The sequence below is a fragment of the Xiphophorus maculatus genome, chromosome 2, assembly GCF_002775205.1.
Source record: "Xiphophorus maculatus strain JP 163 A chromosome 2, X_maculatus-5.0-male, whole genome shotgun sequence".
NCBI lineage: Eukaryota > Metazoa > Chordata > Actinopteri > Cyprinodontiformes > Poeciliidae > Xiphophorus > Xiphophorus maculatus.
The window spans coordinates 15,589,124-15,660,934 of NC_036444.1; the positions used below are offsets into that span (position 1 = coordinate 15,589,124).

The 71,811-nt window shown below is 39.0% G+C and overlaps 4 protein-coding genes across 10 annotated transcripts in view; 1 reads left to right on the plus strand and 3 right to left on the minus strand.

Moving 5' to 3' along the window:
- Positions 1–1,143: 1,143 nt before the first annotated feature.
- LOC102219763 (achaete-scute homolog 1b-like) lies at positions 1,144–2,690 on the minus strand. The gene has a single exon (XM_005808847.2). It carries the CDS (start codon positions 2,484–2,486, stop codon positions 1,884–1,886), a length of 603 nt encoding a protein of 200 aa, XP_005808904.1. The 5' UTR covers positions 2,487–2,690; the 3' UTR covers positions 1,144–1,883.
- An 8,768-nt stretch (positions 2,691–11,458) lies between these two features.
- Positions 11,459–14,973, plus strand: irf7 (interferon regulatory factor 7). Of its 2 annotated transcripts, none has more exons than XM_023344003.1 (10): positions 11,459–11,549; positions 11,799–11,952; positions 12,208–12,379; positions 12,463–12,563; positions 12,669–12,720; positions 12,817–12,921; positions 13,013–13,218; positions 13,749–13,950; positions 14,062–14,177; positions 14,256–14,973. In XM_023344003.1, exons 1-10 carry the CDS (start codon positions 11,542–11,544, stop codon positions 14,460–14,462), a joined length of 1,323 nt encoding a protein of 440 aa, XP_023199771.1. In that variant the 5' UTR covers positions 11,459–11,541; the 3' UTR covers positions 14,463–14,973. The 2 variants fall into 2 exon arrangements, with proteins under 2 accessions (XP_023199771.1, XP_005808905.1); XM_005808848.3 differs by having other exon boundaries at positions 13,016–13,218.
- Positions 14,974–16,376: 1,403 nt separating this feature from the next.
- phrf1 (PHD and ring finger domains 1) lies at positions 16,377–32,575 on the minus strand. 3 transcript variants are annotated; one of them, XM_023349762.1, is made up of 19 exons: positions 32,491–32,575; positions 31,009–31,130; positions 30,792–30,911; positions 30,414–30,610; positions 30,238–30,321; positions 30,008–30,141; positions 29,813–29,904; positions 28,782–28,960; positions 28,397–28,529; positions 28,134–28,255; positions 27,814–28,007; positions 27,515–27,637; positions 26,721–26,878; positions 23,434–25,315; positions 21,744–22,915; positions 21,548–21,624; positions 19,624–19,764; positions 18,233–18,361; positions 16,377–18,117 (listed from the first exon to the last, which is right to left on the minus strand). In XM_023349762.1, exons 2-19 carry the CDS (start codon positions 31,094–31,096, stop codon positions 17,953–17,955), a joined length of 5,190 nt encoding a protein of 1,729 aa, XP_023205530.1. In that variant the 5' UTR covers positions 31,097–31,130; positions 32,491–32,575; the 3' UTR covers positions 16,377–17,952. The 3 variants fall into 3 exon arrangements, with proteins under 3 accessions (XP_023205530.1, XP_023205538.1, XP_023205535.1); XM_023349770.1 differs by having other exon boundaries at positions 31,009–31,098; positions 32,491–32,563; XM_023349767.1 differs by lacking the exon at positions 32,491–32,575 and adding an exon at positions 31,205–31,821.
- Positions 32,576–38,096: 5,521 nt separating this feature from the next.
- The window catches only part of LOC102220552 (ras association domain-containing protein 7), a 35,229-nt gene continuing 1,514 nt past the window's right edge, over positions 38,097–71,811 (minus strand). The window contains exons 2-7 of one of the 4 annotated variants that reach the window (XM_023352895.1): positions 63,916–64,062; positions 45,656–45,850; positions 43,719–44,629; positions 40,894–41,041; positions 40,706–40,813; positions 38,097–38,397 (exon numbers count right to left, since the gene is read on the minus strand). In XM_023352895.1, coding sequence (XP_023208663.1) covers positions 38,366–38,397; positions 40,706–40,813; positions 40,894–41,041; positions 43,719–44,629; positions 45,656–45,758 — 1,302 coding nt within the window. In that variant the 5' untranslated portion in view covers positions 45,759–45,850; positions 63,916–64,062 and the 3' untranslated portion in view covers positions 38,097–38,365. Of the gene's footprint in view, positions 38,398–40,705; positions 40,814–40,893; positions 41,042–43,718; positions 44,630–45,655; positions 45,851–50,678; positions 50,855–63,915; positions 64,252–71,811 lie in introns of those variants that run through there. The other 3 variants (XM_023352889.1, XM_023352902.1, XM_023352909.1) reach the window with 3 other exon arrangements.

A 71,811-nucleotide genomic window follows, 5' to 3' on the forward strand; every position in this document is an offset into this window, starting at 1 on the left:
ATTCCGGGGTTGACTTGTGCACTCAATTACAACATTCAACTCATTTCAATTCCAAACTCATGTGTAAACTTTAGGAAACTTTTTACATTTAAATTAACACTTTTGACTGCCACAATCGTGCAAATTCCTAATTGTAGCTCCAGTCATATTTTGTCATTTCAAGCTCATAACAGATATCCTCCATTATCATAACTCTGATTTTACAGTCTTCTGAGATTCTGAGTTAATGTTTTTTCATAATCATGAGATTCATTTTAACATTGAAAGTTATTCCATCAGTTCCATCGTAATTTCACTTTGAGACCGAGATATTCAGTCAGAATTATAAGTCACAAATATTACACTATCAAAATTATGAGAAAGTTCAATTTATCTCAATTATCACTTTGAAAGTGGAGACTTGTCCATATCCAGGTGAAAGGAATCCTCTTTCATTCTATTTCTGCCTCCCTGAATTAAGCTTCGGGTGTTTGTTTACCACAGAAGATCTTCCATAATTCGCATAATGGCGCACAATGGCGCTCACAATGGGGTGTTGTGCTCCCCATTTTGGTAGGAGACGGGCTTCTTGATTGGCTTGTGTGCTCCGTGAAAAACACAGTCGGGGATACAAGCAGCCTTACAACCCCAGGTTTTATTTAGATTGATCTCAATCGGGCAATAAGAATTTTGACCCGCCTTATTGTCTCGCTGACTTTCCCCGAGCTATATTTCAAAGTGTCTATATGCCCTTTGAGTGAAATGAATTGCAGCCCCCACCTTCGCCTCTCCATCCTCTCCCTCCGCCCCAGGCACTCTGAGCTATTATTGGTGTATGCAAAAGAAAACAATACGATGCATGAAACGTAATATTAATCTCCCCGCCTTGAATGCGGACAAAGCGCCGTGGAAGGTGCGCGTCAATAATGGTTATTGAGTGCTCACCCAGCTGCGCAATTTTCCCCGTGTGCACAACCAAGTCGGGAAAAGGTCACGCATGGGGCTTTGAATAGAGGAGAAGCTCCCTATAGTTTGCTCAATTACCGTCCAGCACACTTGTCTCCCCCTCTCTCTCCTTCACACACACACACACACACACGCATACACACCCAAGATAAAGAGAATAACCAGCACACTGCAAAGACATAATATAAATAGGTTTAACTTTATTTAAAAAAAACTTGTTTTACACAAAATATATCTGTTAAAATCGAATATTTACATTTTCGACTACGAGAAACAAGTGCACACATCAATAAAGGTTCTCTATCAAAAAGAAGAAAAACACTACAATCGGTCACAGGTAGTCATACGCGTCACACATGCCATACCTGACAGCTGCTTCTCAGGGCAACAACGCTGTCAGAAAAAGTGGCAGTAATAACATTTTTTTTTTTTTTTGTTTGGCTCATTGTACAAAAATAATGTCTCCGTGTTAAAACATTGTGTCCTATGTTACAGTGTTACGAAATGTAAGCTACTACGTCATAACTGAAAAAATGTCCGTTGACGCGTCATCTTCCAGGAGGGGGAAAAAAAAGTGCAGCAGGTGAGGAAGGCAGTCCGTGTTTCCTGGAGGAATTTCAGCACCGTCTCTGCACTTATCCTGCTCCGTCGCAGCTTAATTGCACTTAATCAAACAGAGCGTCAACATTTTCACGCGTCAGTGTGAGTCCAGCTCCTCTCTTTCTTTCGGGGGAGGGAGAGAAGGGGAAGGTGGCCGCTATTTATCTGCGACAGGATGCTCCCTCTCTCACTTTCTCACTATTGCTTTGCTCCCTCAGAAGCTTCAAGGGATACAAATCACCTGCAAGCACAGCGCGCAGGCTGAAGAAAGCTGTGTCAGCACTTCTTGCGAGAAGTCCGATTCATGCCAGAAGAGTTTGATTGCGGCGCTGTCGGCGTCAGTATCTGTCAAACCAGGTTGTAAAGTCCAACAGTTCCTGCTCCTCTGAGCTCAGAGGCTCGTAGCCGCCTTCGTCTGACGAGTAGGTGGAGTGAGGCGACTCCGGGTCGGCGGAGTAGCTGTTGGAGAGCGTCGGGGACGGCAGCCCGCACTGGAACGCGGCTGAGACTGCGTCGTGCTCGTCGAGGAGCTGCTGCAGAGCCCTGATGTACTCCACCGCGGACCTGAGCGTCTCTACTTTGCTCATCTTCTTGTTAGCGGCGCCGTTCGGCACGTGCTGACGCAGCGTCTGGAAGCCCATGTTGACCTGCTTGACCCGGTTCCGCTCCCTCTCGTTCCGCCGGGCCACGGCCACGGGTTGCTGTTGTGGAATGGAGTAGCCGAGGCCGTTGAAGCTCAGGCGCCGCTTGCAGCGCAGAAGCTCCGGGGAGCTGGAGCGCTGTCTCTTCAGCACCTTGGTTTTGCTCTGGAAGGCGACTGTCGCGCTGGCGTTCGGGTGCGCTGCGGGTCCCGCTGCGTCCTGGGCCGGTGCGTGCAGACTGATGGTGGCGCGTCCGAAGGTGAATGCTGTCTGCGTAGTGGTGATGGTCGCAGTTTCCATCTCGCTGACAGAGCTTCTAACGTGATGAATTCAGAGAGTAAGTGAGTGGGTTGGCAGTGTTCAGCTCTCGTGTCCTTCGCGTGGGGACCGTGTGGCTAACTCTCGTCCAACTCTCTCTTGACTGCTTACACTCCACGAGCCGATCTGACCCAAACTTTGGCAGCACTCCTCTTTTTCAACACGCGCCCCAGCACGCACCCCACCCACACCCCTCTTTTTGGGGAGACGCACGCTTTTCGTGGCGATGCCCCGCCCCCGCTGTGTGATTCTCCAGCAAGCCCGACTCCCCCTCGGGCCAGGCGCGTGGCTCAGGGAGCTCAATAAACAATCCCGAGCTTTCACTGCGCCGGGAGCACGCGCTGGGCTCATTTACATTCCAATGTCTTCAACTTGAAGGCCCATTGGTCGATTCAAACGGCCTGCAACCGTGCGAAAAGAAAGAAAGGGAGAAAAATAATACAGACAGAAAGAAGAAAAAGAGTGGGGAATAAAAGGAAAAAGTGCATAGTTCGGTTCTTTGAAATGCCTTTTGAATCCAACATTGTAACTCTGGCACGTCTTCAAATTATCAGTGCCTCCACCCCCACCGCCGCCGCCGCCACCTCCTGAAGCTATTTACAATCGTAAATACCAAGGACGCTCACTGTCGTATCTAGGCGACAAATTTGCAAAGAGAAAATAAGTTGCAAGCGTGTCTCAAAAACGCAAAAAAATAATAAGGTGACGAAGCTAGCATGAGGAGAATCTCATCAAAACCTCAAATTAACTGTATGTAGGTCAAATAAAGCTGTGACCTCTCTACTCAAAGCAAGTCCAGCTGAATTCAAAAAAGCTGTAAAAAGGTTTTCGAAAAAACCCAGTTCTGAAGTCCGGTGATGTGGAATTTCAGCACCACATATCACTGGACAGTGGAAGGGCAAAAAATCATCTGCAAGTTTTTCTCGCTTGACTTCAAAATGTGTCCATTCCCTAATTATTGTATGTTTTATTTGTTGTTGTTGTTGCTGTTGTTGGGTTTTTTTTACTCTTCAAGTGTCGTCATACAACATCCAAGAAACCTGTTGTTTATGCTTAAAAGTCTCTGGCGCAAAAAATCACTGCAGGAAGTCAGCATGGAAGCGCAACAGCTCTACACTCAAAAAATAAAAATGTCTCTGACACCCTCTGGTGGATTGAAAGAGACATTACACATTATAACTCAATTCGAAGTGAAATGAATTCTAGACCTATGAATCTCAAAGGGTGGTGGTTTAACTGGACTAGAAACATATATACGAAATATTTATACCTGTTGCTCGTTGTCATTTCGTCTCCCCAGGTCTATTAATGTCAGGTGTAAAAGTGAAACCAAGACAACAGTCACTGTTCAACTTCACAATCAACCAGAATTTACTAAAACAACCAAATGGATAAAATCGGACCAACATCTCAATATGATCATCAGAACCCAAAGCCACAAAGAAGAAATTATCTTAGAAAAATGCAAAAATACAAAGACACTTCTAAGGAGAGCGCTGTGGTGGACAAGAAAAACAGTCACACACCAGCGATCTGACTAGCTGTTTTATCTCAATTATTTTTTTATCAAAGTACGTCAAGGCGGGGTTTTTGCTGTCTGATGCATTCTGACATACTGTGGTCTCTGCCTGTGTGCAAACAGCCCGTAATGACATGTTTGCACGCCAGAGACCATGCAGGTGTTACTAAGGTCAAGGGATGAATCTATCTGCTGTCCAAGCCATCCTCCCCATGTACTTTCCCATGGTCTGAACAATAGATGTGCTTATTTCACATCTATTGTGACAACATGGAACATTTAGAACATTTCCCATATCTGAAGTTTATCAACTATCTGTGTTTTTTCATCCTTTCAAACTGCATCAAACTGGTTCCTGAGTCCACAACAAAGCTCCCCTGACCTCTCCTCTGACCCAGGACACTAAACAGCAGATTTTGATTGCAAAAATTACCACACGTTTCATATAAAATCTTCAAACTCATTTAAAACACACATGAGCAATTTCAATACTAAAACATTTATTACACTCAATATTTTCTGATTAGTTTTTCTGCTTCTTTGGTTATAATGAACCAGAACATTTTTCAGATGAATATATGACTTATACACTCTTAAGAATATAATCTAATATTAAAAACTCTACTACATAGACTAATTTTAATCAAAACATGAGATTTATATCTAAGAAAAAAATGTTCTACTGATTAAGTTACATATTGATTAAACCATGAGTCTAAATCAAATTGAGGCCTATACTCAAAAAACGAATATTTCAATATGCGCTAAGTTAAATATCATTAAAACTAGCATAATTAAACTACTATTTCCAGCAACACACATATACATATACACACACATGTTTGCGTGGTTATCGTTGTGGGGACTTTCCATTGACTTCCATTCATTTCTACAGCCTAAACCTAGCCTTAGCCTTTCCCTAATCATTACATAGTCTACCTATCCCTAACCAAAACTCAATTCACACCTTAGTCCTAAATCTAACCCCTGAATGAAAAACAGTATCTCCCCTCGTGGGGACCAGGCTTCGGTCCCCACAAGGAGCAGTGGGTCCCCACAACATAGAATGTGTCAGGAAAATGGTCCCCAGGAGGTATTACAAACAAACGCACATATACACAAAGGTATTAAAAAGCATGTTCAATGTTTCTTAAGAAAACATTAAGAAATCTCTGTGCTTTCAACTCTTTCAAAGCAATTGTAATAAAATGCTTATTTGTCATATCTGTGGTATACCCTGTAAAAAAATATATATATAACTAAATTCCCTTCTCACCCACCGCGGGTGGTTCTTATCCTCTGAGCTCGGGTCCTCTACCAGAGGCCTGGGAGCTTGAGGGTTCTGCGCAGTATCTTGGCTGTGCCAAGGACTGCACATTTCTGGACTGAGAATTTATATATATATATATATATATATATATATATATATATATATATATATATATATATATATATATATATATATATATATATATATATATATATATATCACGTGTTGAAGAAGTTTTCCCTCACCTTGTCACCACTAGGGGGCACTTAAGGAACTTTCTTGGTGTTCTCTAAGGTCGTATCTCTTCTGACATTTATTTGAATATTCTGATCACAAGAGAGACAAATGAAACTGAATAATGATATTCCTTTGCAAGTTAAATTTTAAATGAGTATGACAAACCTTACAAATGTTATTAAGCTACCAGAAGGTGTGAATTTCTTAGTTAAAATGTTAGTTTTACTTGTAATTGAATGTTTGCTTTTCACACCTGTTCTTCGCTGTGTCTTCTTGGAGCAACATTCCAGTGTCTTAAGAAATGGTTGATCCTATCTGTTTAAACCGTAAACAGATAGGATCTGTGATGGTAATTATGTCACCATGTGACATATTTACAATAAGTACAGCTTAGTTTCACTTCTGTACAAAAATAGACTCATGAAGCCTGCCAGGCTTGAAGGTGCAGGTAAAGGTGTGTCTGTTTACCGGAATTAAGCGGGTTCTATTAGGCAGTTATTGTTTTAGACTGAAGTCTTTAACGATTTGTGAAGAATGTGTTCACACACAGTTTTAGAGACTCACAGGCAGAGCGGAGATTGGCTGACTGAGACTGCGTGGCTCAGTGGGGAATCTGAACATGATAGATGAAGATAGAGCCAATATTAGAAGAGGAATGAATGAAGAATGAGTGTTTTAAAATTCCCTGCAAAAATCCCCTTAAAACTTACAACTGACTGCAGCTGCACAATGAAAGTTTGTCCTCTATGTACTAAGTTCCGTGTTTGGTTTTGGCACACATGCAAGCCAGCTTATATCAACATACTTTTTAAAGGATTAGTTTATGTACATGGCACTAATTCACATCAAATGTTATCTAAGGGTACAAGCAGTTTCAGTTCATATTCAGATATAAAATAAAATCCTGTCAATAAAATTCAAAATCATCAGCCCAATCCAAACATGGGCAGATTAAAATTGTGTTGCACAGATTACATTACACCCAAATTATAATATAATAAAGTTGGATTCCGTTGATCATTTAACACCAGCTGATATAAACTGACTAATGAAGCTCAGCTAACTGTACTGGATGAATCCATCATCCTGCACAAGCATGTGGCCAGAGTGAAACCAGTCTCACGGACTAGGAAGAGATGTCTAGGAAAATAAGGCTCAATATGAAGGACCATCTACCACGACTGGGATTACAGAAAGGGAGATAGAAAACCCCTCACAAAAGAACTGGTCCAATTGTACTTTCTATAGCAAAAGACAAAAAAATGGTGCAGAGTATGTTGCAAAAATAGCCTCGACCATTAAATGCACTCTAAACTCACTAGTTTTAGAACAAATTTTAAAATAAATGGCATCATAAAGGCCAAGGAACACAGCAGGGTGGTTAGGAATAAAGTTGTGGCAATATTTGAAGCTAATCTGGATTACAAAACAACTTGTACAGTTTTGATTCTCTCTTGAAGCAATGCTCAATCATCATCTAAAAATGGAGAGGAAGGCAGTTTGCCACAAGCCACAGAGAGGACACAGAAAACTTGTAAAAGAATGTGCTCTGGTCAGATGAGCGCAAAGTTAAACTTTTTGACCTCCATCAGAAGGCAATGATGGTTTGATTGTACACACCATCATTGCCACAGTAAAACATAGTGGTGGTAGCATTATACTCTGGGATTCCTTTAATTCATCAGCACAAGAGAACCTGGTCAAACAGAATGGGACAATGGATGAAGTTAAAGAAAGAAACACCCTGGAGGAAAACCTGTGAGAGTCTACAAAAGACTTGAGACTGGACAGACGTTAGACTTGAACATTAAAGTTCATGGTTTCCTTCCAAATGGAGCCAGAGCTCTCTTTAAATAAAGTAAAACAGATATAATTTTCACAATTATGGTCAATCTGGCATTGGCATTTTTGGTTATAATGTGACAAAATGTAGAAAAATTCAATACACTTGTATTCCACTGTGTTAACATTGTGTATGTAGGAAGAAATCTCCATGGAGAAATGCACAAACAGATCTGCAAGACAACTCTGCCGTAGGGTAGAACGAAAATGGCCTAAAACTCAACTTCACGTTCATTATGACGTCTATAAAGAAAGACTACGTAACTATCACTTAACACTAAAACATGCAAGGGAGGCTTTCTTTGCAGATGTCATAAACAAAAACATTAACAATGCTCGAGCTTTATTTGCAACAGTTGACAGGCTCATAAACCCTCCTGTGACGTTACCACCTGAATTTCAATCTAATGCCACCTACAACCAGTTTTCCAGCTTCTTTTCAGAGAAAATTAAAAAAAATCAGAGGATTAATCTGCACATCCACTGTAAAGCTAGTACCAATGCTGTGCCCTAACAAAACAAATACAGGAAAAATGACCCAATTTCAACTACTTAATTATAAAACCCTAGAGGAAATTATAAGTCAACTAAGCTCCAGTTCCTGCCGTCTGGATGTTTTACCCACACATTTCTTTAAGAAAGTCCTGCCTGTTATTGCTACTGATCTGATCCAAATAGTAAACTCATCGCTCTCGTCAGGAGTTTTCCCCCAGGCTTTGAAAACAGCAGTAATCAAACCACTGATAAAAAAGAACAATCTGGACAAATCACTACTGCAGAATTACAGGCCGATCTCCAACCTCCCATTCATCAGCAAAGTTATTGAAAAAGCTGTGTGTAAACAATTAAATAGCTTCCTAATGATAACCAACCGCTTTGACTTCTTCCAGTCTGGTTTTCGTGCTCACCACAGCACAGAGACCGCCCTCGTAAAAGTGTTCAATGATATCCATATAAATACGGACTGTGGGAGAACCACAGTGCTGGTTCTGTTGGACCTCAGTGCAGCTTTTGACACTGTGACCATGACATATTGCTGAATCGACTGGAGAGTTGGGTCGGACTCTCCGGTCCAGTGATTAACTGGTTTGAATCTTACATAAAGAACAGGGATTTCTTTGTTTCAATGTATAAACTTCTCATCAAAGAGGTCAAAGGTCACATGTGGGGTACCCCAAGGTTAAATCCTAGGTCTCCTCTTATTCAATATTTATATTCTCCCACTAGCTCAGGTTATAATGGGAAATAATATTAGCTACCATAACTATGCAGATGATACTCAGCTCTACTTTACGATGTCACCAGGGGACTCTGAACCCATCCAATCACTGAACAGATGCTTAGAACAGATAAATGTGTGGATGTGCCAAAACTTTCTCCAGCTGAACAGAAACAAAACTGAAGTTATTATTTTTGGACCTAAAGAGGAACGATCTAGAGGGAATGCACAGCTTCAGTTATTAATTCAGTTAAAACTAAAAACCAGCGATCAGGCCCGAAACCTGGGAGTAGTGATGGACTCTGACCTGAACCTCCAGAGCCACATAAAGACAGTTACAAAGTCGGCCTTCTATCACCTGAAGAACATTTCCAGGATTAAAGGACTAATGTCTCAGCCAGATCTAGAGAAACTCATCCATGCGTTCATCTTCAGTCGTATTGATTATTGCAACAGCGTCTTCACAGGTCTGTCCAACAAATCAATCAAATGCTACTGCTCGCGTTCTCACTAAAACCAGGAAAATAGAGCACATAACACCAGTTTTAAAGTCCCTACACTGGCTCCCTGTAGCTCAAAGAATAGACTTTAAAATACTGTTGTTAGTTTACAAATCACTGAACGGCTTAGCACCACAATACATTAAAGACCTGCTGCTGTTGTATCAACCTTCCAGACCTCTCAGGTCTTCCGGTTCTGGTCTGCTCTGCATCCCCAGAACCAGAACCAAACGAGGACAAGCAGCTTTCAGCATCTATGCACCACAAATTTGGAGCAAACTTCCAGAAAACTGTAAAATAACTAAAACACTGACTTCCTTTAAATCTCGACTAAAAACCCCACCTGTTTAGGATTGTATTTGAAACGTAATCAATTACAAATGTAATGATGGAACTTGACGTAATGTCATGTTTTGACTGTTGATTCTATGTTGCATTGTGTTTCTGTGTTTGATATGATGTAAAGCACTTTGAAATGCCTTGCTGCTGAAATATGCTATGCAAATAAAATTTGATTTTTTTTTTAATGCATAATAAATTAGCATTATGTGGAAGCTGGATCTTATAACAATGCTCCACAACTCCACTGGGGGCTTTTCTCCGCTTGGAGGGGCTGTTTGAATAGCGTGCATATTATTTCCAGTGACCAGAAAAATGGAAGTGTTCCTTTATAGAGTTTGTATCGCTTCCCTATTCCTGACACATTTCTAGGCTATTTGTACGTCTGAGAACTCTAGTTCTTACACAGTGAGGTGGAAGTATCTTCTCTTAACGCGACTTGTGGTCAGGACGCAGTGATACATGATACATAGAGGAAGGTGTTTCCCCTCGGATGCAAAATAATAAGATGAAGTGGAGTCGCAGTGGTGACTTTCAGGACATAGGAACCTGACGTCTGACCTTTTCCTCATTTTTGTGCTTGAGTTGTGGAATATAGAGCAAAAAAGAAGCAGTACTATGCTGTGATGAAATTCTAATTCTAGAAAGAGGAAGTGGTGTCCAATTTGGATGAAGGAGCAAAACCAGTTGGTTTTTCATGCTGTTTGTCTAAAAACAACTCCCTCTCTCTGATTCAGTCTCATGACAAGTTCACACCTGCATGATTCAGATACTGAAAGTGTCAGGACCACATGAATGTTTAAATGAGTTGTCTGAATTCTGCAGAACTGGGTGGTTTCGTGGCACACCATTTTAGCGAGGATCTAAAGGTACACCTGGTCTATAAAGGTAAAGCTTCTCTTTAAAGCTTTCACCTGAAACTTAATTTTTTTTACTGAGGTGTCACAATCCTGCGTCAAATCTGCCTTTAAATTAACATTACATAGTCCAGTTAAATGTTTTAACTTGGATTTTCACATGATTTTATTTGAGGAATCAAGTCTTATAGTTGAAACTCAAAACAAATACAGAACTCGGACCTCCAATCTTAAAAATTAAAACCCTGTAAAATCCTACTGTAATTCGAGATAAAGTAAATTCCAGTGGCGCTTTAATGGTTGAAAAAGACAAAGGACAAAGAGCATACTCTGGGACGTGTGGTGATGAAAAAATAGATGACGCAAGGCAATCCCTTAACGTGATGAAACACGACCAGCAAGAAAACTTTCAGTTTCCTATGAAGCAGGGAGCTCGGGCTTTTCCGCATCCGGTGTGTACTGTCTCCACTTCTGAGCGGATGCCACTCCCTTAAAAGGGGGAGTTTATGGCAGGCCGTTTAACATAAAATCAATTTCACCGCACTCACGTTCAAGATATGTGAAACTGGCTTATGAGTGACCATTAGTAAATTAAGATATCTCTAACTACATTCTGACTATTGTAATTGACGTCAGATTTACTGTTGATTTGTATGGAGGCTTCAATTTACTTTTAGCTTTTCAAAGCCTTTTTACGTGAATTGTGTTCTGTCGACTAAACAAGAAAATCTTTGCAAATTTGCAAATCTTCAAGTGCATGAAGGCATTTTCTGACAACTTTATATGTAGGGCACCCACAATTCTGCAGGCAACTGTTTGGACAGCTCAGTGGCAGCAGAAGGGGTCGACCTTGCAATTGTTAAAAAATTATGTTGGAGATAAATTGTAATTAAAGATGTGTGACCGTGAAATGAGTGATGTCATTTGAGATATCTCAAAAGGAATTTTGACTTGCCAAAATGTAGTTGAAAATATTAATCATTATACTCACTAGTCATAATATAAATGTAAATATCTTAACTTACTATTCAGGATAGTCAAAATGTAGTTGCGTCTAGTCAAAATGCAGTTTTAGACATCTTGAATGTAGTTATAGGCAGACGAAACCGATTTTATGTTAAAATGGCTTGCCATAGCCAAACCCCCTGGTCCACATCACGTCACAGATGTGGGTGTATAAAACTTGCAAAACTACCGAGACAAACTAGTACAGCTGGTAGTACCGTACAGCAATATTAATATCTCTGCGGCACAATGCAAAGGTATGGTGAAACATCTGCTTTTCTGCTCTGGGCATTTGCTATTTTATTTATTTTGAGCTGGTTTATTTATTGGGTATTTTGAACTTGTGATGTTTTCAGTGGAGTCGTTTGTTTTTTTTTAATGCACCGAGTTCATAATAAATGTACCTGCATTATTGCTCTCTCTGCATATTCTCTCACGTCTATGTGTTGGCGCCTTTTGTTAAGTCGCTTCTCTGAACAATACGGATCTGTCGTGTTTCCTCACAGTCCACCCAAGCCTCAGTTTGCCAGTTGGCTCATCGAGCAAGTGGAGACGGGCCAGTACATGGGGCTGTGCTACGTGGATCAAAACAAATTCAGAGTGCCGTGGAAGCACAACTCCAGGAAAGACTGCAACGATGAGGACAGTAAAATATTCCGGGTATGTTTCAGCAGCTTAAGTATTTTTGACAGACAGACTGACGTGTCTGTCTGTCTATATATATATATATATATATATATATATATATATATATATATATATATATACAGACACACAGACAGATAGGTATATGCATATAATTAATGTGTGTAAATGAACATATTTAGCCCAGCCTTTTAAGTCCAGACTTAAAAACCTACAATGTCAAGAGTATTCCTGCTCTGTGTCTGATGCTTTGGATGTGTGTGTCCACAGGCCTGGGCAGTGGCGAGTGGGAAAATCAACGAGTTCCCCAATGACAAGGCCAGATGGAAAACCAACTTCCGCTGTGCTCTTAACAACCTGTCTCAGCGCTTCAAGATGATCACAGATAATTCCAAGAATCAAGACGACCCTCATAAAATCTATGAGATTATGAACACTGACAGTGAGTAGCCATTTGACCTTAGCTGTGGAGAACCTTTGTTTAAGAGAAAATTCAGCAGGATTGTCTTTTTTCTTTAACTGCAGGCAACTATGAAGGTATGCCAATGCAAGAATCCCAGGAGGAATCTGACATGACTCCAGATATATTCAGCCCAATCACGGAGTATTTTCCCACAGGAAATGAGGTGCAGGATTAACTGAAGTGAACTTTCACTTCTGTTAACAAGTTAAATATTCACAGACAGGCTGGTACTTAAATGGTAACCTTATATTTTGTTCTCCCCATCTAGCACAATCTGCATCAGGACTTCATGGCCCTGGATCTTGGCAACCAATCAGCAGGTAAAACTTATATGTAAAATACAATACTACATTTGTCAGAGGTGTTTATGTTGAAGATTAAGTAAACAATCTTAAACGATCTTTCATTCTAAACAGAAGAGCAGTTGTGGACACGGCATAATAATCCTGTTCTCAGTTGTCTTACCTCAACTGAGAACCTTCCGCAATATTTACCAGCCGATCAGACGGCCTACAATCAAGGTATGCTTGATGAAAGAGACTAAAAAATGTTTATAATAGCATAAACATTTACAGTGTGACCCTTATTAATTTTATCTTTTCATATTCCAAGCAGTAAATGCTTCTCCGGTGATCAGTTCACCTCAGCCGTCCAGTCTGTACGACCTGGAGATCTCCATCCATTACAGGAAGAAGGAAATGCTGAAGACGACGCTACACACTAACCGTCTTCAGCTCCACTACCACAGCGAGGACCCCAAGTTCAACGCCTCTTATCTCTGCTTTCCTTCCACTGAGAGCCTACTGGACCATAAACAGGTACATCTTTACATTCACTGACACAGCAGTCAATTTGCCATGATTTTATATCCACACTTTACTCTTTTATACCTACAAAGAAATAAGATTAGTCCAATGTTCTTCAAACCATTGTATAAGAGTTTTGATTTCTTTTTGCTAAGCATTGGTTTGAAATGAAGGCAGACTTTTTTTTAAACAATCAAGACAAACTGAAAAGGAAATGTGTTCATTTGAAATTGGATGCCTCATTTGATGTGATTAGTTAAAAGAGAACATTTTCGTTGGCCAGCATCTGTAAATACTTTGTGTTGAGCTTATGTGTTTTAAAATGGAAATCAAGGAAATTTCAAATACAAAAAAGATTCCTGGATTTGAAGGAACTCACAAAGAGCTCCAACTGCTGAAAAACCGTAAGAGCCAGGGTTTCTTTTTATCTGTGTTATGTGCATGGTTTTCTCCATTATCCATGAGGGAAGGCTAGAACATGCAGTGAGGTCAAACGTGGTATAAAGAATTTGTTGTTCTGATTACGTCTTTTTGTGCCTCAGATTGAATACACCAACCGCATACTGAGCAGCATCCAGCGAGGCCTGCTCTTGGAGGTACATGAGACCGGTATCTATGCCAGGAGGCATGACAACTGCCACGTGTTTGCCAGCACCAGCGACCCCAACGTAGCTCATCCAAACCCCCAAAAATTGCCCAAAAACACAGTGGTGGAGCTCCTCAGTTTTGACAAATATGTTAATGGTTGGTCTGAACTTTCCATCCCTTTCGAATTTTGTAACGTTTCTCATTTCTGTTGGACTTCATTAAGTAACCACTGACTTAAACCTATCTTCTTCCCATGTGTGTTTCCAGAGCTTAAACATTTCAAGGAGAACAATGGCCGCTCTCCTGAATACACCATCAACATGTGCTTTGGAGAGAAGTTTCCAGAGGGAAAACCGCTGGAAAAGAAGCTTGTCGTTGTGAAAGTAAGACTTTACTGCTTATTCTGTTCGATCCTTCTCCAGTCAGTAAAGTGATTTAACATGCATCCTCTATGCCTACAGGTGGTGCCTCTAATTTGTCGATATCTTCATGACATGGCCCAGATGGAGGGGGCTTCATCTCTTCACAGCGCCAACGTCAGCCTGCAGATTTCACACAACAGCCTCTTTGACCTCATCAGCTCTGTGTTTTCTCTACCAGGAGCTGAAGAGCAACTAACCATTGGTGTGCCTTTCATCGATCAGACTGGAAACTTGATTTCTCACTGATCTCTAGTCAAAGTGATAACTGCTGAATAAGTTAAAGTGCAGTAAGTTAACTAGCTATTTATAATTAAGGCATGATTAAACACAGCTCATCTCCTTTTCATTTTTTGTTTGCACTATTGAAACACTGACACTTAAACCACTACAAAAGCAGAAAGTCTCCTTAGCTAGTGAACTGTTACAAAATAAACCTATACACAATTACTGTACATCTAAGATTCTCTTTTTACATATATGCTTATTTATTTTCCAGTGTCCAATTTCAGAAAAATGTTGTATTGGTTTATAGATAAGCTATAATCATGTCTGTTTTATTACCTCTGTAATAAATGTTTGTCTCTTAAGTGCTTGTAAATAGCAAATCATAAGCCTAACTCAATTCCAATACAGTTCTACTCCAAAGAGCATATAAACTATGTAAAATGTAAATATATTAGATTATTTTCTATATTTAACTGAGAATATATTAATAGTTTTCAAATGGTAAAATAAAATAAACTGTCAAGAATCCGTGGCTTTCTTTGTTACTGTACATAAAGTTCAGTCAAACTTTACAATAATGATTTTCAACTCTAAATGTCAAGTCTTGTCAATGCAACAAATTTTGAATCAAACATAAATGTGTGTATGTTTGCAATGATTAAATGTTGAAATGGGCAATCTTAAAATAATCATAGAAATAACTTTCATGCCCAGAAAAAAACTGGGCAATGAAATGCGTACTTCACAAGGTGAAGTATGTGCAAGTATGTTCACCTTATGAAGTACACACCTTCACCTTGTGAAGTACACACCTTCACCTTGTGTGTGAAGTACACACAAGGTACTTCATAAGTCATAAATTAAAATAAAAAAACTAGTTGCATGCATTAAAAACTATAAAAACCTTAAAGCACAATGAGTTGAACAGCCTGACAGCAGAAATAAAAGTTGATTTTCAAACCGTTAGTTGTTGCTTTCACACTTCTGTAATGCCTGCCAGAAGGCAGAAGTGAGAGCAAGTACTGTGAGTTCTGGTTCTGACTTTGTTTATAGCTCTCTTTGTCTTTGTGACCCAGGTGACATAGACGTCCTGAAGTGAGGAGAGAGAAGTTCCAGAGAGTAATTGTTCAGTTAACTAATCAAGAATCATTCATCTTTGGGTGTCAAACATAATATCCCAGAAGGAGTCTTTTACAAGGAGGCGAGATTGTGGACATAAAAAAAAGTTTATAGAAACTCTCAAAAAAACGATGTGGCCATCATAGGCCAAGAAATGACGTTCAAACTTTCAAAATTCAGTTAAGTGTTTTTTGTTTGTATCTACAATCTAATGTTAATCTATTGTAGTGTAAGGTTCCTGCAGGATTTTATGCCTCTGCTCCTGCATTTGGCAGGTCAAACATTTTTGTCTAGAGACTTGACCATCTCTGAAGTTGAGAGAGACTGAGGTGAGGAAAGCAACAGAGCAACAGGAAGACCTGTATCTGACCTAGTGAGGTCACTTTATTTTGTTCAGTTGTGGTACTGGTTCAGTTCAGGTACTGATTCTGATAGATCAAAGGCCATATGCAATGTTTGGTCTTTTCCTTCGTAGTTTAAATTGAATTTTAAGTTATCAAACTATATCACAGTAGTTGAATCTACACTTTACAATGGTGGTCGTGCCAGTAAATATGTGCAAACTGGATAAATATTAACCTTTATAAATTCATTTGCAAATGTAGATGTTTTTTAAGGGGCAGAAAGCCACTCTGCACCACAGAAGCATTTAGGATGCTCTACCTGTCGCTCTAAGAATGAGGAGCAAAATATGAAATGCGACAAAGTGTTGGCATCTTCTGATAGTACTGCTTCAGACCACAATAATATGACCAGCAGTATTAACATGGAATGCACTGTGAGCATAAACTTAACTTAAAATGACAAAAACTTGGCAATTTTTTAAATTACACAGTTTTATTTGTGTCCCATTTGAAAATCACACAGCCTTTTCAATCTAGTTAACTGAACAGAAATCAAAAACATTCAGATAAGGAGGAGCACCTTTTCTTTTAGCATCTTCCATATTCCAGGTCCCTGGCTTTATGAAGCCTATATACACAGGTTGTAAAACCAAAGTCCAACAATCTAGCCAGTAAATCTTTACAGTAAGCAACTAATGAACAGTAGATCCAACAATTCAAAATGTGTTTTGCTGTGAATATTTTAAACAGAAAAAGCAAAGTTAAGACTGAGACAAACTAAGTTTAGAACAAATACAGTTAAGCCTGTATCTGCTGCAGAAGGGTTAAAACCTTAATGTTGCTAGCAAAAGGCATGTTTATTTCAGTTGCACCTCTAGTGACAAATATTTACAACATGTGCGAAGGTGTATAAGCTGACCTCACCAACAAATACATCAATGCCAATAAACTTAGTCAATAATTAGTGAACACAGAGCATGAACAGCTACAAATGAAACAGATATTAAAGAAAATACAAGACATTAAAGCAGTAGGCTTGGATAAAAAGTGGACAAACATTTAGAAAGAAATGGAAGGTTGAAATAGTTAAGTTGTTCTAACTATTACATCTATATTATGCCCTGTGAAAATGCTGTCAACTAGTTAAAAACTAAAATAAATAGACAAATTAAGTATTGTTTATTCAAAGAATTGTTCAACTGATAACAAAAAAACTGACTCTAACAGCTGATTTCCTATATTTCTGTCATGAACTGAAGCAAACCGTAGACCTGGTGTTACCCCCTGTGGCCTCCAAACCCGCCAAAATAAAAAATAAACAAATGTTACAAACCTCGTATACAATTTTCCTTCATTCAACTACATTTAGTAGAGTTAGACGTGGAAGACAACACCGGCTTCCAATTACAAAACTTAAATATCCTCTATTTTTAAAAAAAAAGAGCAAACATTCAAAGACGGCAATTATTCACAACAGGTAAAACGGATGAAAGAATCCCTTAGGTATTTATATCAAAACTCAATTATTTACAACTGAATCTCAAATTCATTTGAGATTTAGGTCTTTTTTTTTTTCTACAAAATTGCATATCAGTGTCTTTCCGTAATGTGACAAACGTCATGAATATGCATTAGCTGCATAATTTCACCACTTGAGGATAGACATTTAGTTTTGCCACTTATAAATAACTAATTTTCTTTATAGAAAACAATAACATCCATAGACAACATGAAGCCAAAAACACTCTGTATCCTCAGAGTGAAATGGCAGATAAAGGATAAGGCTACCTGATTTATATTTCTTGGATTCCATTTTAATGTTTCTCAGCTGGACAACACAAAACAATCACTTTCAGTCAGAGACAACCCAAAATGAAGACACAAATGGGTAATTCAAGTCACTTTTAAAGAACGTAATACATACATTAAGCAAACATTTAAGAAACTATTCCATAACTGAGTGTTCACTTCAGTTTACTCTTTTGGGGTTGCTTGAGATATAGAACACAAAACTGGGGATGTGAGTGTTCATGAGTGTTTATGATTCCTTATGGACTGTCAGATAGTTTTAATGGCTCACTCTGATCCTCAGGGACCTTTGCTGAATCGTCTCCTTTTTTATGTCTCCTTGTATGTTTGTATTTTTCCACATACGCCTTGATCAGATTTCCCACTTTCACTGGGTTGATTTCCCCACTTTTGCTGTGGCACACCTTGTGACCAGAAATAAAAGATCATCGTGTAAGAATCCCTTAAAAAACTAAAGTCAATTATATTGAATTACAAAGTATTTTTTCAAAAGGAGTTTTACATTTATTTTTGACTCACCTTTAGAACAGCTTTACGCAAAATCTCTTTGTACTCGTCTTTGTTGATGTCTCTCCTTTGGTAGAAAGGCTTGATGGCTAACTTCACTTCTTCAACAGCTCTCTCCTGCATGTGCAGCTTTTTGAGGTACTATTAGGAATAAATCATTGCTCATGTTACAATCTAATCCTCAAATGTTTTTATATTTATTTCAATTTACTAGGCAGCTAATATCAGCTTCTTAAACTACTGATCACAATCTAGATCAGGGGTCTCAAACTCGCGGCCCACGGGCCAACTACGGCCCTCGGGACGATAGTTTGTGGCCCCCGCCTTAATATGAAAGTTTAATGTTAGTGCGGCCCGCGAGTTTGATATAATTGGCACTTTTCAGTGTTGTGTGCGGAGCTGAACAAACTTACCAATCACGGTGGAGTATATTGCTCTCGGGGGCGGGACATCGGCCGGGCCTATTTGCATTTTCTATTTGTCATTATTTGCATGCGGTACATGTGCAATTTCCGCGGCCGCTCCCGCTTCACGTGCTTCAGCATCCAGTCTAGACCCGGAAGTTGCTGATCAGTGTAATGTAATTAAGGTTAGGCGCTGTAACGCTTGGGTTGTGTTTAAGGGAGGAGAGGAGGCGGCAGATTCGTCAGGACGGTCAAAAACTCACAACCACACTGGTACTGGGAATTCCACAGTGTTGTCCTTTAATAAATACACTCTTCACCAACCTTACAAAGCCCGGTTGAACGGCTGCTATATTATCAGAGATGAAAATTGAGCAGCGTCCAAACAACCCGTAACATTACTAAAAAGTTAGGGAGCTAACATGTCCGTCTAGCACGTTTCTCCCACGCTCTCTACAGAGAAGCCGTGGTGCATACTTCTGATATCATTAGCAATACTAGAGTATCTTAAAGGGACACTACACAATTAAGGCTGTTACAGCGCCTGACTACGGCCAAATATGGTAATAGGCAATCAGAAAGGTTCGGCTGAGGAGACCGTGTGTGTGAATGCGGCCCAGCCTCACCCAGACTCTACCTCCAGCGGCCCCCGGGTAAATTGAGTTTGAGACCCCTGATCTAGTTGGTATTATTCAATTCTTTTACTCAGTGATGTGCCTGTTGCGCCAACGGGACACATCCACCTCTGCAGTAATCCACATCAGGAAGTAGAAATTTCTTAACTTCCTTATACAGTAAATTTTTTGCTCGTTTTTGCTAGCTGGGTCAGGTGGGTTTTTGCATTTTTTAATAGAAAACAAACTTAATAAAATTATGTTGAGAAAAAAAAGTTACAAAGTAAATGTGCTTAACATGAACAAAAAATCTAAGTAAATAAAAGAATGTATATCTCTTTAATAATCTTATTTGAGAGCTAAAATGAATAAATGTCATTTTCACCTTGTCTTTCCTTGACAAATCCCCTTCTTCTGCTTCTCTTTGCTCAGTGGTTGATAACTCCTCAGGGTTGAGGCCTTCCGAGCTGGAATTAGCAGTCAGTAAACCAGCAACACTTTTCTTTGAGGACTCACACACAGTGCTCTGTAAAAGTATGAATTATTAATTTAACCTAATACGCAAAATCAAAAGGGAAAGTCCTGCACAATACCATTCAAAGTTATTCCCTCTTATGCATTCCTTCTGTGGGGTTTTTTGGCAGATCTAAATGTCTCAGACCAAATGTCTTTCAGCATCAGTCAATAATAATATGTACAAAATACAAAATGGCTTTCAACTATGATTTTATTTATAGAGACAAACTGCTTTCTAAACCCTCCTGGATTAGAGTGAAAAAGGATTCCTGCCAAACTAAACACAGGAACTCCTTATGTGGCTCAATTGCTTGGTGGAAATTAGTGCTATCAAGAGTTTCTTGTAGTATTGCTTTGCCCCATTGTTCTTTACACAACTGTTTGAATTCATCCAAAGGGGAGGATTTGAGCATGAATGGCCTGTTTACAGTCTTCCCACAGGATGGCAGTTTAATCACAAGAAGCACCAGGAACACATGAATGAACTTTTGGAGGGAAATGACCGTGATCTCGTAGCTAGTTTGGGCCAACAATGAAATATTTGGGTTTATTTGAGTTAATCAAAATCATAACTTGCAGATTTTCCATTGCTGTAGCCGCAAACATCATTGGAGCAACGATGGCAGCCCACGGTCCTGTCAATATTCACGCCTACAATAGCGGGGAACAGACAGTAATGGAGACATTATGGTCATTACGGCTGCATTAGAACAATTCTGCAATGGGCCAAATTTCCTCCATATCGCTGTAAAAGACTCATTGTCAGCTATCGCAAAATATTTATATCTGTTGTTGCTGCTAATGGTGGCTCAGAAAATTATTAGGTGTTGGTTGAAATCTCTCTCGCACAGAGAGAGATAAACCCACTTGGGTTTACTTTTTTTTCATTTAAAAACTGCATTAATCTTTACTTGTGTTGTCTTTCCCTAATATTTAAATTGGTTTTATGTTCTGAAACACTGTGTGACAGTGAAGTATGACAACTGTGCAAATAAATGGGAAATTAGAAAAGAGTCAAACACTTTTCACATCACTGTAGATGTTCTATTATCCATTTTGATATGATTGACACCCAAGACTATAGAAATTGTTTTATAATCTTTTATAGACTGACGGATATTACTGACTTCGTTTCTTATTGCTGCTTGAATCTATTTACACTAGTGTGTATTGCTTGTGATGTTGGAAGTCATTTACGTCAAGTCAGACAGGTTCTATTTAAGGGATTTATGACTCTAAAGGTCTGGCAGTAATCATGTCTGAGTTTGGCTAAGGAGCATGAGTCAAATATGTTATTATTTACAGTTACTCCATGATTTAAGTAGTTAAACAACTTTATTATTATGGCTAGAAGGTTTGCAAGCAATTTTCACTTAATTGAACATTAATATTTGTTTTAAGATAATATACCTTTGCATTGCAGGATAATTTTTGCACATGTGGTCTGAATTTGCCGTTTCTATTATTATTTCATAGTGTAAAGATATTGTGTATTTATACAAATTACTTATCATGCATGGGGACACGGTCTGATATACATTAACACACATCAAAACAAGATCATAAGAGCAGTGTTTTCAATGAGTGGTGAAAGGTTTAGTGGAGACAAAGATCTAGTTTCGTTTCATCTGAAAATGCTTCAGAATCAGTTTCAACCATGTGACTTTTTCCAGAGACAGCCTTGAGGCACACACTGCCACCTGCATGTCAGAACTAAAATTACGTTGCACGCACTTTAAGAAGAAAATGCATGCTGAGAAGCAAACAAACACTATGAAACAGCTCTTTCTGACCTGAGTGGATGCCTGGACAGCCAAAGGGGGTTTGCGAGATCCTTCCTGCTTCAGCTTCAACTTATACAGTGCTAGCTCTGTGGAAGTAAAACAAACAGAAGGCCAGAGATTGAAATGGAAAACAAATCTCTAAACTTTCACTCACATAAAAAATATGAATGAAAATGAAGTAAAACAATCTGATGACAAGACTTACTGCTTGGAGATTTCTCTGGCTGAGGTCCTTCTGGCTCCTGTATGTTCCAGGTGACACGCTTCACTTGAGTCTTGGACTTTGATCCCGCTGCAGCTGATGTCGGCTCCCCCTCTTCCTTCTCCTCCACAGCTTCTTTCTCCTCTTCAGCGCTTGCACCACTACCCTCTGCAGGCTCCGATTTGATGTGATCGAGATTGTCCAGCATTACATCCACATTAAAATCATCATCAGACTCTGAAGGTTCCAGTTTTGTAGGGTTCGCCGCCCCCGCTGTGTTTTGTTGTTTGTCAGACTCTAATGAGCTTAGCTGAAACTGACATACTGAGTCATGGAGAGGGTCTTCGGTGGACAGGGTAGGAGGTGAGGAGACAGGCGGAGAAGGGCAGTCCTGTGTGGGACTTGCCTCAGATTTGATTATGGTTGTTTCATACAACTCTGTCTTGTTCTGATCCTCCATTATCTCATCATCGCTCTGGGACACTGACAAGGAAGGTTTATCCTTTTCTTCACTTTTAATTTCTTTACCAATGGGACAATCTTCAAACATATCCACAGGTTGCGGTTTTTCTTTTTTGATTTCCTTTCTATTTTTTAATTCTACTGGGATTTCTTTAGCCTGAATATCTCTTCTTTCAAAGTTTTTGTCTTCATCTTTTACCTGAGAAACAAAAGAACAGGAAGGCAACTCTTGTTTTTTCACTCCAGCACATTTGTTCTTCTCTCTGCTTCTTTGTGTAATTTCCTTCTCTTTTTTTCTTTCCTGTGGAAGATTTATTCTTTTCGAGGATGAAACATGTGAAGCTGAAGTTTTGTCTGTACTACTGGTCGATCCTTCCTCTTTCCTTCGGTCTCTTGAGCCGGTATTAATCCTTTGTCTCCCATCTTTAGCTCTTGAATCCACTTTATCTCTGGATGAGACTGTTGCATGTTGCTTGGCACAATCTTTCCTCCTTTCCCTAGATCTAGACCGAGATCTTGAACGAGATAAGCAACGCTTACGATCCTTAGACCTTGATCTGGATCTAGACCGTGACTTGGACCTTGACTTGGAACGTGATCGACCATGTCTTCTGTCCTTGGACACTCTGCTTCTCTCTGTGCATTCATTTCGCTCCTTACCTTTATTCTTCTTCATCTTTGAATGCTCTCTGCTGCTAGAGCTCGAACAAGATCTACAAAACAAAATGACAAAATCCCTATGTGATCTATAAGATTTAAAACACAAAAAGTGATCAAGCAAGTTGTCACCAGTGGCTTTCAAATATTACCTGTGCAATGTTAAAATGCCCGGTTTTTGTGATGTTAAAAATGGGAACAAGATAAATCATACCATCAAATAATTGAGCACATTTGTGTTTCTTATTTCAATAAGTGGTAAATTTTTTTGCAATCTGGATTTGATAATAATTAAAACCAACTTAACATGTATCTTATTACCTACGACTGAAGTAAAATCTAATTTCTGATTTTGTTCTTTTATTCTTAGCTGAATATTATTTTTTTCTCCTTCAAACAAATCTATTTTTAAGTTTATTTATAATAACTGTCATATATTACATGTGGAAAGTTTCAAAATTATTTATCATGGTGTACAATTTTTTTTTGCATCACAAAAGTTTGACATTTTAACAACAATATCTTCCCTTTTGACAGCCACTGTGCTCTACAGCTTGAACAGCTTTCCACTCACCTGGACCGCCTCTTTGTCTTGTCTTTGGACCGTGATCTGGACCGCCGTTTCTTCCTGTAAACTCTGTCTGGAGAGTTGGGCTGGGAGCTGTCAGAGGTTGAGTGTGCCCTCTTTCTTTCTCTTGATCTTGATCGCCTGGAGCTCCTGTCTTTCTCCCTACATTTTTCCCTTTCCTTCTTTTTGCCTTCCTTATCCAAGGCATGAAGGTCTTCTCTTCTGCCTCTGTCTGTCTCTGAGCTACTGGGATCCTTTGACGATTTGGAGGTTTGCTTCCTATGGCCCAAATCTCCCATCAGTGTACTGGAACAGGTTGGTGAATCATCTGATTTAGTCTCTTGCATCTGTTTCTTTACGATGGAACCCGAGCAGGAAGGTGATGAATCATTCCTGTAGTTGAGAAGAGATCTACTGGAAGTTCCGGCAGAAGGTCCACTTCTGAGGGGAGTATTTTCCTCTGCTTTTATGTGTTTAACATGCTGATAAGAAAGTGATGTGGTATCTGCACTCTCACCTTTTATCTCACTCTCACTTACAACCCTGTCATCAGAACTTTCATATTCATCTGAACTTGGTTCTTTTTTAATTACAGTATCAATGAATAACTTTTGCTTCTCCTGCTTAACTTCGGCTAAATCGGATTTCTTTTCAACTTTGATACAATGTTCCGGAAATATTATTTCTGGTGTTACAGTAAGCTGTGAACTCCTGGGTATTTCCTGCGAAAACTCTGTCTCCTCTGATTCAGTTTTCACCTGAATTGCATCCCAACGTCTTGGCACTGAACCCTTGTTGTTTCCTAAAGTAGAACGTTTCCCTCTGTTAGTGCCAAATTGAGAGCTGAAGTTCAGGCTTGTGGGCTCGGTTTCGTCGCTCGAGCTACTTGAATCAGATAGCGTGGGGTTAAAAGGATCGTAAATATTGTCTTGCTCCTTGGTGACTGTACAAGATGCCAGAAGTGTTTTCTTGTCTTTGTGCATTTGCTTCTTTTTTGCTTCCTCTTCTTTTTCCCTCCACTGTTCTTTTACGTTGCTTCCAGCTGAAGTGGATGACGTTATGCTGAGCCGCCTGGCGTGCCAGGAGTTCCCACTGGAATTGATGCGAAAACTTACAGCCGAAGATGAAGAAAATGACGCATGCCGAGTCTGGCTTGCAGGAGTGGTGGAGGAAGAGGAAGCGAAGGAATTTGAGAATGCTGATGATGAGCCGGCTCTTTCCGGCCTGTTCTTATGGCCATCAGAGTGGCCCTTCTGCTTATCAACACTCTGTTGCCTTCCTTTGTCCCCAGAAAGGCTGTTCATGCCACTTTTAGGCAACCCAGAACCATCGCCAGCACCAGCAGAATTACTACTTCCTCTACTACTGTCAGAAATGCCACCATGACCTGTACTGTCATTTGTGACACTACTATTCTCTCTTTTTATCTTCGGTATGCGAGGAAGCACAGACACATCTACCCAAGTGGGTTTAACGGGAGCTTTCTTAGGTTGGGACAGTGACAGAGTTGTTCCTTTGTCCCTAAAGTTGGAAACCTGGATGGGCTGAGCAGATGAAGAAGGCATTTCTGTTAGGGCTCTCATGCCATTGGCTGCTACTGATCTGTTCGGATGAGGAGGCAAACTCGGATTCACTCCAGAGGTTAAGTCAGAATGTGGTCTCGATTGGTAGTGGTTGGCAGAGGAGGGCATGAAGGAGGGTAAATGAGATGAGCTTGGTGTCAACAGTCCATTCACAGAGGTAGCTGAGGATCCTGATGGATTCCCATTGTGGAGCAGAGATGCAGAGTTGTCTCCTAAATTGTACGAACACCCTGGACTGTTGAGGGCGCTGGTATCACTTGAACTACTGGTGTTCCTGCTGCTTGGAACTGGTGTAGGTTGCATCACTGCAATAGAAAATATGTACAAAAAAAACACATGGTTTATTTTAACTCAAGACGAGGTTTCTTTGTGATGATTGAAGACAAAATTTTACGTATTTTAGGCACATCATTAAACATTGTTATGTTTGAATAAATGTGATTAACTCCTCACCAATTTTGTGCAACAGGTAAGCACAAAGGCTGTGTAATAGTTCATGTTTTGAATAATCTAAATAACACATTTTTCTCTTTCCTCTCGTTTTAGTCAGGAGTGACATTCCAAAGAAGAAATAATCTGTTTCTGCTTTATCCCAGTAGCTCCAGGAAATACCAAACTGAAGCCAGCAAACAATCATTTTTATTCTGTCCACAGATCAATGATCTAGTTCAGGTAAAAAGTAACAAAATTTGTCAAATAGACAAATGCTGCACAATCCAAAGAGCTGCACAAGATGATGACACCCAAGAACATAATAAACCACTTGCAGAATTCAGACATCATCAACATGAACAAAAAAGTAGCAACTAAAGCATAAAATTTAAAAAATGACATGTCCAGTACTTTGTCAATTTTAGATCCAGCATTGATGCATTGATATCATCTGCATATAATAATAGAATTGCTGCCGATGTTGCAGAACGCTGAGTGGCAAATTTATAACGGGGGTTTTATGAACTATTTTCAATGGTCAATGTAGAACACATAGCCTGGCAGCTGGTTAGAGAAATAGAGGCAAGTGTTTCAGGATTTGTTTTAATCAGTTTGTTTGATCCTGGGGGTACTCAGTTTTAGGAAGACTTTAGGAAGACAGAGGATTCCATATACAGCAGAAAAGTTTTAAAAATATGCCTCTGTATTTCTCCCATGATTTATGAAAACCTAATCTGAACTCAGAAAACAACACATTAGTACTAAAATGTTAGCTTGTGTGTAGGCCTGAACAATCAATAAATCAATTAATTGCATGATTAAAACAAACTCAATAACTTCAATTTTTCTCTTTTTCTACCAAGAACTGGATGATAAAAGTCTTCAGTTTGGTGCTTTGGTCTCAACTAGCACTGAAGGACAATTTTGTTTAGAAAGACGTCAAAATTCATTTCATTTTTTATTTATTTATCTTGGATATTTAACATGTCTTCCAGGTCTAGCGTTAAATGTTCACTAGAATTTATAGAATTTTTATGTTCCATGACCATTATATTACTTATAAATAGTCTTAAAACAACAATATTATCGTTTATCGCAATAACGTCTGGAGCAATTTATCATCAGGCAAAATTTGTTATCATGAATGGCCAACTTGTGTGGACAACAAAAGCTGTGAAAACCATTTTCAAATATGTTTTGATGAACATATTTTACAAAATAAACAGGTAGAGTGTATTTACATTTAGCTGTTTTTATAAATGTGCAAGCCACACTTACTTGGCTTTGAAGCTTTAAGAGAACCATCTCGACTAATGACGACATCAGAACTGTCCATCAGGAGGATGCTCTGTCCAGAAAGGATGCTTCCGAGTAGATCAGGGACAGGAGCAGCTTCCACAACACCCGCCAAGTGAGGGACGTTCACACTTCTCCTACTAGAGCGCCACAAATAAGATTCAATTAGAAATTTGACACAGATAAATCCATATTGAAATCACCAACAGCCAAAAAATTGTAATAGTTACACAAATTATTTAAAAACCTTATTTTGTGTATCTCGGGTCAACCTCCTCCCACTTTACAGTGTTTATATCAATTTTCCCATTCAAAATTTTTACCAGAAATGCTCTTACAGAAGTTTGTTTTTATCATCTACATAGTCGACAGTCATGAAATAACAAAACATTGTAGCTGGATTCTGATTTGATATTGTCGTTACAGCACTAGGCACCTGAAACTAATTCAGTTCCAGCCCAGGAAGCTTAGATTAGAATAAGATGAATCATTCTAAAACTCTGGTTTAAACTTAGGTCATGGATTAAAGATTAAAGTTAACAACAAATTTTTTAAATGTCTTTCTTTTAAATCAGTGCATATTCATTTGTGGGTTTTGTCTTGTTAAGTTTGGTGTCCTACTGCCACCTACTGACAGGTTAAGCCAAAGGAGTATATTCACAACAAGCAAAAGAAAACACATCTCAAAAGGCATAAAAATGTGTTTTCCGAGGACTGCAGATTGCAGAGTTACCTCTAAAATTCAAAGTTACTAAAGACAAAAATCTGAGTGCTACCTGGAGAGGCCTGCAGTGACTGGACGAGCCACAGGCTGATGAGAGCGAAGAGCAGACCGAGAGATCCCTCGCCTTTTTGCCTCCAATAGCGACGTAACCTGGGCTTGCTCTTCAACCTCTTCACTGGTCAAACAAAGATCATACATCAAAATTATTATGGTATACGTGTTAAACGAAAATGCCTCATCACATGTGTGCTGTGTAACAACAGATCCTAGCTCAAGCTAAAATGCTGCTGTCTGTCAAGTAAAGCAAACAGAAAGCATTTTACATGATCAAGCAGTACTATGTCTCCTTACTGGTCAACAAATGGATCCAGGTCAAATGGATCTCCATAGATGGAGAGTGATGCGGCTCCAATGTCGGCACGCATGCTACTCAAAGTGTTCTCTGACGGTCGGTATACTGTTGGAAGTGAAGAGCTCTTCTTATCCTTTACAATTCCTAGATTATTGGCAATACGGCTTCTTGGAGTGGCTACCTTTCTTTCAATCTAATGGAAAAAAAAAACATACATAACTTCAGAGAAAGACCTCACACATTGGCAACATGGCAAATAATTTTACTCATGCTTTATAAATGAAAAGAAACAAACCAATACGGATGTTGAAACACTTACAGCTTTTTTCCTAGATTTGCTCTTCCTTGCCCTTCGTTTTCTCCTTTTGACTCTTGTTTTTTCTGCTTGACAATTGTTCCCCTTAGAAGATGTCTTCTTTCTTCGCACCTTTCTACGTTTTCCTATCAAATCAAACAAGGTTCATCATTGAAAACAACCACTGACGACAACAAACTGTCCAACATCTTTTCTTCTTCAAACTTTGCCTACTTTGTCAACTTGATTGACTTAGACACTTGGAGAGCATTTACTGACTTACTTACCAGTTTTGCGTCTCCGACTCGATGGCGCCCGAGGAGTGATGTCCCGTACATACACAGCGGTGTTGAGTCCAGCAACCACAGCGTTAATGGTTTCATCTAGCCAAGTCGACTGAATCAGATATGTTGGAGCCAACTACAAAAGGTGTGTTTGCATTACTCTGCTGGGATGCTTTCAAAGCCTGATATCGTGCAAAAACCAATTTCAGTACATGCACTAAACTTTAAATGTTTTAACTGAATCTTATCCAAACACAGAACTTACTAAGCTGAAGTTACCAGTTAGTTTCAATCAGATGAGAGCACAGCAAGTGCATTAAAGTTTAACACCACACAAATGCTTTGCATGTGTTAGGATATTTGCCAAGACAAAAGCGTCATGCCAAACCTGCGATGTGCGTGCCTGGGTTATGCGATGTCGGTTGACGTTGGCTCGAACTCTCTCACTCTGTTGCGTTCGGGCGATAGCCCTGGTGGGACCAGCGGTGTGAGTTCGAGACCTACTGGTGGCCGGACGGGGAGTAGAGAACAGGCTGTCTGTGTCACTGATCTCCTCAGCTGAACCTCCTAAAACACATTTTACAGAGACTGATGAACTCTCTTCAAGTTTATTCCTTTTTCTCAAACTCTTTGTTATGCTGTGCCAACATACCAATGGAAAAACTACATGATGAAAAATCTGTTTCATTATAATTTATAATTATAATCAAATGTGGAAATTCTCTATGTATACAGTAGATATCTGCTTTAAAATTATATAAATGTCCTCTCCCCCAAAGTGCTATATCAATTTTACAGCATCTTTCACAATCAGCAAGTTTATTCCTACCGTGAATTGAAGTGCAAAATCAGAGAACATTAAAGAGAACCCAGATTTTAAAATCTCCTGATATTTCAAACAAATCATGACACTAGGCTCATGGAATCACATATCCTCCACCAATTTCCACATATCCATCATTTTGACCCACTCATCTTTACAAAATTGTTCTAATTCAACTACATTGGTGGATTCTCGAGTATGAACGTTCTTTTTAAGGTCTTGCCACAGAATGACTTGACTAGGTCCAGATCTAGATCAAAGTCCAGATCAGGCCTTTACCTTATCTGTCAAGGTCAGGTAATTACCCCAATTGTCATTACTCCAATATCAATTGAGGAAACTGTGGTCGGCCGTCCACTGCTGGGAAGGTTCACCACTTTCCATGTTTCCACCAGTGGTGGATATTGGCTCTCACTGTGGTTCTCTGAAGCACCAAAAGCCTTAGAAATTACCTTGTAACTATTCCCAGACTGATAGATATCACTTACTTTATTCCTAATAAAGTAAAGAATTACGGAAGGTGTATGTATTTCCACAAACTGCTATAATTGCTTTTTGCAAAATAAGTGACTTTGAAAGGTAACTTAAAGGCTTACTTGACTGGCGATTGTTGGCCTCACACTCAGGACAAAACCATTCCTCAACAGGAACAGAATCAAGAGGAGGCGTGAGGCACTCCATGTGATACCTAGGACACAAGTAAGGTTTCACTCTCGTAACAATTCATTTTTAAAAGGGGCAGATGAAAACCTGCTGAGAACACTCTATGCTTTGGTAAAACCTCATCTCACCCCGCATCACACCCATCGCAGAGCAAAAGTCGGTCCTCGTGGTCACTGCCCCCACACACCTCACAGTTGGTCTGCTCCAGGTCCAAGTCTACCGTTTCCTCCTGACCTGCCTTCACAGGCTTCTGAACCGTGACCTGATCACACACTTTACAGAATTAGCCCACATGATACTAAAGGAAAATCTCAGTCATTTAACTTTTCAAAGTTTGTGTACAAGGAACCGTACTCACAATTTTCTTTACTTTTCCTCCATAAGATTTCCTCAGATATATGTTGTCAAAGACAATGCGGTCCACAGGACATGAGTTTGCATTCTAAATGGGGGAGTGAATTAATATTTATAATGTCATGTTCTTTAGCGTGTTTTTTTTTTTCTATCTCTGAGTTGAAATCGTTTCAGACTCACCTTAGTCCATTCTAGGATGCAGTCAAAACAGAAGTAGTGCTCACAGTTCTCTGGTGTTGCAACAGGTTGGCTACTGAATGAGTTCAGGCAGATGGGACACTTTTCTCTGTCCTCGTCTGAGCTCATCTCTGCAAAGTCAGCAGAACCTCCTCCAAAGGTTCCTTTCCCTGACTTAGCATCTTCCTCCTCTTCATTATCTAGAAAAATAAACAAAAAACACCATTCCTTTTTTACAGCACAGCAAAAACTGTTTTCACAGAGGATACAACAGAATAACTTCAGCAGAAAGAAAACTCCTCAAAGAACACCATGGGAGTGTATGCTGTGCCATAAAGCTCATCCATTTCCACAGAGAAGATCAAGCACTGTGTCCATTACCATCCTCTTCCTCACTATCTTCCTCCTCATCGTCTTCTCCATTTGCAGTATGTTCTTCTTCGTCATCACCACTATCAGAGTCTTCCTCTTCAGATTCCTCGTCGAGATCATCTGAGTCATCTATAATCCACATAGAGATAATTAAAGAAGTAACAATAGATATAAAACCTCAAGGAATATGAAATAGATTGAAGCTAAACTCATTTAAAGAAATCACCTGAGATGGCCCATAATGCAGCTCTTTTTCCTTTGCTGTGCGATGAACTGCGGTTAATCAGCTCATCTTGGCTGTCGTCTTCATCCATGGCTGACCATCAAAACAACAGCACAGAAACTTCTCTAAAATTAAAGAAATTATGTAAACTCACATGACTTTTTTCATTACTATGTTGATGCTAATTTGAGAAACTGACCCAATGCTACTTCGGAATTGGACAGTCAAGTGGTTTGAAGTGAGGTAGCTGGAGTTACACTCCATTTCAAGAAGAGAATCCACCAGCACATACACTTGATAACCCGCTCACATTCAGTTAGGGGAGCGGCATACACCCACCTCAGCTGTGTGGCTGATATAGTCATAGTGGGCTCATGTGGATGCTGAGATTAAAATGTTGTCTTTAGTTATTAAATTAATTCATGCAACTGGTTAAATGTTATAAATTTCAGATATCGAACAGAATGTGAGCTCTAGCAGATTAAATAACAATTTTACACATTTTTCATATGATTGATGAATCATATCACTGACAGCGCAACCTTACTTAGAGCGACCCCTATCTAGGCCTGTCACAATAAACAATAAATCAACAAATGGCATGATAAATTGCAGCAAGCTCAATTTCTATTTGAATGCTTTATCATTTTCTCTTTCTACCAAAAACTGGAAAACAAAATTCTCCTGTCTGGCTTTTTGGTCTCAACTACACCATGTGTATATTTTACATGTTATGTTTTATTTTTATGATTACACTGGTAAAAATCTAAGAATACTCCCACTGAGAGATAAATAAAAAAAGGAAAGGTCACCAAAAGGAAAACAAAACGTCAAAAACGAAAGTTAAATTTTAATCTTAAATCGCCCTGCAAAAAGATCATGACATTTTCTTTTTTACTCTTTCATCTGAAGTCTTTCCACCTATTTATGACATTTAAAAACAAAACTGTAGAAAGCTTTCAAAATCTGATTCCTCAGCCGTTCCTGTTTAACTTGTATTCCACCTTCATTAAACCTTCATTCATCAGCTAGTCAAATATCGCTACCTTTTTCATTCTAAATATTATTGCCGAAGGTTACTACTTAACATTTAAGAGCTAACCAACAGCAGAATCATGCAAATGCTACATTTGTAAACAAAGAACAAAATTCATGACAAAATGGTATTTTTCAGCAGTTTTCACATAAAGTAAATATACAACGGAAATATGCATATTGATTTTAATGCTTATCTCATGACAAAAAAGATGCCCAAATTTCATATCAGTCTTTTTGTTCAAGAAATGACGCTAGCTAGTAAAATTAGCTCCAGTGTAGCTTGTCAGCTAGCCTCGGAGTAGCTAAAATTAGCGAACATTAACCACTAGCCCGCTTACACTCTGTGCGAAAACCAGTCATTGCGTGGAGCGTTTTGCGTAACATTAAGCCTGCTTTCATACACCTATCATTTCACGCAGAAGCATTTGTTTATATTTTTAAACCTACCCTATTCAGTAGAGAAAGATATGTTCATATAGGTTTGAAGTCTCCACTGTTGGTGAGTGACACCACCGGCTGGCTAAGGACGGAAATTACCGAGTGAACTTCGACATATCGGATTCTTAAAGAGACCGTGCACGTTTAAAAAGATCCTCATTTTCTGAATCAACGTAAGAGCTGCTGCATTCACGGTTCTAAAACTGTTGGTTGAGTTAAGTGTCACAAAGTTCAAAACAAATTCTGTGTGATTTAGTGAAGCTAAACAAAGCAAAGCACTGTAAATGATACCCAGAGAAAAAACAATATGAACGTTTACTGTTACCTGAGCAGCAAAAAACCTCAAAATTACATAAATATGAAATACATGTGTGCTTTTAGTCATTTTTGTTAATTTATGTGCACATATCTGCTAATAAAGTTTAATAATAAGTTTTAAGAAAATCCAATTAAGGAAGGTCAGGACTATAGGGCAAACTTTTCTCTGAACTTGTAACTGCAAATTGTGATTGGTATTCAATGAAGTTCATTAAACAAGGGAGCAAAAAAAACACAAACTCGGCAACAGAAAACCCTACTCTTATCTTTCATAAATAGTTTCTTTAAACGTTCAGAAGTATATTTTACTATTATATGTACGTTAAATTTTGAATAGGCTCTCAAAAACCTGAGACTGCTGACACAAAATATCAATAGTTGAATCCCGACCTTAATTTTGGGAATAACCAACTTTTTTAATCAGTCTTTGAACATACTTTTCTTAAAAGAGCTGAATAAATCGCCCTCTAGTGGCTTGAAAAAAATTACAAAAATCAACTGTTACATAACAAATCTCTATTCCTGATTTGACATTGGGTCAATATATCTTAACAGAGATTGATAATAATAATAATAATAATAATAATAATAATAATAATAATAATAATAATAATAATAATAATAATAATAATAATAATAATAAAAGAAAGTTTTTTAGAATAATTGCTTGAAACTTTACTCAGTTTCTACACGTCGTCTGTCAGATATCTTAACGCTGATCTTGTGACGTTCAAGTGTAAATGACTGGAACGTTATTTTATTTGTACATTTCAAAACTATTATGATGTTGTACAATGTGTTAATGATGTTCCTGCGCTGGTTCCTTAAATAATTGAGTGTTCCCTGTCCTCCCTTCCTCTCCGTCATCATCATCAGATCAGACTGTCATGCAGCATCCTTGGTACGTGCACAGCCACACTCCGCTCATGGCAACACGGTACATAAAGTAAGCCGAGTTCAACCACTCCACACCGGAGGGGTCGGACCGCTCTCAATCAAAACGGCTTTAAACCCACGCAAACCAGCTCGAATGGCTGCTGCCGCCTAACAGGTTGTTTAATTAAGGTCAAAGGAACCTTTATGGTAAAGAGCTGCTTCACTAATATGAAGCAGGGCAGCGGACTGTTAACAGAATAATGGTTTATTCCTGAAGTACGACGTGCAGAACTGAACGCGCCGCACCCCAACTACAACTCGAACAATCGAGTGAACGTGCTGTTCTTGAACATCCCGCCCATCGAGCTCCGGATATGTCAATAATTAACAAGAGGCGGGGCATGGGGCTGCGGCGCGGCCTCGGATTGGCTGAGCGGGATGCCAGTTTGCTGTACATTTGCATAACCAGGTCGGGTTGCAGATGCATGGGAGTGGGCAGAGCGGGGGTAATGCAAGTGAACTGAACTTCTGCGGCGGTGTAGGCTTTAGAATATGCCTAAATGCGGCCAACTTTAATCTTGCGCTGAGATTCCATTAATAATGAAAGGAAAAAAATCATTTTGAAAATATGGATATTAAATATCACAACGATGGAGCAGGAATTAACCTTTTTTATTTTTACAAAAAAATATTCTAAAAGAAAACTTGGGATTGGTAAGTACCGCTACATTTTTAATGAACATGCAGTCATAAATGTGATACGTTAATCACCGTGTGATTTTGTTATAAATGTCTTTATTTTGTGTTTACTATAACAATGTGTGAGAATGAAACTTTCTTTTTACCGTTTAGAAGCAGTATGATGTGAACTATATGTTAATGTCCTGACTGATCCATAGATCATGAACAGGAAGTCAAATCTCATTTCACTCTGATGATGTCACTATTACATAGTTGAGAAGATAGAATTATTATTATTTTTAAAATACAGACTTCTTTTGTTTTATCCAGTTGTATGACATTGCATACTAAAACGATTATTTTTGACCAGTTGATTCATCAATGAATGATGACACAGTATTCATTTATGCTCTACAGAGTGTGTGAGGCGAAACACTGTCACTATAACCTCTGAGATCTAAAAGCAGGTAAGCCACTGACTAACGCACATTGTGCCAGTTGCCAGTTCCACTGTGCGTGTGACAGCGGCTAACCTGGTTTTGGGAATACCGCTCACTCCGCCTCGCCTTCAGACCAGCTCCAGCCAGACACCTATATGTACATGCTGTTCTTTATCATGTCCTGTGCGCTGCTGGGAAAGGCCTGATCCACTCGAATGCCCTCCCAGTGGTTTCCACTTGTACTGAAGCCTCTTCCTCCTGTGTTGGCATACCTTATTTAGGACCCAGGTGGCTGTTGCTTTGCCTTCCCAGATGACCTTTTGCCATCAGTTGTGGCTGTTGGCGAGTTTTGTTTCAGTTTCTTTTTCATAATTGTGGGATTGATCCGTTTTCTCCTCAGCAATGACAAGTTCGGGGTCTCTGGGGCTCCTGAAGGCGAGGTTATTGTTACGTCAGTGGAAGGTTTTGATACGAGTTTTAGCGATATGGGTTTTTGTCCAGGGCAGGGTGGAATATGAAGAGGACAATGCCGCTAAAATAGTTGCCATTGATGTTCAATTCTTGTCTTATGATTTTGTGGCAATAAAAGGGCTATGTGAGTGTTTTTTTTAACGAATAAGGAATTTCTGGTATCATTTTTAGTACCAGAAATACAAAACATTTCTGGTACATAAAAAAAGACTGTTTAGTCCAAAAATGGCTTCTCTTTTTTTTTGTTTTTTTGCTCTGAACATTGATTCTATCAGGCCCAATTTGAGATTTGTGAAAACTTTACTTTTTTTTTTTGTTGAAAACATTTAAAAACATTGTTTTTAATACTTCCATGGCATGAGAACTCGCCTAATTTGAGACACAGTATAAATGCACAAATCTGGACTGAATCTACAGTAAGTACAGTTTCTTTAAAACAGACTTTGTGAGGGCAACACGAGGCACAGCCGCACAGCGGGCCCATGTGAAGAAGCCGTCAGGCTTCGGCACATCCATGCGGGGTTCAACTCCTGACCTCAGGAGCATCGCTGGAAGTTTTACTCTTCTTTTGCTTCCCCATCTTATCTGAATTCTCCCAATAAAGACTACTGATGATATTTATATTGATTCATGTAAAACAGTATCGTTTTCACAAAATATATCTAAATCTCTTTCAAATTTATCAGTCAAGACCATCTAAGAACCAATCAATGTTCTTTAGCTCTTAATGCTCTGACAGTATAAAGGTGTTTTGTGTTTGGTTGTGTGTGGGGTTCGGGAAGTAGGAGCTTGCCCAGGGTGCCATCCATGTTTGTTCCACAAAACCGCTAAAGTTGACTTCAGAATGTAGTTATTTTCCAGACTTTTGAATTCATGTAAATAATATTCCCCGAATTTCTGAGCAACGTCATATCGTTTGTGCATAAAGTGTATTTGTATGTACATGAAGTGAGAAGTAAAGTTGTGACTTAAATCATTTGTTGCCTAATCACTACTCAATTTGTCTTGTCATGTAGAGCATGTCTTCACAGGATTCTTTTTATTTTTTATTCCCTCCTCATCTGCACATGATGAGTCATTGTGACACAGAGGAAAAAGACAAGAGTGTGTCTCACCACTCTTGAACTTTAGCTGCCTGTCAACGTCATCCTAATATGAGACGTGCAGACGCTCACCCTCGTCTTCATTGAGAAGATTGTTCTTCCAGATGCTCAGCTTGATCAGTCTTCAGTGAGAACGAGATAACGCAAAATGCTATGCTAAACTCCCAACACACAGAACTCTGAAAAATCTTTAGAATCCGGTTTTGTATCATTATGGGAGTTTAGCTGTCTGGGTTAAATTTAAATGAGAAAAGCTGAAAAGTTCCTCTTATTAATAAAGTAAAATTCTAATCTAAGCTTCAGTTCAATAATGCATTTATCTCTAGTATCCCTCAATATCAGCAATTTGAATGAGATAGTCCGTGGGGAATGATGAATTTAACAGTTTTGTAGTAGAACTAATATCTGTGTAATATTCTCCATGTCCACGAGAGGGCGTTAGTTTACCACACGGCTTTGGGCTTGTCCAGACAGTGGGAACAAAACAAGGATTTGAAGCTTATCTAACCCTTACAAAGCCAGACAGTTCTAAATCTCCTCATTATAATCCAATTCTGCGTAGTGGATCAATGTATCAAAACTTTTGGTGTCATGTGCTGGAAACATTGAAATGGGGGGGGGGGGGGGGGGGGATGATTTTAAGACAAGGATGAGAAGAAAGAAAGCTTGAAAAATGATGTACTTGCCCCGGGATGGCAGAGGAGGGTATTTTTAGAAGCCTGCAGGGTATCAATCCGGGGTCAGCCAGAGCACACGGGGAGGCCTACGTCATTCAGAGTGTGACAGACAGCAAATTTGGTCTCCAGGGTAAACACACGGCAACTGGGTGGAGGACTAACGTGGAGAGCAGGACCTTAATGGATGTGTATTTACCAAGACGATTTATGATCACTGGAGATAAGCTGTATAGTAGGACAGATTTATTAGATTTTTAGTATACTTAGGATTATTATACATATACAAAAACTGAATAGTTACAGATAGGATTTTTAGGGTATTTCTTCAGCTAAGAAGAAATATCCTAAATGGACACTGAAACTTGTGTCCATTTGACCTTGGAAAATAACGCAAAATGAGACGGATTGGAAAGAGTACCTGTGCACAGATTCTCAACTCAATTCTGCTGTACTGCAGACATATTCTTATACATAATTAAATTGTTGTAGCTCTGGCTTTATATTGAGGGTCGCTGTCCTCATGGAAGGTGAAGCTCTGCCACAATGTCAAATCTTCTGCAGCTTCTAACAGTTTTCCTTCCAGGGTCATCCTTTATTCGGATTAATGCGTCATTATATCATGTAGGAAAAAAAGTTACCTGACAAGAGCTCCTCCTTCTTCCTCATGTTTACTATGAAGTCTTTGTGGCAAACCTTAAACCAGACTTCCTATGGCTTTTGTTCAGACGTGATTTCCTCTTTACAACTCTTTTATACAAGACAGATTTCTGCATCATTAACAGTAATCCTGTCTCCTATCTAAATTGTGTCCCTCCACAGTTCCTCCAGAGTTACCAAGGGTCTACTGGCCTCATCTCAGAGTAAGAGTAATTTGTTCAGGGTTTTCTTTGTTTAAGAAAAAAAAGAAAGAAAGAAATTAAGGCACAAGTGCCCACTTGTAAGTCAATAGCTTACTGCAAGGATTTCAAATGCACAGTTTTCAAATAGAGTTTTCTATAATTTTATATAGAAGTTTTTGTTTAAAAAAAATCACTCGACAAAAGGATATCTAAAACATGATTCACATTTTATTATTTAAATACACATTCATAGTAATAATCTCTATTGGTCAAAGGTTCCTAAATTATTTTACATTTCATACAGATACCTTGAAATGTTTACAGTAGCAAAATGTTGTAAATATATCTTTCTTATTTATATAAAGTACTTGTAAGGTAAATTAATAATGAATGGAAATGTTAGGAAGCAAAAGGGGTTAAACAAAAGTTGACGGTGACAGAAAAGTGAACAACTTTCCCTTGGCCCTGCTGTCCGTGTTTTATCTCCATGACGACTCTCGGGATGTCAGGACTGCAAGACACAAAAACAGGTGGGGGATGATGATACCTTTTTTTTTCCTTTTTAAGGGGATGGAGGAGGGTTGGTGAAACATTTTCAGCTAGAAAACATCCTTCCCTGCAGGCACACACACACACCTCCAGGGAATACAGTCTGACACAGGATCGGTTTCTGGGTTAATTAATTTGCCCACAGATTTGGGGTATTACTTGAGGTTTGCAGTCCAAAACATTAATTTGAACACAAGTGAATATAAAAAGTGTCTATTAAAAGAACTGATATAGGCATGTATCTCCTATCTCAAAGAAAAATAACACTGCATATGTGAAGGAAATGCACACAAGACACGCACAACAGTTTGACCGATCAGGATATTAGGAGGATTTGTCCCAAAGTCCTACATGCTTTGAAACAGTACATAAATCTGAATTATAGTGTATGAATTTCAATAGTATTGATTGAAACATTTTTATAATTGTTATTAGGGCACACAGTGCCTTGGAGAAGTATTCATACTCTTCGAACTTTTCCACATTTTGTCAGAGTACAACCACAAACTCCAAAAACAATGCAAAGTAGCACATAACTGCAGAGCAGAAGAAAAATGATTTTCATAAATACATAGCTGAAGATGTGGAGTGGATAGCATTCAGTCCTCTGCGTAAAATCATGTGCAGTTTGACAAGGTCTGGTCTTTCATTAGGCTTTTCAAACACGTGACTATGTGTATTCTAATATGTGCGTATGATTAAGACCGTTCCTGCGATGGACTGTCTACCCGTCCAGGGTGTACCCCGCCTCCGGCTGGACAGCTGGAGATAGGCACCAGGACCCCTGCAGACCCCACTGGGATAAGAGTGTAAAAAAATGAATGGATGGCTGGATTAAGATCGTTGTCATGCTAGAAGGTGAACCTCCATAGTCCCTGATGTTCTCTTCAGCCTCTAATTCTTTTTTCTTTAGCTGGTATTCACTTCTATTCCTCATCTCATCAACTCTAATGCCTCGTTTCCACACAGCAGTACATCACAGGTCTGTGGAGTTCAATGCGCTATTTTGTCTGTTTCCAATATAAAGGAGACCCATAACACACCATTCGCTGACTTTCTTTAGTTGTAGGACCATTTAGGACAGAGACACAGGCTCCTATGCTGGACCATAAAAAAGTGTTCAGAACTCAGTAGAAATTATCCATAAGTAATTTCCCTTTTCTTAATGAAAAAAAGCATCATCATTGAAGTTTGTGGTTGAAACCTGACAAAATGTGAAAAATCCAGTGAGTACAAATCCATTTACAATGCACTGTACATTATTTACCTTTATTCTACAGCACAATGAGGTACATTGCAAGTTCTGAAAGGTCAAACTGTGGGTGTGAAGACAGCACAATTACCAGGCACATCCGTCCCAGAGGAAGGAACACAAGAAGCATCTCAACAAACGCAGCGCCTGTGGCTCTACGTCGGAAATGTATTTTTTTTTAAACAAGGATCTTGGTAAAAATAGACAATCCTTAAAAAAGTCTTCAGTAAGAGGTCCAAAAAGATATCAATACATTTCTCTGTAAGCACACAAGGCCCAATGCTTTACACAGGAGGAGAATTGTGAAAGGCTCTTGCTCTTTGAAAATCAAGCATCATCAAAGTACAAGGCATTGTGCAGATACATGCTCCCACATGTAAATTAATGGTACTCATAAAGAAAAGGTAAACTGAAATTGTTTTGGCCCAGATTTTTTTCCACATCAAAGTTAAAAACAAACCCACAATCAGAACGTCTGGCACAGTAATATGAAGTGCAATCTATAAGTTACATTGAGATACAGTGAAGAGCAGCTGCTGGGAGTTGATTTTTGACTTGAGGGAGGGGAAGGCCACTCGGAATTACAAAAGGAGAGGATTAGCAGCAAATCCCAAAATGCATTAAAGAATAACAGAAGCAGTTTTGGTTAGTCCAGAAGCAAATAGTGTGAGGCAAGAAGGACATGGAAGTGCAGAGAAGATAAACCCTGGAGAATCTAAGCATAAAAGGATGAGAGAAACACTAAAAAAAGGAAGGTGGAGGACTGCATTGAATGCAAAAGGCTACGGACAGAACTAAGAGAAAGCTGTTAAAGAGAAGCCTCTTATCCTGCAATGGTTGAGCAAAGGGAAGGTAAGAAGTGGAAGAGACCACCAGTGCACTGATGGTTTAAGAATCAAACACCGTTATTAAAAGCACCCGCTTTAAGCCCAAGAAAGCTGGAGTAGATATGAGGGCGAGGGGCTCTGGGACCAGGGGATGGAGACGTGGGAAGCAGCAGGGTCTCACACATACACACCCTCAGGGTTGAGACTGGACACTAGAGGGTTTTGCAGGTTCCGCGGATGTCCTAGAAACTGCTTGGCCGTCGGACGAGATGGAAATTCCACGGGAGTCGCACTGCGACCTGAAGGGGGAGAAAAAAGGAAAAATCTTCAGTAAATGGCCAACTTGCCATATATAGAGAATGTGTGGCATCCATACTACCTGCTGCCAGTTCCAGCTGTTCAAGCTGTTCCTGCAGGTCTGTGCGTGAGTGGGTATGAGCCGGCACGACGCCTGTCTGCTGGATAAACTGCTGCAGATTACACTGCCTCAGCTCCTTATTCAGATCCTCCAGCTCATTCTGCTTAGCCTGAATGGTGAAGGTGGAGAAAAATCAAAAGTGACTGGGCTGTCATTGGCTGCATGTGTGTGTTAAGCGTAAAAATATATATTTTTTTCTGGGTCAGTTTGATTTCTTAACAATTGTTAAAAAATAATGCTTCCAGCGTTTACCACAAGAGGGCAGCAGACTCTACACATCTAGTCACTGGTGCAGATTACTGCTTATCAGGTAATTATCAGTCCATTAAGCAGAGCCATATAACCGCCTAATTTGATCAGATTAACACAACATGACGCATATTTACACATCAATGCAATGTTTATCAACCAACGTTATTGAAAATATAAAGTTCTGAGCTTTTTGTTGAATAGCAACTTCATGCTTACAAAAGGAACTTTAATGCACACAAGCAAGGTGTCAATCTGCTTCAATTGACTAAAACAAAGTATGCATCTGCAGGGCATTTCTCCCTTCCACACTCACACGTGCTATCTGTGCGTGTGAGTGTGTGTGTTTGGATAATTGATGTTGGACTGAGAAAGCCTGCTGAGGCAGTTCACACCTGCAGGTCTGCCTCCATTAGCCTGATGATAGGAACGCTGTGCTCATCACGGGCAACATTTTAACGCTCTGCTGGCTGCCTCGACCCATTCCGCTGACTGATGAGTGACACAAGATCTTTTTCATCAAAATGGACTCAGCCTTCTCATACTGTTTTATGTTTAGAAGTGTTAACATTTTAAGGAAGTGAAGGCTTCCTATTTTCTCTGGCAATTACTGTACATAAGGCAATATGTTTTTTTTGTCCTACACATGCAGTGCTGTTTGCTAGTACAATATCTGATGTTTTAACAACCTATATAAAATAAAAACTAATCTTTGTACTCTATGTCAGGTACCTTTGTAAATCAGGGATAGAGTGCTGTGACAGTCTATGACACACAGTTCCTCTTGGTCCTTTTAACTAAGCAGTAAATATGTCAGATTTTGCCTTGAAAGGCACTCAGACTAAAAAGTCAAATGAGCTTCCCATAACATAGTGGAAAAACTTCTGCTTCAAATTTCTGACAAAGACTCAACCTAACCATTCTCATTTCTGCTAAGCTATCATGAAGATGGAATTATTTTTTTCTTTAATCCTTTGACCACCATAAATTTTGTGAAAAGCACATACAGTCAGGGGGAAATAAGAATGAAACATCTCATGAAGGGATGGTCAATTATTGTATAATTTATTGTTATCTAAAAAAAATTGTATTGTAACAAGAAGTATGACTTATTGTAAAAATGATTAACTGTAATTGATGATGTTTAAGACTAAAAACTAACAGTAAGTTTGGGGTTGTTTTTTCAGTGTTGGTTTCATGACAGCATAATGTCTTTATACTTCCAATTCAATTGTACTGAAGTAGCTTATTTGATAATATTTTTTGTAAGAGCAGTTTTTGTGAGGTTCTGATAAAATAAAAGTTTTAACTAATCTATTTTTTAAACTATTACATCACTATTACTATTACTTTTTAAATATCTTTTCACCGTACCACATAAGGTTCATATTGGTCCCTCCCAATAACTTTTTTCAGTAAATATGTTTCTAATTAGGCCAATAATCTAAATAATATGAACATACAGTTAAATTTTAAAATGCAATAAATTAAACTACGTTTTATAGGCAGGAATGTCACATGGAGTAACTTTTAAATGCACAAAAAAGGGAAGGTCCAACCTGGTTCACTTATCTCACTGCAAAGTTTCTAACAGGAGTAAAAAAAATTTTAAAAATCATATGAGGACCACTGGCAGAAAAACCTGAAATTAGCAGGTACAATTTTTTAAATGATAACAATAAATAATTCAGTCACTGCAGCAACTATACAGACAGAATTTATGCACATTATCTGAGGAAGACTTCACTGCAGAAGCAAAAGCACCTCAAAATCTGATGCAGAAAATTTAGACAGGGTGACAAACTGCTCAGAGAATTTAGGAATTCTTTTTCCTGTGTGATTTATCTTCGTTATTCATAAGTTCATTTAGAAATCAAAAAGATTTGTTGTTTCTGCTCTGAGGATTATAAGCAACATCTGGTGGTAATTTTATGAAAAGAGGCTCAAATATTGACATGTTCAATACATATTTTCTATGCTGAATGAATACTGGGTTGGTTCTGGGCCTGGAGAAAGCTCAATTTTGCCTTTAAGCTGGGTTAGGCTTTTATTAGGATACCTGTGCCAATGACTCAAAGTCAACAAATAAGACATTACACAACAATGTGTCAAGGTTAAGTAAATCCAATGAAAGGGGTTTTTGTAATCCAAATAAATTCTTTTTAATCCAATTTTCTACAGACAGTACAACCAAAGGCACACAAATGTAAATATAGTGTAAACAACTTGAGTAATTATGAATTTGGAACATGAACTGAATTCAATGTGATACTTGCCAAACCAGTTTAGCTTGAGTATAAATACAACACTTCAATGAACAGGAAGATATGAGTATCCCATAATCGTGTCGTGATACTGATAAAACGATCAGCTTTTGTTCAGAATTCATATTTTTCTTTTTTGTCTATTCACTGCTATATGTCTGGAGCATCATGCAGGCAGGAGAGGGATACAGATTGATGTGAGGCAAAATGGGGAATATCTTAACCCCTCTGAATTTATAGTCCTTTTTCCAAAACCTTAACCTCTCTCCTTACCTGCAGCAGAGACTCTGCCTTCTCCAGGGCCTTGTCACCTTCTGACACCTGCTCCTCAAAGTCGATCCCTTTCCTCTCCTGGATCCGTAGCTCTGTCTTCACAGCATCAAGTGACTCCTTGGCCCCGCTGGCTTTGCTTGCTGCCTGGCTCTCCCTCTGGATCTCTTGCTCCAGCTGGGCAGAGCGTACAGAGAAGTCATGCAGCCGCCGCCCACAGTCGTCCAGCTTAGCGTGCAGGTCCGTCAGCTTCCTTCTCATTTCTCGCTCTTTGTCCACCTCCACCTGAAGTTCCTCATCCCAGTACTGCTCGTGGGTGAGCTCAGCATGGTTCCTTCGCATTGTTTGCTCCAAAGCATCAATCTCTTCTTGCAGTTGAGATTCTGATACTGGTGAGGGGCTTGGAGAAGGATATGGACGATATGGTGACTCCTTCTCTAGGACCTCAAGCTGGCCCTCTATGGCTCTCAGTCTCTCTTGTTGTTGAAGGATCTTTTTAAACACTTCCTCCTTAGTAGGCCCAATAGGAGGTGAGGGAGAATGTGGGGATACAGGACTAGATGAGGGGGATGGTGAGACCCTTTGCTCTGATGAGTCCTTTGGAGACCTCTGAAATTGTTTGGGTTTGGTCTTTGGGGAAGTGGATGGCCCCAAGTTAAACGTTAGTGCTTTCTTAGGTTGGTTACGTTTCAGGGGCTCTGGCTCAGGATGTTTGGGCAGTTGAAGAGGAGACTGTCTTTCTTGTTTTGAACTAGGACCATCACTGCTGCTAGGGCCAGTACGCCGCAGGAAGAACTGAACCTCGTTGCCATGTTGGCCCAACTTGGCCAAAGACTCCAGGGGTCTCTCTGTAGCCAAAAGCTGCCTTTCAGTGTCCCTCAAACGTTGAATAAGAACATATCGACCAGTCTGACCTGAAAAACAGACAAAAAGACAGAGAGTTAAGCACAGAAGCATTATTATTTTACTAAAACCCTTATATATTAGAGGAAGATATACTCTAGATTCTTTTATCTTGTGCCAATTTTTGAGAAAGCCTAAAATTGCAAAGCTTAAGATCAGTCAGATTGGATGGAGTCTGTGAATGTGCAGTTCCAAAATGTTTTAAGTAAACGATGGAGATGTCTTAAGCCTGCCGGACACAAGCCCTTGAGAGATGAAGTTGGTCACCTCTGATCTAATCCACTTTGTTGTAGTCCTGGTTGTACGTTTGGGTTGTTGTTCTGTAAGGTGAATCTCTGCCACAGTCACAAGTCTTTTGCAGTCTCTGAAAGATTTTCTTCCAGGATTCCTCTTATATTTTTCTCCATCCACCAACTCTTACTATCCTGTCTCTCCTCAAAAAAATATTTCTAGTAGTCCATGATAGTTGCTACTACCATGTTTCATCACGAGTAAGATGAGCTTAAGGTAGTGAGTTGCACTAGTTTTTGAGCATTATCTGATTCATACTGCATACAGTACACTGAGAACAGTACACTGATATACAGTTATATCTCTATCAATGTGATTTGGAAAAATGTTGGATGTATACAACTCGCACAACAAGTGAAAAAAAATTCAGATAAAGTGAAGTTTCCACAAGGATCTGGAAATTAGGGCAAACACTCCCCAATGACTTGGCAACAAGCTCACTCACAGAAGGAGGAGAGTCTAAATGCGGAGTGATGCTGTTTAATGCTGCTGCAGCGTGTGGCTAGCATTAAGCCGGAGGACACAGGGATGGACACCCTGCTGAAATCCAAGATCCAGTTAAGGACTTGATTCAGGTCAGTGAAGAGAGATAAAAAGCAAGAAAAACAGGATGTCTTCTCCCTTACAGGTTACAACAATTTCATAATGCAGATTGCTAAGGGTTTTTATACAAACTGTGAAAAAATATATACAAATGCAATATGCTACTCTTGGAGGACAATAACTGTAGAGGCTGAAGTACTCACCAATGGCTTGTGCCAAAGCAATGACGACATCTTGGCAGGAAGTTTCTTGAGACAGGCCGCAGACCACGCGCACCACTCCATCCACCCACACTTTGAGCTCCATCTTGGACCAAGCAGGACACACTGAGCGGTTAGATTGTCCTCAAAGCAGATCAGCTCAGTTAGGCTTGTCACACTCTACCGATGCATGACCCTCTGCAAAATAATACACAGCAGAGAGAGAGAGAGAGGTGAGTTAGTGTGACTGATAATATCATATTGCAAGTTTATACACCAAACAGTACTGACGTCAAAATCTGACATGATGAACGAGATGAACATACAGTGGCTTGCAAAATTCATCCCCCTTAAACAACTAATCATCCATAATTTGGAAACTATATATGGTAGTTAACATTTTTTACAAATACAAAGCAGAAAGTGTGGTGTGCATTTGTCCCATCAAGATTATAAGTTTTCCAAATCACTTCACTGAAATGTTTGCTTCTTTTCGGAACATAGCACAGGATCAGACAGAGCCACTGTAGACACCAGTTTTCTAGTCCTGTTAATTTAGTTTAGGTCTGGACCTCCCACACATAAATATGCTTTCATTTGCTTCATTGTTTTGGCTTTGGCTACACATTGCCCTAGTCTCAAGTCTTCTCCAGTCTCTCAGGTTTTCTACCAGGATTTCCCTCTATTTAGCTTCATCCACCAACTCTTACCACCACCATGTATCACCTTCATGCTTGTTTTCTGGCACACCGTGTTTAGTGCTGTTTCTCTAATTAATGCTTTCCTAGCTCTGTCTGTCATTTAACATTGATGTCTATGTTTCCTATTTCTAGATGACAGATTCAGCTGTGTTTTGTGGAAAGCTAAAAGCTTAGAATGTGATTTTACACACCTAGACACCTCAGTGAACTTCCAAACAACCTTATCCCGTACATGTACACTGTGTTTCACTGTTTGTTCATCAATGTTCTCTAATAAACCTCTGAAGCTATCACAAGACAGCTGTATGTATACTGAGATTAAATTACGCACAGGAGGACACTGTTTACTAAATAGGTGGCTTGGGAAAGCAGCTGGTTGGGCAAAACTATGAAGACTGGTGTCGAAGTAAAGGGGGAATGCTTATCTTTTCGCATTTTTCTTTGAAAAATCTTAAAAATAATGAATCATTTACCTTTCACTTTACAATTACTTTGTGTTGGTTCATCACATAAAATCACCACAACAGTCAAGCGAGATGAATACTTTTGTGAGTCACTGTAGTTATAGGGTTGAAGACTGTTGGCAAAGTATTAGTAGAGTGAGGCCAGATTATGTTATGTCCGAGTGCTTTGTTAATAGACCTGACAGTAGCTTGTAGACCTGTGAGCAAGAATGCTGACCTGTAGCCACTTTAAATGCTCTGTTGCCTGCCTCCAAAGATTTTATAATAGCTTGGTGCCAAGAGGAACTGACAGGAAGGGCACAGTCACTCATGGCTGTTTTGGATGTGTGTTGAGAGAAGAAAACCACAGAAAGACAAGAATGTGTATGTGCACGCTGGATTCAACTAGCCTCAGCAGGACCAGAGCTGGATTCAAATTAACTTTCCAGGCCTGAGCAGAAGGTTTAACCTAAAGAAATGTCATTACACTGCCTCTATCCCCTCTGTGGGTACTTTAATAGCAAAACTTCAAAACAAAGCAATAAATCCTATGAGCGCATTTAAAATGTGAAGTGCTGCAGGCATTTGTCTCCTGAACTTGGCATGGCAAATGATTTTTTTTCTGTTCAGGTGGCTCAAAGAGAGCTCCTCAGCCAGTCAGACAGATGGTGTTCTCTTTATGTCTCCCTGGTTCTCAATGGGAGGTGTTTTACTTTGAACGCCACCATTATCTTGCCCTTCATTCAAAGCGTGGCTTTGCTCCACAGGCTGCTTATTGGGAGCAGCTCCGAAGGAATGCACTGACTTCATCTTCCAGCCGGAAGAATTCCTGATTTCTTTAACAAAAGCCCTTAACCCCACCCCTGCTCCACTGCTGACCTGGTTGCCCTGCGCCACCATTGCTCTCCACTGTTTAAATGCCAAACAAAAAGTCTCGTGGTGAGCAATAAACTATCTGATGTGGCAACATTGCACGGCACATCTCAATACGACAGCACAAACAGAACAAATAACAGTGTGACTCAAGAATTGAACCAGCAGAACGAGATCATTGGAAAACAAGAAGGCGACATTAGCGGGTGATCACACACCAAAGGAATTTATTTGAGGAATGTAGGGGAAGGCAATTTTATCTGGCAGGATATGTGATTTGAAAGAGGAGCGCTTATCAGATATCAAAACGTTAAAATTTCAACAGCACACGTCCACCATTTTCTTTGACAGAACAGAGTGTGAACTGCTGTAATATATAATTAACCCTATTTGCATGCCATAAAGTGGGTGTAGACAATCATTCACCTCAGTGGTGAGGCTTCTCATAAGTTCAAGAAAACAAGACAGCAGGAGGGAAACATTTGTTTTTTTAAGCCATCTGCAGTAGAATCCTCAAGTCAAAACCCTGAGCTCATTTGTCATCTTTTTAAAACATACGTTTACCGAGTTTTAAACAAGCATTTGTATCGCTTCCTTTTATTTTTGTATGTTACAAAATAAACACACTTCAATGTAGATATCAGATCTGAATTTTATGATCATCAAAGATTAGTTCATAACTGTGAAGTGGAATAAATTTGACACAAATAGATGTGGGCATGAGTCAATACTTTGCAGAACCACATTTTGCTTTAAGTACAGCTGGAAGTCTTTTGCAGAGTGATTCTACCAGCTTTGTGCATCTAGAAAATAAAATGTATATCCATTCTTTATTGTAAAATAGCTCAAGTTCAGTCAGATTGGGTGGACAATGTTTGTAAGCATCAATTTTTAAGCCATGTATTCTCACTCAGGTTAAGGTCTGGACTAGGTCATGCTAAGACATGGATTTGCTATGATCTAAACTCTCTACTGTAGCAAAAATGTACCTGTACCCAGGTAAGTATTTTTCAGCCAGGATGCGGTACCAGGATTACCCGGCATTGATTCCATCTGATGAGCGCGTAGGTAAAGAAAGAAGTTTCAAAAGTGCCATAATTTGTTGCAATTTTAAGCAATAGCACTGACATTAAATAATTGTAAATTGCAAAAAGGGCCAACATCTCTGGACAATTAAATAATTTCTAAAACAAGGGTATTATTTAAATATTTTAATACTATCAACCTAAGAAGCAGGTACTGTCACTTTACAACAAATCTCCCAGCTCAAATTGTTATTTTCCCACAATCCTTAGCTCTTGTACCTCTGGCTATTGAAATGTGATAATCTGCACTAACAGGAAACAAACAGGTCTGTGGGTCTCAGGTTGCTGTCTGTTCCTTTTGTCACAAGTAGAACGATACTGAGAACAACACGTCTGCCTGGCTGACACAGCTCCAGAGTCTTGTGTCAGTTCCCAATGAGATATAGGCAGAAGGGGAAGCTCTTCTATGCAATATCTGAAGAATAAAGTAGTACATTGGCCTAAATTACCAACAATAGTGACAGTGGCAGGGGTAGAGTCTGGAATAATGCAGAATCCAACGTTCAATCAAAATCTCTTCTGGTATTAAATTGTATTGTGTAATACTTCATGTCAAAGTTGACAAGAAGCTAAAAATGAACAAGCACATGCTGTAGGTAGTTTGCACGTCGTGTGAGTCATAGCACACATGCTCACTCTTATCCAAACCATGAAAAGTTATTCAAAACTCACACTGTGGAGTGACTCACATGGCAACAGTCCACACCTCCCACAACCATGCCCTAACCACAAGTTGCCCTGACCCTACAATTTCCAACGGGTAGAATACCCCCCTTCAGTCCCCACCCTGACTTTCACCCATGCCCCACCCATCCACACAACAGAAGACACAGTTTCAACTGAAACTCTTTATGCTGACCTCCCATAAATCTTCTAAAAGGGGGGGTGTGGGGGAACTGGTAACCCACAACCATGAAACAATTTACAAGTCACACTCTCCTCAGAATCAGACAAAGCGAAGAGAGAAGAAAAATGACATGCTTGAGGAACTTGCCTGTTGAATCAACAAAAGAAAGCTGACAAGTTATGCTACTTGTGTGATGAAAGGGAGAGGAAGACAATCTAAGAACCTGAATAAAAATGCTGACAGATAAAAATAATGGGGAAAAACTAAAAAAAAAAGAAAAACATGATTGGAGCCATACGCCCTTCTCTCTTATTATCACTCATCTATCTATCTAGCTCGCTTTGTGTCTTTCATCAGCCTGACTGCGTTCAGTAAAAACTCCAGCAGCTGCTCTGTGATTCAACTCAAAGCAGAGCTTGGTGTTGTGGCCTTGCAGACACTTGAGGCATGACTCTGCTTGTCTCTGTGTCCCTCTAGGCACACCGAGGTGCTGTAAATTGATGGCCCTCAAAATATCTAGTCCCTTTTTACTAGATAGGTGAGTTATTAAAGCACACAGTTGTATTGGAATTCTGACAAAGAGTGAAGATGAATTAACATGATTTTTTTTTTTACCATTTTCCTCGCACATTTTATTGTCCACTTTGTGCTTGTTGATCACATAAAATATCCATAAAATTTGACGTGAGGCAATCAATAGGAAAGAGATAAGAATTGGTCAATGTGACAAAACATAAGAAGAAAACATGGAGAAAATCAAATAGCATGAAAACATTTTCACACGACTATATACTGTATGTCTATACAACTTGAAAAAAATACCCCACATCTTCATTGATTTGATTATTAGTTTATGTAAATATGTCATAGCATGATAGTACAATACTGTTTATACTTAGCTGTCAGATTTATATTAAGTAAATTGATGCCGGTTTCTTTAATCACAATTAATGTGGAATAAGATCATAATTATATCATACAGCAAATATCTTCTGTCTTGATATGTAATTTTTATTAAAGACAAACATCTACCACAAACAAGAACCTGTTAGAAAACAACAAATAAATCTTTCTCACCAACAGTTGCACCGTTGTATACACGTCAGCAAATGTGTGTTAATCCTGCATCTGGACATATCTTTACCTTCACCTTCCATTTCTAAGAAAAACACTAAGAAAAATGTGCCACGTTTATATGTTGTAGCCAGTAAGTGCCCTGCGGCTACAATGAGAGTCTGCTTACTGGGTGTGGAAAGTGGCAAAAAAACACCCAGCACTGCGTCCTGCTTGTGCTAGTGAAATGGTCAAAGGTCGGCTTGCATGTATTTAGGTTTGTATGTGCAAGTGCACATGTCATTTAGTCCTATCTTTACGAGAGGCTGTTCCAGCGCAGAGTGATTGTGGCGCTATCTCCGCAGCAACACAAGTGTGAGTAGAAACTGCAGGGAGTAAAGGGCAGAGTGTGCAACACACACTGCCACAGATGGACACAAAAACACAACAAATCAAACGCAGGCAAACAGCTATCCTTATCAAGATCTGCAGAGAAAATAAAGGCCTCGCCCAGTCTGATTTCATTTTCTATAATAAGATAGATGACTGATGTTAAGGAACAATGGGCAGTGCTTAGAGAAGCTGTTGCCTCTGTGCCACTCTGTTCCATATTGGCAAAGACAATCACTCAAAGAGCCAGTAACACACTGGCACCAAGCAGCGTGGGCTCATTTGTACTGCACAGACATTGTTGCTCTGGTTCTACACCAGGGAGTGAGCACTGAGTCTTTTGTGACTTCTGACATTGCTGGGTCGTCTGTCATGCCAACATTCACATCTATTCAGTGGTGAACTGTACCACTGATAAAACTGGTAAAAGGAAGAGCAGATATTTTTGTTATCCTTCCTCGCCTCCTGTTTTGCATTCTTTACAGCACCTCTTTCTTCTCCACATGCCAATGCTTTGGTCCACAAGCAAGCATATTTTCATGTGGATTAGACCTCACAAGAGCAAAAATAAAGTCATTCATATTATTTATCAGCAGTTTATGTAAAAAGTTGTTGTGCATTGACTTTTGCAGGAACAGTAACTGCATTTTTTTCAGAAACTGTTAGGCATGGGGAAGCTAACTAGAACAAAAAGAAAAGTCCCAATTTGTAAATATTTCCTGTTGCAAAAAAACTAATAAAAGCATAGTCATGGCGTGCTACCCACCATCCTTAATAAGGTAGTACAGTTTTACACTTGGGAAGGTATAAGTTGCATGTCCGATAAATACAAGACAGTGTTTAATCAATATTTCTGCTTAGTATAAAATTAAAAATATCAATAAATAAATGGTAAAGACATCAGAACTGCAAAAATGAATATTCTATTTAATTTTAGCAGCAACAGGATTACTTACTGTTTTTAAATCAGCAATTGAATCATGTTTCAGACTTTACTTTTAAACTCTACTTTAATGCCATGACTCGTTAATATTTTTAATCAAGGTTATCATAGCATAAGAATCTTAAACCGACCAAGGCCTCTACATCATATCTACAAGCTTAAGTGATTAAAAAAATTACAAATATTCAATTTAAAAACATCAGGTGTCCTCGGAAAAGTAAAACTTGCCTGCAGCTCTAAGCCGTACTAATCCCTGTACAAAACATACAGTTGTCCTTGGTATACTCTGAAGGCATCTGGGATAAAACTCACTTTATATAACACTCTCAAACTTCGCCTAACATTGTGTATTTAGCTCTAATGATTTTGTTTTCTTCCCAACATGTCGAATGAAACGTTTTCTATTCTCCAGGAGCCTCCTTTTCCTCTCAAACACCTTAACTGGCAGACAGGAGGCCTCCACCACAGTGATCTGGCACGTGCAGGTGGGGAGCAGGGAGGGGTCCATTGGGCATGTGAGGAAAGTGCGTAGATACAAGATCTCTGGGCTTCTATTGGGTGGCATTAAAACTTAATAACTTTCCATGGTACGGCCAGGCTGCGGCACGCTTTTCAGACACGCTGCTTGTTAATTAGACAGCATGGATGCTCGGCTTACACAACCTTCACTGAGGTTTCAATGCACCTGACGATTAAGGTGTTTTTCTTAATAGCATCTTTGTTTGGCAGTTACTTTTCAGAAGTAACTCCAATTGCTCGTCACTGGCAAGTTCTTTGAAAGTGTCCCCAGTGAGCTTCTGTCTCTCCTCTATTGACATGCTAATGACTCAGCATGAATGAATCTGAAATGGCTCTTGTCATCTAAAATGCATACAGGGATCTTTTTACCTGTACAGTACTCAGTCTTTTACATTATAATAAATCCCTCATCCAAGTGTGCAATCTCAATACAAGGATCAGAAGGGGTAAATGAATGCAGGGGGCACCTTAGCTGTTAAACTAATCTGAATGGGGCAGCTGTCAGTACCAGAGTCATATAGATCCAAAGTAACACCAAATGTGCATTAAAATTATTTACCTTACATTAATAATCTGAGCAACTGCTGAGCAAATACATGATTATTAGACTGATGATGAGAGCTTAAGGGTTAAAGGAAAACTTTCCACTGAAGCAGGGCATTAGAGTCTGCTAATCAAATCTAGCTGTCACTACCACTGCAGTCAGAAAGTGCATAAGCACTCTGTGTGAATTTCCACTCATTATGAATGAGTAGCATTACTTTCATGGCTGGTAAGACTTAGTAAATCTTATTACCTTATCCTGAACCACAAGAGAGAAGGAAAGCAAGATTACCAATCTGACAACACTCTTCAGTTTAGAAGTAGCTACAGAGGGAAGAAGAAATGTAACTAGCTCATTCCAGAAGATATTTAAAAATTAAGTTAGAGAAAGCAAAAAAAAAAAAAGTACAACAAGCTATTTAAGATAAATTGCATTTTCTTCAGAGGCAAGTCAATGTTTATTTTAGGCTGAGAGCAAAATCTTCACCATATAACAGGAAGGATAACAGTATAACAACAAGTTCATTTATTTCATTGTTTTAAATATTCAACTACTTTCTGTTACGTAACATGCCTCACTTAGAAATGTTGAGTGCATTTTGAAAATCCCAAGAGTTGAAGAATGGGTCTACATTGCGTTGTTTATTAGTAATGAGGGTTACTCATGTGCTAACCATACTTATGTGCTAGTCTGTGCTAAACTGTAAAAATAAGTGTGACATTGCTTATGCTTCTAATTCAAATTATTAGTTACTTTTTACATCAGGAAGGCAGAAAAAAAACATTTAACTCTTGTTTATTACAGTTACTCAAGAGAAATCAGAATCAGTCATTCAAACTTTTTAAAAAAAAAACCAACAAAGTTAAAAAATTACCCACAGCGCTGTGATTATTACATCACTAATGAAAATATAATACAGTTTTGCTTATTTGTGATTGCTTTAAGTGGAGCGTGTTGCTATTATTAAGCTCTGATAATAAAATGTATCTGAAGAAACATTTGTAATTTATTAAAAGTTAATTATAGATAAACTACTGTGAGCGTATAGCCACAAAAGTTTACACAGTGCTGTGAACAATGAAGTACTACTTTATTATTCATCCTGTCAGGTAAAAGACTTCTATCTGGTTTGGCAGTCAGCATTCATTTCACCCCGGAAACTAAGAAAAGGCCAGCACATTACAGATGAGGAATTTGTTTGCGCTGACGCATGGATCCGCCCCCAGAGCCAGCGGCTAATGGTGAACATGATAATAAAGGACTGCATGTAGCCCAGAGAGAGCCAGGCTCAGGAAAAGAGGTTTGCTTGCCCTGCAGGGTGAGCCGTGCTTGTGCAGGAGTTTACATTGATGGGTGCGCTGAGGACGATGACTTTCAGACTGCTGATAGGCGCACATGTGTAATTATATACTCCTGGATCTGACTCAGCACTGCTTGCAAGGGAAGGAGGGCACCGCTAGTTTCCCAGCCAATCTCACACTTAATAAAGAGCACATTCAAACATGCTGCACAGAGACTACATATACACATATGCACTGTGCAAACAAAGAGAGGAAGATATTCTATTAGTCATAGCCAAAATCATATGTTACAAGGGTTTAAGCACAGACCGCCAATGGTCTGACTCAAACTAAATGATGATGGATAGTTCTGGACTAGATCTGCTTGTAACTGAAAAAGAAATTCCTCATGTTTTCAAAGGGGAGCAATTTACACAGCACATCAGTTCAACATAGGAGTCTGAAATTCAACAGCGTATATTATACATAGGTCTGGTTGTAAAGTGATAACGATTCACCTCGACCTCCTCACCCATGTGTTACTGAGCAGTCACGACTACCACGGGCTCCAGTGTCACATCTCTGAAGCGGAACTCATTAGCAATTTAGAAGCTGTTTCCACATCTGCTTATTTCAATTATTCAATTTAGTTTTCTGTTTTCCTCTTTTTTCATTTTTTTTCCGTCAGGAAGGAAACACATCCATAAATTATAAACAAGGCAAAAACTAGACTTGTCTAGAAAAATCAAGATTGACTTGCTAATGTAGAATTAAAGTTTAACTAACAACTAGTTCCCTTCATGTTATGCTGCTCAAACAGGTAGGGATTCATTTCAGTTATTCGTTCCACCAACACGACTTCCCTTTTAAACTGTTTGCCACAAAAATGTTGTGCACCTTGTGCACTAAAAATATTGAGCTCTGTGATAGATTCCTCAGTAATTCCTGACATGAACATCACATCTAATCCATTTGACTCAAACAATATAAAGTCACATTCCAGCAAATAACTAACATATAAGAAGAACAAATCTTTCAAATAAATCCTCCCAAAAATCTACAAGCCAAGAAATCCTAGTGTAGAGGATTATTTTGAAAGTATAACATGGCATAGGTACAGACAACAAAATTAATTCCATGACCTGTCCAAAGCTTGTAAACCTTACTTAATCCTGTGTCATTTTTATTCTTGTTTATAATAAATATCCATACAAGTGGTTGGTAGATATTTACATTTCTAGAACTTATTCCTGACAATTAAATCTATTTCGGTAGTCACTTGTTTAGTATCAGTATGAAACTCCATTCAACCTATGATGTGATACGAAATTAAATGTCTCTAGATGATAGATAAAGGCAGACGGAAGACCTTTTTTAACTTAAGGTTAGTTAGTTATAAATCCAGGGGGGAAAAACAGGTGCACATTCTTCTGTGAGCTTATAAAGGTAATATTACAACAAAAACAACCATAAAAAAGGAAACACAGGGCTCTTGACAGAATTTATGTTTTCATGCCTGAAAGTGTGGAATCCCACTCAGTTTCCTCCCAAGACATCAATCTGCCATCAAAATCATTTCACGAGTACTTCACAAACCACCACTATGACTAATCTAATCCATGCACTGCTAGTTTTTGATGCCAGTCAATCTTTGAAATGGAAAATAGGGTTCCATGAACACAACAATCTTTGAGCAAGTGTCCAAAAGTTTGAGAGGCAGCCATCAGCTGCACAGTTCGGTGCCTCTGGTATGTAAAACATCCCTTCTGGCACCTTCCTAGTATTTACCTAGGGAGTTCCAACACACCTGGCCCTTAGAGAGTAGGATACAGGCAAACACAGCCATGTAGTTGAAGAGTTGGAATGTATACCTTTCAGTAACCTGTCACAGCTGAGCCTTGTAAAAACAAATCTTGTCGAGAATTGATAAGATCTTCAATTTTGTTACCAAAATGAGCCTCATCCCATAAAAATGTTACTTGTGAATGCTTAGATAAGAACTGGGGGAGGTTTGAACAGATAACCTCAATGGTATTTATAACACATCATGAAACTAGGTGAAATAAGACCATACAGTCACATTCCAAATAAAAAACTCACTGTGCTTTAGAAATATGGCCTGTTGCTTTATTTAAACTAAGTATAAAAAGCTTAAGAGGACCAGGAACTAAACACTATTATGAGATGACAGGCAATCAGGAGATAAAATATTTTTCTGAAGTCTACATAAATATTTTGGAAGGTAGATGGATGTTAAGGTAACAATGTCAAGTGTAACATACAATACACAGAGAAATCACAAAGAACACTAAGTACATGGTTGACTAGTCGATATGGCGGAAAAACATATCACAATATAAGCATCTCATATCAGTCGATATTGATAATTGTTGATTCGGGGGTTTTTTTGTTTTAAATATCTGAAAAAGAACCAAACTATTTATTATAACTGTGTGTTAACTGTGGATAAAACTGTGGATAAAACTTGCAAAACTGGTTTTGCCAGTGTAAGGTGGAAAAATCTTAGACTGCTGATGTGTAAGTTACTCCGCAAGTTGTTGCTAAGTAGCCAAAGTTTGGGGAAACTTGAAACTGTTTGTTGCCCTGCAGATTGTTGCTAGGTAACCAACAAGTGAGTTAGTTAGTTGATGCCACTAATCGTTATTAGCTGGCAGTGAGAGGTTGAGTGGCTAAAGCCTTTCCTCTGCCTACATCTCCCAGAATGCTGTGTGGTTCTATTGAGTATTCTATAAGATGTATTATCTATTGCTATTGATCACGTGTCTATTGCGATATATGTATGGTTATTGATTTGTTCTCCAGCCTTAGGTTGACAATGGTCACATAATTTTTAACTTCCTTTGTTCGTTGTACATATTCTATTTAATTACTTTACTTCACTACTATTAGTTTTATTATTTTAAAACTAATACAAAACTGTCTTAAACATCCTTTAGCGGGAATAAAATAAAATAAAAAAAAGAGCAGTATGTATATGGATACTTTAGGAAAAAGATGAAAAAGATCATATATACAGTTGTAACTAAAAGAAAATTAGGAACCAAAACAAACATCTGATGAAACCTTTTCAACCAGCTCTCTCTTAAAACACAAAGTAAAGGGTGGGGTGTTTGTGTCTCATGTGGTTCATGAGGCTTGGGTGGGCCTCTCAATAGGGTCTGATTTATAGCTTGATGGGTGGGTGTCATGCACGTCTCTGTCTCCCTGTCATTACTCCAAAGAGTAACGATCATAGCTATCAGAGCTGCAGGTTGGAGGATGTCCGGAGAGTTGAGTAAGGAGAAGGTGGGAGGGCACGGTGCAGATTTATGGCACCCTCTGAGCATCTTAGAAACTAAGATAGTATATCTGTGTGAGATGTGCCCTCAGCTCTGTAAAGCTGTCTTCCATAACGCTCACACATAATCACCGAGGCAACTTGGGCATGGATACCAAGCGCGTACGTGCTGATGAGAATGCTGTTGCTGAGTTAACATGAGAGAGATAAGTTGGCTGCCCCCTGGGAATGAGAATGAGGGGAGACGGGAGAGGCTGGACGAGGCAGCATAAAGACAAGTGTTTGCTGAAGAGAGACTATTTAGCCAGCCACCAGACTGACTCTAAATGAGACATATCAAAAAGAAACTGACCACGTTTCATCCACACTTTCCCCAGAGAACTCAGAAAACCTGAATACTGGGAAAGAGCCCAAGTCTGAATTACGCCCCATTTAAAACCACAAAGATGAGGGTAATCTGACACTGAGAAGAAGTCTTATCTGTTTTTCATCTTTATGGATGAAAAACAGTGTCCGATGTGCTTTCTGCGTCTCAGACTAAGTAGTCTAAACTGTACACATGAAAAAGATAAGTGTGTATGTGCATGCAAACTTATAGAGGACTTGTAACATATTTTTGAGAGGTTCATGTTTCTATCCTTTGTATAACATCTTTAATGTCACTGGAATATTTAGTCCAACTTTTATGTAATTTTTTAATCTGGTCTCTTGTCTTTTTCTCCAGATTTATAGAAGTTAATTCATATATTTTCTTTGGATTTTGAATTTCAGGAACAACCAATCTGCCATTTTGGAAATATTCCAGGTAGCAAAAATATCGCTACCTTAATATTGCATGAAAAATAAAGGAGCATCTGAGTAAATAATCTACCTAATATAAGCCTGTTAGACTCTCAGTGTTAATCTTCAGACAACTGAACTGCAATAATCAATTACCAAAGGTTGTTGTTCTGTTTCAGACAAAATAGAATATATTATACATTTCCCCAAAATTACTCCAAGATTGTGATAATTTATGTAAGTTTATTAAGTCATGAGAAATTTATACCAACTGGTTCACTTAGCTTAAGACTGCCTAGTCTAACTCAAATTTGGGATTTGACTATATAGAAAAGCAGCAGCACCACTGAAGTCAGGTCCCTCTCACTACTTTAAATCTAGTTTATTAAACTAAACTGAAGAAAAAAAAATTAAAGCTGATGAACATAGAACATCAATGGATAAACTGAGCCAGACAGATAATATCAAGTTCTCTCAGTTTTAACTCATGCTATCACAGTTTTATCAATCTGATATCATACTGTTTACCTCTTGTATGATCAACTAAAATATGATGAACCCCTCAGATCCTGTCTCAGGTATTAGTTCATTTTTTTCCATGACTTTTTAAGAACACTACTTTCAGATTACATTTATGTAGAGCTCTGTACGGCTGAGTTTCCTTCTTTTAATGACTGTCAGAGCTCCCAAAGCTGCCAAAGCAAAACTGTTATCATAAAATCTATTTTATTATGTTACTGATGTTATGAATATGTAAATTTCAGAGAGGAAAAATAGAACTTCTTTCTGCTTATTAATGTACATTTTTGTAACTATGATAAGATCAGAACGCACTCACTTTGTCTGTAAGCTACTTGATCAAACACATCTACTTTCACTGACAGCTTCGCTGTCATGCCTTTCAGCATGAGTGATGGGTCTGTCAAATCCATCTGCCCGTTTCTTTACTACCAGCTGATTGAGTGTCTCTGCCCTCTGAGTCAGACCTTTTTTTTGTGCGTCTTTCCTTCTGCTGTCTTGACCAACTCCCGCCCCTTTGCGGTCCTGTCCGCGTCTTTTTGGCTGAGGTGTCATGTTATTTACAACCCAGAGAGCTCTGTGTGCTGAGAACCAACACAATATGGCTGCCCAGAGCAACCTGCTGCTCACACACAGACATACATTTCCTCTGAGATACCAACTCAGAGTCACATGAGCATCCTGGGAGGCTGAGATGTTTACCTTCACAACAAAAACTATACGTGAGCAATTAGGAGTCAAGGAAAGAGGAACAAACAGAGAAAGGTGTTCAAAAGCCTGAGCTAGGAGCAAGTCAGTGGTCACAAAAAGTTAGAAAACACCAGAATAAGTGAAGGAAAAGACTCTGATGATGTCACGGAGAGTACAATTGAAGGCCAGGAGAAGTTCACACTGACAGAACATGACAGTATTCACTCAGGTGAACTTTACGGTTAGCTGGGTTTGACTGGGAACATGGCTCCAGGTGGAAACACTCAACATGACAATTCCAACGGTAGCTGCTTTTTCCTCTGACCTTTGACATGAATATGCAGAAAGAATGAGGAAAGATTCAAGCTATGGATACAGTGCCTTGCAAATGTATTCATATCCCTTAACAATGTTATAAACGCAAACTTCAGTGGATTTTTCTGCCTATCAGCAACATATGCATGCTACACTTAAAAAACAGATCTGTAAAAGTGCAGCATACATATGTTTCTGAAAGGCAGATATGAATAAAAATCCATGCCATGTGTTTAGCTTCTTAAAAATGGTTGAAAACAAGCTATCACTTTCCTTACTTATTCAGCACTTTGTCCTGATCTATCAAATAAATTCTCACCAAAATCTGTTTGCGGTTGCAAACTGAAAAAATGGGAAAAAGATTGCGATGTATGAATACTTTTGCAATGCACCAGAAGTGTGGCACTCTATGACCTTTAATTATCTTAATATCACTCCTCAAAAAAGCATGAAAGAAAACAGAAACACAAGAACAATGCCAAACACTACACCACAAATGAAAAAAAAGGACAGCTGGGATAAGTCCAATGCACTAGTTTGCTTACTTTTACAAATTTCAGTGCATACACAAGAGACGTTTTCAGGTGTGAATGTCTGAAGATCTGAAAACCTAACTGCGGTGAAATGCCTACACTAAATCCCCTCCTTCCTCGCAGTAATTACAGACTCCCTGGTGACAAACTACAGGTCTGTTATGTTTGTTTTCGCCTTCTTGGATAAAACAGGTGAAGAAAGGCCTGTTTGTGCTGGGCTGAATGCCAGTCTTTTACTGATTCTGCTAGCTACACAATTTTTATCTTGATGCAACAAAAACTCTGAGGGAAATGCCCCAAAAGAATTGTCCCAATTTTAAAAGAATTGCAGACCGGATATAATTTCATAATCTTTGTATCCCTGAGTATTTGTAACCCTGCAAAGTACAACATCCTACACAAGAATACGTGTTCTTCTGCTTTCAAATCTAGAGGGTCAAAGTTTGCAACTGTACACTTGGTTAGGATGATTTATTTAGAGAAGTGCCAAAGATTTGATGTATTGGAAATTGGGTTGACTTTGGGTTGAAAGAGGAGGCAGGGTGTGAGAGATGAGAATGTGATGCAAGGAGGACTGGATCAATCTTTTATCACTGCAGTGTGCTTTCATCCCTAATGGATCCGGCATGAGCAGAGCACAGCGCTGCTTTCCATCACATTGCACAGGCAGGGGAAGGACACGGGGAAAGTAGGAAAGCAAGAAGGTACAGGAGAAAAGCGGTGCAAGGCACCTTCCAAAAAATTATCGCAAACTTCTTCTTCTGCAGTCTGGCTATACTGTCCTCGATTATACTCGCACCAGAGATCGTCTGCAGGAGGAGGGAAACACGGCTGATAAGAACGGCAAAAATTAAGCCACTTCTCAGCTTCAAGAGTAATTCAGGAAGTTTCCATCAAGAATCCCAAAAGATAACTTGCTCAGCTCAGGCAGACCTGCTTTCTCTGCCATCCGAGCTGAGTGACAGACAGAGCCGCTGACAGAGATAGAGACTGCTTTGGACAAGGAGGGAGTCCATCTGTGTATTCAAGCATTAAAGGAGCATTAAAAATAACACAGCAAAGAACAAGGTACGAGCTCTCTCAGAGGACATTCTGCTCTCTCCATGCTAAACAGCCTCATTCATGCGATGGGAAATAAGTATCAAACCAGTGAGGGGGACATAAAGGGAGGGAAGCAGAGAGAAGAGACATGCAAACTAAACAAGACTTGGGGGGTAAAAAAAGAGTTTTAAAGTTTTATGATGTATTCCAGCCACTGACAACTTCACAGTTATCACCCTGCTGGTTTACCGCTTTAGGTGAAGTGTTCGTGGTGATGCTAAAAAAGGAGAGGGTGATACATAATAATGTTTCTGCTTTTTTAAAGAAGCAGGAACACATAATGAGGATATTGCTGCCTAATAAAATGAATTTGTGTGGTACTCTGTGGCAGTCTAGATACTTTTAGTGATCAATGGCCAGGAATAGTACATTTGGACAAGTGACTAAAAAAAAAAAACAATGCCCCGAAAAAGCTACCTGGTAATGGAATCCGGTTGGTTTTACCTTGATCAGTCCTGAATAAAAAAAGAAGAAAAACTAAACTAACTCCAAAACTAAAGTCAAAGGAGATTATTTCTACAGGCTATTCAGGCTACGACAGCAAGACTTACAGTAGATAACAGGAAGGCTGAACACATGACAAAAAAGTTGCTGTTTAATCTTTTTGAGCTTTCAGCCTCTCTTGGAACATGTTGGATGTGGAAATGTTGGAAGACTTTTTGAAATCGCTAATGCTAACTGATGTAATTACACTAATAACTGATAAAAGCTGTTAAAGAAAGGTTAACATGTCCACTCTATTATAATGTGGCTTTTGCTTTTAAAGTAATTGTAAAACTTGTCTTACAGCGACTTACCCAAGGGGAGTAACATCACTTTGACTCCTAATATACATTAATATTCAATAAATTAGAATATATGTTTTGATGAGACTCATTTGTTAGATTAACCATTATTTTTTAAAAAGCTTTAAGAAGGTTTTAAACTTGTCATTAAGCCCAAATTTCTGTGCAAAATTGTTTTTGTTGCTCTAATATAGTATTATAATCTTAAATCTCTGTTTGTAATTAGTCTATATAGTGATTAACATAGTGACCTGAGTTACTAAAATGAAAGAAACATTTCAATATTACAGTTTATTCAATATAACTTACTAACGAATTACATCTCACAGCAGGAAAGCAAAAAATTAATAATAATAAATTGTTCAAAATGTAGCATAAAATTTATAATAATAATAATAATAATGTGTTTAAACATAATCATATGTGTTTTTTAAAAGCCCAGGAAGTTCTACAGGAAAAATCAAAATGCCCAGACATAAATGTTTTTTTTAAATAATTATTTTAAAAAGATTTTGGAAATGTGGTTCTTTGAGGTTCTTATTGGTGAGTCTCTGCTGTAGAAGAAAAAAGGCTCAAACTTAGACTTGTTTTGCATTTAAAAAAATTGGAACAATTTATTCTATTTTGTAAATTGAAAATTGAAATATACTTATTAAAATTAAATGAGTAAAATAAAACTGAACTGAAGTAACACTTTAGTTATTTTATGTTTTAGTTATTTCACTTCTTACTATCATTAATAATCTCTTTGAAAACAAGTTAATTGCATGACTGCACTGTGATAGCATGAGGTACATTTATTAAGTTCCTACTGTTGGTCAGGGAAAAAATAATTACCCCCTTGTGTGTGGGGGGTGGGGGGTAGCACTCAGTGGGGTTTCAATCGATGACCTTGATTGGATAACAAGTGCAGCCTGCTAATGAGCTCCACTGACTGACACATAGCATGCTAGGAATTTATAAACAAGATCTTAAGCCATGCATAAAGACAAGCCAATGTTTAAACAGGCTGTATTGAAGTGATTTGGTGCATTGGATTAGCATGTTGTTGGCATTTAGGATGTGTTGCCTAAAACAGCACAAACCTGCCAGTGCACTCTCTCCATCTCTTCAATAAATTAATCTTTAAGCCCTTATCTCTTTTCGTGTACTGTAGTTCTAGCTTAGTTTTTGTTAGTAGAAAATAGACCTACGAACAGTCCTTGTACACAGAGTAAATTCAAAAATGAGCAAAAATAATAATAAAATAAGATTTACAAAGAGTGAATATTCAACCCAAACAGGTTTGAGTTCTTTTGTTGCACAGAGGAGTACTTGGGTGGCGGGTCTAGCTTCAACAGGTGCGTACATGCAAAGACACGGTTCGACTCAGCGAACATACGACACAAACCCAATTTTGTCTCTCTGCTCATCACAAAAATACTAAGTTAGATTTATGAATCTTAGTAACACCTCTGCCTCTGCATTTTATATGCTGAGTTCAGAGAAAGTTCTTGACATAAAGATTCAAACAGCTCAAGCCAAGAAACGGTCAAATAATCTCTCGAGAAACCCTTACACTCACCTTCTTGTTCTTGTTTCTTGGTGTTTTAAACTTCCAGTCTTCTTTTATTTTCTCCTTCCTTCCAGCTCTGTCGGGGAAATCCTAACCTTCTCACCAGCCAGTGGTGCCGGCTGTTCAGCTGGTGTGCGAGGAAGAGTGCGAGTCAGTCTGCGAGGAAGCATGCGAGTCCAGCAGAGGTCAGTTAGATGTGAATTTAAAGAGTGTCACCACTTTTCTGCTCTGTCCTCCTTGCCTTTTTATTGCTGTCTGCCTCAGGAATGCACTTCTGCTGGATGTCCTCACCACAGGCGAGATCTGAGTGTGTGCTCCAGTTCTCTCTCTGTCTGCACTGCTCCTCCTCCCTCTGTCTCTCTCACCCACACAGAAACACACCCTCCCCGTCACTCTTCTCTTTCTCTCCACCCTCTTTCTATGTGCTCTGACAGATCAGATACTTCCACTTCTTCCAGGTATCTGAAAGAACAGTTTCTTCCTCACCAAAACCAATTACCATACCTATCCTTTTTTTTTAATTATTCAACATTTTCCATTCAGATGGAGATCTGCTCATAGAAAAATCCCCACAGAAACTAGAAACTCCTTGCATATATTTACATATCTGCCTCTAATGTTTGTACGGTCAATAACCTGAGGCATCTGACATCGAAGTTCTGCCCTCCAGTTACACAATCAGCTGATAATACAAATGAGTCTGTCAGGTGATTCTCTCTTCCTTTTCCTGGAATGAGGTCATAGTACGACAGACCAGGTGGAACAGGAGAGAGAGTGTGCAACTATTAGCATTTGAACTGGACAACGCCCTGAGAACAAAAAGGACAGTTTAGCTGCTGCACTTAAACCTGACCACTCGAGTGCAGGGAGCAGACCATTAAAATATTGCTGATGCAAAAAAAAAAAACAAGTACAAAGTGTTCAACAATAAATTCAAAGAAATTCCTGAACTGTGACCCTGTGATGGCTGCCCCATCACATACACAAACACACATGCAGAGCTGAGAAATGCGTGGCCAATGTTCCAGGTAGACTGTGCAGGAAGCACCGCATGGAGAGACAGACCCTGCTATTTATTAACAACTTTCATTTTCCAGGGCAAGTTTAACTGCATTAACTGTGCAGCTTTATTCACAGTTAATGTAATTCAATTTACTTTATAAGAGATTTTTTTTTAAAACCCACAAAGTTTCTTATAATCTTACAACCAAAGGTGCACTCTTAGTCACTTTAGTTAAATTACTCCAAAACTTGTTACTAAAACTATTTTACATGGGAACTGGCAAAGGAGTGAGAACCTTCAAATAAAACCTTCAAAAACTCTTATTTATTATTGCTACAAATTGAGCTGATTTTAGCCAACACCAGCTATTGTTGTTGAAACAAACTGTAAGAGACAGGTTTAATAGCTATTGCATGCTTTATTAAACAGTTCCAGCTCAACAAATAGAGATTTTTCAAAAGCAACCCTGATGAATAAATTATTTCAGTATAGTTAATAAATAATAAGCAGTTAGATAACAAGTAAAGCGATGTATGTATTCTACCTTAACAAAAGCTTGTGATAAAGGAATAACACTTTGTTCAAGCTAGTCATTTTGTTCCTTCACAACTTTGCACTTTTGGAGCTTTGGTCTTTTCGAATTCAGATTTTATATATAGGTAAAGAGCTGTCAATCTATAAGATGTTTTTTAACAATCATGCATCAGTTGACTGCCTTGTGATGTTTTGGACAAGCTTTGAAACCCATAATTTAAAGGACAAGTCTATAATCTACTTATCATCTAACTTGATGCATGAATATATTTAAATCATGGTGGCATTAATGTTTTGGACAACTCTTAGGGATGTGGTTTTGTACATGATAAACAAAAAGTTAGCTTCTTTATGCAGAAAAGAGTGATGCCATTTACCCTTTAAGGCAAGAGCTTCGTGTCTGCTTTATTTAGTGTCTTAAATATTATGAGGTCTTCATTTCTGTTCCGTCAAAGGGAACTTTATTTTCTTCTCCAGAAATGTATTTCTTTGTAAAATTACACATAACTATTGGACTGAGTTTATTTTGCAACAATAAAGATGTGACTTATGACCAAAAAGAAATAAATGGGGAATCTTCTCCTAAATCTGTAACATCAGTTGGATTAAGACAAATGAATTTGCTCTGAGAGATCCTTTTAGGTTAACATCCAACTGGTTCTTTAATTTTTTACTCTGTTTCTATGGTGAAGTCAAACAAATAAGAGAAGACAAAATTAACAGCCTGTCACATATTAACATATGAGTAACAAGTACTTGGAAAATGTATACCAAAGAAATTATTATTTATTATTGTTATTTTCGAACGATGCTGTAAAACTATACACTGTGTTTCTGGATTCAAAATACAATAATTAAGCACCAGAGGGCCATTAAGACTAATTAGTCATTCTCCCTTTTCTTCACCTCTATCAGATGTCAGATTTTATTTTCAGCAAACTAATGAGCCCAAGCAGTCACAGCACCTGATAACCAGTGTGCTCATTGCACAAAGCAGAACTTTTCCAAAAATAGATGGCTGGCATTAATTGCATTAATTAGACGAGCTAAATCATCCAAACAAAAGTCCACACCAAAGACTGCGGCAGCTTTTAGCAAGGCTGAGTCAGAGGCCCATTGAGAGCCAGTTCACAGTTACGTGAACTGCTTCACTGTTCTGTCTATAAAGCAAAGCTTTTGGCACGTATAAGAGCTGTGTTGTCAGACAAATCTCTTAAACAACTCTCTCAAATCATATGGGAAGGAAGAACCTCCTGAGACAGGGTTTAAGTACCAAAGGCCATTGTGAGAAAACTCTAAGGTGCCAAGCAGAAGTGACATTTTAACAGCAGGTATTGGGGAAGTAACTACACTTCACAGGCCCTGACAGGCTTATATGATTGTCCTACATCACATTCAGTTCATTTAAAGTTGAGGGAGGGGTATTATGATCCAGTGGATTATCAGTCCAAAGCCTCCCAGATTTTGCTGACACCTTCCAGGCATTCCTCAGGGTACCTCCCACTGCTGTGCCCCCCACTCACCAAACCCTCCCTTGTAAAACTCCACATATCTTCTCTCTTTTCCGTGGGACTGAAACACAAACCCTTTTCTTCCCCTCCTCCAACTCTCCCTCTGCATTCAGGATAGAAGCTAAAGAGAACAATGAAAATAATTTAAGCCTAAACTTCTTTATAATATATTCAATTTCACAAAAACGAAATCTACAATCTGTTTTTACCAAAACAGCTTAAAGTTCTGTTTGAATTCAAATATGAAGTAAATATGTCAGAAGTGCCTAAATGTCGTGAGTCAAGGTTAACTGAGTCCAAATTGATGAAATAGATGGCTCTGAGGCAGAGAAATAGTCTCCTTGAGAATGGGAGTGCTGAGTGGAACAAAGATGACTCAATTTCTAATTGTTCAAGGCTTTTACTGAGAACAATCTTCAGCAGGTGGGTAACAGGGACTAAAAGGCTAGAACAAGGGACTATAAAGCTAGAACAGTGAACAAAATATACATTTGAAACAGCAGCACTATTCAGAAAAGCATTTCAAAATCGTAAACTTTTGTTGACACTGGTTTTCAAGCGGCAAAAGGTCGTGCCAAACAAGCCTAAATAAAGCACTGATGTCTCATTATGGTCAGACCAGGGTTGTTGCTGCAGAAGTTTGGCTGTGTTGTATATCATGATGATGATAGGATGGTGTTTGCCAGCTAAGGTAATTGCCGTGTTAGGATGTAATTATAGCAAAACATAAATTAAGACCTGACTGAGTTCTGTTTTCCTCTCAGAAACCTAGCTCAAGAGAAAATTCATGGTTTGACAGCAAACCACCATTATTTTAGTGGAAATGGTGGAGTGAATATGCATAGTTCTAAGAAATTCTGGATATTTCTTGAACTTTTTTACATTTTGAACAATAGAAAACATGTCTTGCATCACTCTTTCCATTTCTTTATCTAAACCCATGCTTTTTCCATCCACCTTGTGGATGTTAAAGTCACTTTCTGTGAGAATTCACAGTCTCTTGAGATAACGTGGCACCATTAGTGTCACACTGTGCTGTTGCTATCTGTAAATGGAAATAGGATAAAAAGAGCTTAAGCAGAAAGCTGGGACTGTGAAGAGAGACCTAAACTTTTCGGTCAATGATGGGATGCTGATGGCAGGTCAAAGAGACTCGTTCACTTCTTCATCTCCTCTTTTTTGTGAAAGAGGTGCCCTTTCTCCAAGAACAAAAGGAAGTAGAGTCATTAAGCCTGTCCTGAGCATCTTGGGACATGTCCCGTGTCCAAGCACAGGCTTTCTTAGAACAAGGAGGAGGATAAATATACAATCTTTGTCTGAACAAACTAGTGTATGTCCACTGAGAGACAAATGAAACAAAGAGAAAAAAATGACTTAGGACCTGCCAGATGGGCAAGAACCAATAAATAAATGACGATCTCAAGAACAAAAACTAGAGAAGTGGGGCTCTGTATGGAAAGAAAACCTTGCTTTATTAAGAGAAGAGCAATCATGTGGGTGGGGGTCAAAGGTGAGAAGTGAAAAAAAGATCCATACAAGCCCACCCTGGACACACAGTCACTGACACCCTGCCGATCCAAAATTAACCAGTTCTGCTTTGTTGCTCGACATATTTCCGTAGAGACTTCCAAGTATCCTCAATGTTTACTGTTGTCCTTCCGCTTTCTAATGCAGTTTACCGTACTAATCTGTTCCTTGTCTGTGCTGAATGTCTATGGGACAGAACAATCCATCCAATGTAAACACCTGCAGGAACTACAACCTTTAAAAGCTTTCACTGTAGCAGGCCTGTCATCTCTTTCCTTCAGTGGCTTTACTGGATCAAAGCAAAGCTGTCTTTTGTACTTACAATCATGCACTCTAAGCACACACACAAAAACAGGAGAAATGAGGGCTTGCACACACAAACGCATGGTGATGCTGGCACATAATAGAGATGGATCTCTTTAATCATGGCATTCTAATAACAGGCATTTTAGTTGAAAGTGCTGGATGAATGCATAACCGATTTGCCAAAGTTTCAAGTAAAGGCACTAGAAGATGGGTTGAATTTTAACTAGGCCGGTGAGACTGCCATTACCGTCTCTATTCAGGTTCAAGTGTGCTTGAGTGTGCGCTTGAGGGGGTATGCGCATGAGACTGAATTAATGACGTGTGTGTTTGTCGACGGATATGCCAGATTATTAATCAGCGCTTAGACAAAGGCCATATGTGTGCAAGTCAGAGAATCTCTCCCACATGTCTCTTGCATATTCTGCTCCACGCTGGTATAAAACACAACCAGCAAGAATGTTAGGATTGTCGGGTCAGCAGCACTGACATCATGGCAGTCAGTCAGAGGCAAGGCCCCAGCACCAGTTCCACCTGGTTGCGTCAGTAATACAATACTAAGCTGTAGATCAATGACACAAGCTCCAACCCAACTTCCTGCTCACCCTGACTCTTTAAGCATTTAATATAAACTTAACGCAAACTGAAAATTCATATAATTAAATCGTAAGCTTTGTTCTCTCCAAACATCTACATCTTAACTGAAACTATCTTAAAATATAAAACCAAAGCTGCACTTCATTTTCAATAATTTCTTGTACAATTATTATATAAAGTAGGGAAGGCTCAAAAATTACATTTTAAAGCAGAACTTCACTAAAATGCAAAGCCTTAAAATGTGCACAAAATATACCCCAACCTTTCTGTATGGTAAATATCCAAGCCACCCAATGGTAAAGTAGGTTGTAAGGGTAGACAGTTTGGCCAGTATTTCGACAAATAACGAGAGCTGACAATATCTGAGTTTTAGAGTCATTTACTGACATAGTCAATACTACCCTGGATTAGCAAGATTCTGGTATGGATTCTGAAAAATATTAATCAATTCAGACAGGCTTTTAGCTTGAAGAATACAATGCCAACAGAGGAAGAGTTCTTGCTAAGAGCAGTCCAGTATGAGTCTGAATCATCAGAGTCATAAGCCAATAGGGATGGTAGAGTAAAGCTGCAGCTGAATCAATTGGTGATAAGGCTAATGATTATCTCCACAACATGAAACTATTTAAGGTTTTCAGTTTGAGGCTTTTCATTTGATTGTTTTCCATGCATGTTCACCAATGTACATGTCGTATTCTTCTGGTGTCTCCTCAGTTATTGTGACACAGGAGCACAACAGTCATACAGCTGACATACAAATCCCTGGTGGAGCACAATAGTCGTACAAAGCAGTATTACTTTGTCTCCCAAGTCCCCTGTGTGGTTACATAGATACAGAAAAGTAGCATAGACTTTCTGTCCAAATATGAAATTAGTGTTGTAAAGTAAAAGGTAAAAAACTAATTACTTATGGTCTTCCATTGATCTCTCAACGTTATTGCAGGTTGTTATATTTGATAAAAATCAACTAACCGTTCCTGACTTTTATAAGTGGAGAATTGCCTGGCTATTTACTTGTCAGTCTTGTCAGTGGAGTAAAGCGCCAAGAGACTGATGATAGCTTGTGTCCAGCTTCTAAGTTCAAAGAGGTCTGCAGGTCATCTGATAAAGTGCACCTGAAGGGGGTGTAGGGAGTCAGTTTCTATAGTTGCCAAGGTAACCAAACATAGTAACAGCCACCTGGTTTTTTGGAACAAGACTGGGAGCTCAAAGATACCACTTCAGGAGGGTAACTGTGCCAGAAAATCCTCTTAAAGCAACACAGTTCCAAAACAGAAGCCTCATTGTGTCCATGTCATGATGAGTGGAGCAGGGATCATGGCCAGCTGTTGAATCTTTCATAAATAAATAAATACACTGTTCAGATCTCATTTAAGACAAAATTACTTCAGCCAATTTCATTTCTGGATTTCTTAGTGTAGATTTAGTGATTGGTTGAACATTTTTTTAACAAGTGCTGAAAGCTAACCAAAACTAACCAAACTCATTTGCTGGAAACTTTATGTTTGCAACAGACTGAAAATTTTGTGAAAAGCATCAATATATCTGTAAAAAAAATTCAAGTAAATCAATTGTAGAGTCAAATTTATTACATTTAGTCAGGAAATTATGGAAATATGTGTCAATAAATTTGAGGGATTGGCTGCTGCTCTTTCCAGCATTTGAATTCAACTTGTCACAGATAACTTGTTTAAAAATAACATTGATTTCTTCTAGACAAGAAACTTGGTTAATGACATAAAAGGATAAAACCTTGACAAGATGTTGACTAAGATTTATTTTGTTCCATTTGTACAAAGAGGACAAATGTAACAAAACATCTATTTATTGTCTGTAACCACTTTTTCCTTGTTAGTTTCGCTGAGGAGCTGTTTCCTATCTCCAGAAATTACTGGGCGAGAGGCAAGTATACACCCTGGACCAGCCACCGGTACAACAGAGGACATCTCAGAAACTCAAAGGAAAAACAACCATGCACGAACCTGTTCACTCCCAAGAGCAATTTAGAAACCATTTCAGTTAGCACGCATGTTTTCAGACTGTGGGAGAAAGCCAGAGCACACATAGAAAACCTATGAGTGCATTGAGAGAAAAAAGTCTTGGTCAGAACTTGAACCCACGAACTTCTTGCTGCAAGGCAACAGTCCTAACACCATGCATCCTCTTTCAGAGTTTCAAGTTGGAAAGATTACTTGTAAGCCAGTTTGAGGACGGAATTCCAAATTGGAAATTTGTAGCTCAACCCCAGGTCAAATTCAATATGGATGCTGCACATAACAAACACTGAACGTTGCAAAGGTTCGCTATTTATTTGCACCTCTGCCCACATATTCTTACAGTCCTAATCCGTAAAAATTATTCCTAACTCTTTAAATGAAAACTGTATGTTGTTTTTGGCTTTCATTGCTATCCTGATCATAATAGCAAATC

Excerpts from the sequence above, each read along its gene's own strand:
- LOC102219763 (XM_005808847.2), bottom strand. The coding sequence starts at position 2,486 with ATGGAAACTGCGACCATCACCACTACGCAGACAGCATTCACCTTCGGA.
- irf7 (XM_023344003.1), top strand. Across the intron at positions 11,953-12,207 it reads AGGACAGTAAAATATTCCGG|GCCTGGGCAGTGGCGAGTGG; the intron begins GTATGTTTCAGC and ends GTGTGTCCACAG. Across the intron at positions 12,380-12,462 it reads TGAGATTATGAACACTGACA|GCAACTATGAAGGTATGCCA; the intron begins GTGAGTAGCCAT and ends CTTTAACTGCAG.
- phrf1 (XM_023349762.1), bottom strand. The coding sequence starts at position 31,096 with ATGGATGAAGACGACAGCCAAGATGAGCTGATTAACCGCAGTTCATCG. Across the intron at positions 21,625-21,743 it reads GCCAGAGAAATCTCCAAGCA|AGCTAGCACTGTATAAGTTG; the intron begins GTAAGTCTTGTC and ends TTACTTCCACAG. Across the intron at positions 18,362-19,623 it reads ATTTGTCAAGGAAAGACAAG|TACCTCAAAAAGCTGCACAT; the intron begins GTGAAAATGACA and ends TATTCCTAATAG.